Source organism: Polyodon spathula, chromosome 12 (assembly GCF_017654505.1).
Source record: "Polyodon spathula isolate WHYD16114869_AA chromosome 12, ASM1765450v1, whole genome shotgun sequence".
Classification (NCBI taxonomy): domain Eukaryota; kingdom Metazoa; phylum Chordata; class Actinopteri; order Acipenseriformes; family Polyodontidae; genus Polyodon; species Polyodon spathula.
This window is the reverse complement of record NC_054545.1, coordinates 2790972-2861102: the sequence shown is the minus strand read 5'-3', so window position 1 is coordinate 2861102 and position 70131 is coordinate 2790972. Positions and strand designations below refer to the sequence as shown.

Below are 70131 nucleotides of genomic sequence, written 5' to 3'. Positions count from 1 at the left end.
TCTCGCTCGGGTAACACTGACATACCGGTATATGATTGCGATGTGTCTTATTATTAAACCAAGGATAACACCAGGGATGGATCAAACTGCTATGCAACGGGAGTCTTTATTTCCAACCCAGAGTTTAGCTAGTTGCAATGTTGCACGTCTGGAAAGCCAGCATGAACTGCAGATTTCTGGAGTCCTGACCCCGCAAGGGTAACGAGGCGCTTTGATTAGAATCACAGTCTCCGCTCCAGACCGGCCTTGCTTTTCTTTTTTCTTCTCGAAGCTGTTTTTTACACAAACAAGCTGAGTTATGCAAGCACACCATACCCTTAGGGTTCTGTGTATATATCTATGTATGTTTGTATGCATGCATGTATGTATGTAGCATGGTTTATTTGTGTTTGGTTCAATTAGATTAGCCAATAGAGTTAAATCTGAGATTAAGTAATTACATGTATTTTTAATTGGAATAATTAGATAGCTTTACAAACAACTGGGATTTTGATGGAGTACTACATTATTAACAGTGTGTTGTACTTCAGTTGTCATTACAAACAAAAGCAAGTGTTCCCCACCCTGCGTTATTTTGAATCTCCTACCTTTCTGCCGGCAGACCTTAAATCAGTAACGGTCTCTGTGGCGCCACCCAGAGGGTAGAAAGCATTATTGCAATTTCTATGCAACCCTTTGCTTCTTATCACCGTCCCCACGGCGCACCTTTTCACAAAGCGACAGTGTTTTATACACGACTGTGTCACTGCATTCCAAAACGCAAAGATATCTTTACTGTAATACAGACAGAACAAGGCAGATTCACAAAACACTAAAGAAAAATAATCAAACACATGTTTATTGTCCGGATTTGGCAAGTTCTGCTCTAAATTAGAATTCACTTACTCTATTCTGAATAAATAAATCTCATGGAATGGAAGGGGTGGGGCTATTAAACCGTGACGCCAGCTGCTTCTTAACTAGATGCAAGGTGTAAAATACCTATTCATGAAATAAATACGAATACACTGGACTTCATGCCGGTAACAAAACGTTTGCATGTATTATTCTTTCATGAATCGTTCTTGCCAAGAGCAGGCAGTGGCTTCAGAGCCCTTCTTAAGTAATTGCAGTGTTAACTACGTTAACGCACGCACTGACGCTGCTGAATGAACGGTGTGAGGCTGCTTGCAGCGTCCTTCGTGGTCTGGGGCGTTTCTGTCCCAGTTTGGACGAGGGACTCAGGGGGGCTCTGCCCGTTCCTTCCCCGATTCCTGCGCGGAGTGCCTGCCACAAGGAACAGGCTGTTAGCGGCGCCGCTCAGTGATTGGCTGCTCTCCCGCTCCCTGTTTCCGAGGGAACGCGGATTGTTATTGGCCTGCAGGGAAGTCACAAGACTCTTGGAAAAAAAAAAAATCCAATCCGGCAGGCAGGGAAAGCTTGAGACTCCGCTTCTGGGAACATGGTGAGTGTGTGCCGGGGAAGGGGTACAGATGGCACACACACACACACACACATATATATATATATATAGAGAGAGAGAGTGTGTGTGCGCGCTGTGTTTCTGTGTATAGCACGTCAGGAATAAAGGTGCGGCGCTTATGGTTTCTGAAGTGGTTATATATTTTTTGCTGCCACATTGTCATGCTGAGTGTTGCGTGCTGCACACACACTGCTTTCTTCGGTTCCACTCAACATTGCGAGGTGTTCGTGTGAAGTTGCGCTATCTGCTGTGTTTGAGTCAGTGTAAACAGACTCGGATACGAGCTTGATCAGCCACGGTGTGTATAGGTATAACAGGCTCAGGTGTGTCTTATTAAACTCATAGTAAAACCAGGAATGGAGGAAACTGCTATGCAAAGGGAGTCTTATTGCCATCCGTTCCACTAAATAATTTTCTAATCTTTGTTTCTGTTTTCTGAAGAGTGAATCGTTGGTTGTGTGCGATGTCGACGGAGAGTTAGTGGAGAAGTTAAGGCAGTTCCGTTTTCGGAAAGAAACCAGCAATGCTGCCATTATAAGTATGTTTTTGTTTTATTTTGTGTTTTTGTTTTATTTTGTGTCGTTGTTCTCCTTCAGTAACAGCACTGTTAAAATATTGACTTGTTTAACAGCGAGGAGACCGTGTTCATAAACACCCCAAAGCATCCAGCACCGCACCGCTGCATGACTGATTCATGGGAATGTAGACAGAGCAGAAGAAACCAAAATGTATTACTACTACTAATAATAATAATAATAATAATAACAACAACAACACTGGATCTTAAGAGTCATGGAGTGCAATACCTCCCTATCTATGATTGCTGGACCAAAGCAGATGAAGAAACCAGGTTGTGCACACTTGTTGTTTTCATCCACTTGTGATGGATCTTGGTATGGCCATTCCTTAGTTCTTCAGGCTTTATTATCTGACGATCTCAAAGGGATCCGTGCTGTGTTTGGTGACAGGTCAGCAGCAGTAACCCAGGGCTCTGTCTCAGTGCTGTGCTCTGCAGTGCTGGGTGCTCTGTCTCAGTGCTGTGCTCTGCAGTGCTGGGTGCTCTGGCTCAGTGCTGTGCTCTGCAGTGCTGGGTGCTCTGGCTCAGTGCTGTGCTCTGCAGTGCTGGGTGCTCTGGCTCAGTGCTGTGCTCTGCAGTGCTGGGTGCTCTGGCTCAGTGCTGTGCTCTGCAGTGCTGGGTGCTCTGTCTCAGTGCTGTGCTCTGCAGTGCTGGGTGCTCTGTCTCAGTGCTGTGCTCTGCAGTGCTGGGTGCTCTGTGCTCAGTGCTGTGCTCTGCAGTGCTGGGTGCTCTGTCTCAGTGCTGTGCTCTGCAGTGCTGGGTGCTCTGGCTCAGTGCTGTGCTCTGCAGTGCTGGGTGCTCTGGCTCAGTGCTGTGCTCTGCAGTGCTGGGTGCTCTGGCTCAGTGCTGTGCTCTGCAGTGCTGGGTGCTCTGTCTCAGTGCTGTGCTCTGCAGTGCTGGGTGCTCTGTCTGTGCTCAGTGCTGTGCTCTGCTCAGTGCTGGGTGCTCTGCCTCTCAGTGCTGGGTGCTCTGCTCAGTGCTGGGTGCTGGGTGCTGTCTGTGCTCTGCAGTGCTGGGTGCTGTCTCAGTGCTGTGCTCTGCAGTGCTGGGTGGTGCTGTGCTCTGCAGTGCTCTGCCTCAGTGCTGTGCTCTGCAGTGCTGGGTGCTCTGCCTCAGTGCTGTGCTCTGCAGTGCTGGGTGCTCTGCAGTGCTGGGTGCTCTGTGCTCAGTGCTGTGCTCTGCAGTGCTGGGTGCTGGGTGCTCTGGCTCAGTGCTGTGCTCTGCAGTGCTGGGTGCTCTGGCTCAGTGCTGTGCTCTGCAGTGCTGGGTGCTCTGGCTCAGTGCTGTGCTCTGCAGTGCTGGGTGCTCTGGCTCAGTGCTGTGCTCTGCAGTGCTGGGTGCTCTGCTCAGTGCTGTGCTCTGCAGTGCTGGGTGCTCTGCTCAGTGCTGTGCTCTGCAGTGCTGGGTGCTCTGTCTCAGTGCTGTGCTCTGCAGTGCTGGGTGCTCTGTCTCAGTGCTGTGCTCTGCAGTGCTGGGTGCTCTGTCTCAGTGCTGTGCTCTGCAGTGCTGGGTGCTCTGGCTCAGTGCTGTGCTCTGCAGTGCTGGGTGCTCTGTCTCAGTGCTGTGCTCTGCAGTGCTGGGTGCTCTGTCTCAGTGCTGTGCTCTGCAGTGCTGGGTGCTCTGTCTCAGTGCTGTGCTCTGCAGTGCTGGGTGCTGGAGGGTAGTCTGTGTTTGAAGGGATTCCAGGGATTCCTCTCAAATCTGTGTCCTATTTATTTTTTGCTTTCTTTTCCCAGTGAAGATTGACAAAGACAAACAGCTGGTCGTCTTGGACGAAGAGTACGAGGTCAGTGGGGGTGCGGGTTGCTGGACGCTAGTGTCCGTGTAGAGGGAGTGCAGTGCAGAGGGAGTGTAGTGCAGTATTGACAGTTTAAAGGGATGAGGCTCCTCAAGCCACAAAGCTACAGCTCTTGTCTTGATTGATAGGAATGATTTTTTTCCCCAAAGTCCGTTGTTTTTAAATAAATGTAGAAAAAACTGCATTAACATCCTAGAACAGTTTCACAAATACAAAGCAGGCTTTGAAATGTGTTCATGATTTCCAGCTTTGTGAGTAGAGCAAATGAAGAGAGTGATTTCATTTTACATTTTCTTTCCTCTTACTACTAGCTCATGCAGCATCATTATTCCCACCCACCCTTTCTTGTGCTGTAGTTGTGTTTGGCTATCTTGTCGTGCACCTGTTTGCTGTGCTCGTTGGGTTCGTTACACGCACATGCACATATGTAATGTGTGCTTGCTGCTTTCGTATTTTAGGACATTTCTCCAGATGACCTAAAGGATGAGCTTCCGGAAAGACAACCCAGATATCCTTTGAATAAGAAATGCCTTTGTGCTGTGTACACAGTGTGTATAACCCAGATAGCCTGTGTGCACAGTGTGTATAACCTAGATAGCCTGTGTGCACAGTGTGTATAACCCAGATAGCCTGTGTGCACAGTGTGTATAACCCAGATAGCCTGTGTGCACAGTGTGTGTAACCCAGATAGCCTGTGTGCACAGTGTGTATAACCCAGATAGCCTGTGTGCACAGTGTGTATAACCCAGATGTCCTATGTTCTGTGTATATTCTGCACTAGCTGGTGTAACTCTATAGCGCAGTACTACCCTGTGGAATGCAATATCCAGAGGGATTCCTGCTTGGATTTAGTGGACCTGTGCCACGCTGGGATGAGCCCCAGCTGGATGTTTCACGAACGTTGTAGCGTGCAGTGTCACTTCAGGGGTAATCTCAGGATACACAGGTGCCTGGTGCAGTCCGGGCTGATTTCTGTATTTCTTTTTCCCCCCCTGTGCTATAAAATGCTCTTATCGGTCATGTGTGTGCTGGTGTTGAGTTCAAACAGGTGCGTCTCCTTAACCGCAAGCACGTTCGTTATTTACAGCTACAAATACCAGCATGACGACGGCCGTGTTTCCTACCCTCTGTGCTTCATCTTCTCCAGCCCAGTCGGTAAGTCTCTTTTGAGCTCCTCCAGTCTTTATTTGTGTTGCATGGAGCTGGAGGTTCTTGATGTCCACTCAGAGAGCACGCTGGTAAAGGTCTGCATAGCCGCTACGCGGTCTGACCCCGGTCTCGACCACGGCGAGCGTGGCTCTCCTGCATGGGCTTTAAGACTGCCAGCCTCTGCCGGCTTGTTTTAGATTCTGTGCCTGTGGGTGTGTGTGTCTTTGGTTTGCTTCTTGGTTCTTTTACAACTTTTAAGAGGAATACAAGAATGTCGTGGTCTCTCAGTCAGTGGCCCTTAGGATCCAGCGTGTTTGTGTGTGTGAATCTTGTGACCCTCGTGCTCGGTGCGTCTGTGCATTAGCAACCCTGCCCTGTGTAGATGGGTAGCCATCGTTCTGCAAGCAAAGCTGCTGTTATTGTTGAGTTATCAAGTCCCTCCAGCACTCCACTGTCTCTCTGTACTAGCAGGGATTAGCAGGCACATATAGGAACCTGGTCCAGCGCACTGCTTTTTGGTTTTTTTGCTGACCTTTTGTTACAGTATTTGTATTATCCCAGCTAGCTGAGATCCCCTCCACTCACTCTGTGATATTAATGGGTTACAAAGCTCATTACTTTACCTTTGCGGTACCCTCTGGTGTGTGTGTGTGTGTGTGTGTGTGTATTATATATACACACACACACACACTGTTTGTTTTTTGTTGCAGGGTGCAAACCAGAACAGCAGATGATGTACGCAGGGAGCAAGAACAAGCTGGTGAAGACTGTGGAGCTGACGAAGGTAAGCACTCCCGACATGGGCGCTCCCTTTGTGGGTTCGTTTCCAGTGTGGAAATCCACCAGGTTGGGGTTTACTTTCTGCATTGGTTGAGAGTAAAGGTTTTGAATGGTCCCTAAGGTAATAAGCGAGGGATGTTTAGCCCGTATTATTAAAGATTATTATTTAATTTTGGAATAGTAGAAATTGTGTATGAAAGCATAATTAATTCTGTGAGTTTTTTTTTTCTCCCCTCCACACAGTTGCTGCTAGGTCTCTCCTCAGTATTATGTATGTTGGGGAAACTTTTGAAACCCAAATTGTCAAATCTCTGAATGGCTGAACTATGCCCTGGCTTGAATTATTATTATTATTATTATTATTATTATATTATTGTTATTATTATTATGATCAGAATGTAATAGAGAAGTGTGAAAGGCATGTTTTGTTTGGGTTTGTCAGGGTTTTCAGAACACAATAAACCAGCAATGTGCAATATGCACTGTGGAACATTCAGCTCCTGCCCGGGGACTGTGTTTGGAAGCAGCTTCAGCCCTGCAGAGCTGGCAGGCAGCGGAGTCCTTGTTGCTGGTCTCTGAAACCCAGGGTTGCAAATCCTGCAGATCATGAACCAGGATCCTGTACAGTTTTGAATTGTTCTATTTTTATTTTGTTCCAGGTGTTTGAAATCCGGAACACGGAGGACCTGACCGAGGAGTGGCTGCGTGAGAAACTGGGCTTCTTCGGGTAGAGGCTCTGCCCAAGCGGGGCGGGGCAAAGTGGAAGCACATGTTGCTGCACTGCCGGCATCTTTTCAAAGTTTTTGTCTGTGCAAACTTCAGAATCCCCCCCCCACCCCCTCCCCACATCATGAGTGGGAAGAGAGAGAAGAGCTCTGGTACGGCCGGTTTCACAGCCCCTGATTCACACTACCCTTAAACTGCCTGACCTCGGGTAACGGGAACTAATTGGGGCTGTGAAACCAGCCATCAGATTTGTAGCTGTGATAATGTTTACAGTGCAAACATGTATTCTGGCATTTTATTCCATTTTGGTTTCATATTTTTTCTCTAAATATGCTTCAATATTTAAATTTAAAAAATACCTTTTTTTTTTATTATTTTTTTTTAATTTCATTAATATTTAAGTTTAATTTAATGACTGTTAAACTGGGGTCCAGACCAGCATGTTGAGAGCGTGGTGCTGTTGTGATGGTGTCCTGACATCTGCAAGCTGTGGAACCACAGGCACGGAAACACGCTAAGAACATGCTTTATACTGTCACTGTGGCAATATAATACGGGGAGAGAAATGGTGAACTACTGCAGCCCTTTACAAATATTATCATCCATTGCTGTAAGAGATTTACAATATTTCTATTGTTTTCAGAATTCTGGAAAAAAAAAAAAAAAATTATATTTGAAAAGTAGGACAGTAAGGTTTTTTTTTGGGAAGGTGTGACATTTTAGTTTGGGTTCAAGGTTTTCTAACAAATAAACTAGCGATTGGCAGTATAGACAGATTTGTGTTTGCTGACAGTCCTAAAAAACTACATTTCCCATGATCCTTTTATTTGTGGGGTGCCCGGGACAAAGCATTAAAGCAGGTCCTTAATCACAGGACTACAATCAAATCAATGGGAGGCTTTAATGGGGCAAATGGAAATAAAAATCCTAACTGCTAAGTATTTTAAACATTTAATCCAAAAATCTGTTCATGGGGTCGTGTAGATCTCTTCTGCTCTTCCAAGCTAATGATCTGTAGAGCAGGAGATCTGTTCTGGAAGAACACATTCTTTCCCTTGAATTACTTCCTCATAAAAATAGTGTCATTGTGAGGACAATGGGTTCTTATTAGTATTGTTCTTGAGGTGGGGTTTAGGTGCATGCTGTGACATTCAAATGCATGCCCCCTCCACATTCAGCACAGCACAGTCGAACCAAGCCACTCCCTGTGTTTTGAGTGCACAAGGACTTCATAGCTTAGCAGTAATGCATGTTTGAACACCTTAAGAGTATTAGTTGCAAAAATCCTCAACCCTAAGGGACTGGTTGTAAACATGATCAATAATACTTTTCATCTTCATACTTTGACCCTGTGTTTCTCCTTGTGTCCAGCACACAGAACCTTAAAAGCAAATATAAAAATACCTTTCAGACTGTTTGCAGTAAGCCAGGCTGGCAGTGTGTTCATTTTCATATCATGTTACTCTGTTCATGCTTGTATTTAACTGACTAAACAGGACCTTTAAGTGGTCCAGCTGGGTTTAGTTTGACCGAACCACTTTGGGTTTGAAATGAAGTGTTGAGTTACAGACAGGTTTACTGGTGTCTGATGATACTGTCATTAATAAACACACTTCCAGATTTCTTTCTTTACATGCCCAGACCTGTATTAAAATGTTATAATGCTGTGTTTGAGGGGATTAGAAAAAAAAAAAAGTTTTCTTTTGAGTTTTTATGTATTTCAGTTAGTGTAATGCACATGTATTGCTAATTCCAGACTTGCTTTGAGTTTTAAAAGGCTCTTTGTCCGGCTAATCTTTCTGTGCAGATGTTTGCCATCGAACTTTGGGACCTGACGATGTGAAATCTTTTGTAATTTGCAACGTACTGTACCAACAATATAATGTGACTGGATGCAAAAACGTAAAATAAATAAAATATAAATAAAAAAAAAACACAACAACATGTGAATTGCTTTCAGTTTATGTATGTATGCATGCATGCATGGAAAAAACAGAAAGGAGATATATCCGTTAAATATATATACGGTTTATAATACTGGGTGTGAGACGCTTGAATAGGATAAGCTTTGGGAACGCAGCCAGTAAGCCGCTGCTGCTTCCCCGTTATGTAAGCGCATGTGTGCAGGTCTCGCCGGGTCTCGCGTTGTTTGACGCGCTCTCCTCTCTCCGAGTCTCACAGTGAAAGATGGCGTTCACGTTTGCGGCCTTTTGTTATATGCTGGCATTGCTGCTCACAGCGGCACTCATCTTCTTCGCCATCTGGCACGTAAGTATTTAGAAGCGGCTCGTTTCGGAGGGATAACGACCGGGGCACATCTTTGCTTCGGATTTCGTTGCTTCTGCCGTTAATAAAGGCTCCACCCGGAATGAATGACACATCTGCACGGTCCCGGACACGGGTTACTTATCAGTATTGCAAATAGCTCCTTTATCTTTGAAATGGGTGTTAGCAGTCATGCACTGACCGTATTATTCTTCTTATTGTTGTTGTTGTTATGATTGTTATTGATAATGCTAGTACTAGTATTTCTTGATCGTGTTGATCGCACAATTTAATCAAAGCGTGTGTTTGTTTAACTTGCGATCTTGCAATCTAATTGACCGGTACTTGTAAAATATCCAATGCTGGCTTCACGCTCTCGGTAAGGACATGTCTACGTCTTGTCTAGCTGGACTAAGTTACTGTACTTACTATTGAAGTGAACTGTGTCTTTCACTTTGCTTGCCGGGTCATTGAGTTTCTTGACAATTTAGAAAGTGTTTTTTGAGGACATTCATTTACCTAAGATATTGTTACTCCCAGGATGCACTGAGAGATCCCATAGTCCTATGAAAAACGGCCATGCATATTTGCAACACACTGGATTTAGTAATCCACGCCCCTCCCTATACGTTGTAGCCGTGCTTGCACGTCGTTTTCTCTGGGTAATGTTAGTCTAAGAGATTTGGAAAAGCATGGGGAAATTCCCTTTACAAAATACAGCAAATGACATGTTTTGAGATGCTGAACCGGTGCGTGTTTAGGGTCCTAATTCCGAATATTGCGTTGATCATGTCTGGTGCCCTACATGGTCTGAACTCTATCACTGTTTAGTTGTGCACCAGTCTTCTCCAGACTGTTCTCATGCACTCCTAGACTCCCATTTAGGATTGCATGTGGCTGTAATCTGTTTGATTGTATGCAAATATTTACAACTTCAGGAGCTGTGTGTTTGTCCCACACTCATGAGGATCTTGTCTGACGCACTGGTTTTGTTTCTGGGGCTGCTAGTTATTCTAACATCTCCCTTACAAAACATTACTCCAGCTTCTGCTGCTTTATCCCTTTGTAAAAGCACCTGTGTTGAGTTACACAGCCGGGTGTCATTTGTGGTTAGATTTGTGGGAGGCTGTTGTTCACTGCCTGCCGATCAAATCTGTTGAGCAAAAGCCAAAACATTCGAGCGATGTCTGAAAAGCGGGAGATGCACTAGATTTAGTTTTGCACGTTGCTTGAGCTTCGTCTTCGTTTTTATCTAGAATGCATGCATGAGATTTTTAAGAATTAATTTTCATTGTTCTGTTTTCGTTTCAGATTATAGCATTTGATGAGCTAAAGACGGACTACAAGAACCCTATAGACCAATGCAACACGTTGAATCCTGTGAGTACTGACTTCCAGCACCGGGAGTGAATTCCTCATGATCTTTCTGTTCTGACAGCTTGCTGAAATCTGTCTGATGTGCTCTTTTCTTTAGTCTGTATCTTTTGCTGAAAGGCTGCCCTAGTACTTCTGTACTAGTAGACGTGACGCTGCTGCTGCTGCACTGTCGAGCTTGTTCTTCTGACTGTTTAATCTGCTAGTGATCTTGTCACCTGGCAGACGCTAACGTTCTTTCAATCTGATTTATGCATTTCTTTTGTTTTTTGGCACAAAGACAGTTGAAAAGGTCAAAAAGATTAAGAGAGTCAGACTTGCCTTGAAGGTTTGTACAGACTTTGAGTTTAAACACCCTCTCAGTGTCATTGATTTTGTTTTTATTTATTTATTTTCCCCCTCAGTCTGCCGTCTACACGTGGGAGTGTTTTGCAAATGTTTTTTCAGTTAACGATTTTCCAGATTTTTCCAGCCTTGCACCCAGCTTTTCCTGGGCATCTCAATCCTGCTTGAAAGGCAATGCCTCTTGCAGGAACAAACATATTATTAAATATTCACATAGCATCACACAACCGGTTACCAACCTTTTATACTCTAGACCTTTTAGATTGTGGTTGAATTTTCCAAACTTGTTTCTTTCCAGTAGAGATCAGAAACCTTTTTTTTTTTTTTTTTAAATAGGGATAAGGTGGGGGGGAATCTCAGTGTATTGGATTTGAATCCCCTGGCAGTCCTGCTTTTTAAAATAATGCCTTCAGCTGCAGCTTGTGCCAAAACACAACTTGTGTCCTTCACAATGAGGCCTGATAAGAGCAGGATGTTGACTGAAAAGACTTGCAAATGCTCTAAACCTGCATGATTTGATACAAATCTCCATCGTTTGCTTCCAGTCCATTGCACCAAACACGCAGAAGCAAAACTGTAGCAGCAGCATGTTGCTCTTGAGGTGTGAAGGTTAGGTGAGAGAAGGTGAATGGGCTGGACCAGGAGCAGTCCAGGATTGTCAATGCAGGAGAACTACAGTCAATATGCATTGATATTGGAGAGTTACTGTATTTCATTGCAGGTCTGGTATCACCTATAGCAAGCCTTGTGTTCACTGCACTGAGACCTGCCTTCAGTACTGTACATGCTCATTGATTTGGTTGAAGTTAAGGATGCCACGGGCTGCTACTCTGCATCCCATTAGTAAAAAATTGAATTTAGTGGGATTGACTAACCTAGGTTTAGGTATAATCTGCAATCTCCAAATCCTAATACATTTTAATCACACTTGCATTGCACCATCACAGTGTAGCCCAAGAGTTGTTCATCTAAGATTCAAGTAGTTTTAGTGATTTTTATAGCTAGCTATTCCAGTGCATTGCAGAGATGGAAGTCAAAAGTAAGTTAGTAACAGATCTCTTGAATAAGGAGTCTAGTAAACCAAGAACCTGGGACAAATGCAAGCCCCCAGACCCTATCCTCATACTTCACATAATGTACATCTGGTACAAGCCATCTGGTAGCTGTGTCTCAGTGCTAGTGCTCTTAACTGATTCCTGGCTCTGGTATGTTAGGCTTAAAGAAGGAACCACTTCAAGATAATGAAACAATTCAATAAATCTTACCTGCTTTGCACAGAAGCTCTGTCACATCAAACCAGTGCGGTACAGCTTTCCTCCAGCACTTAAAGAATAATTTTTTGATTGAAACAAAGTCAGCTTCATTTCCCTGATGACTCCTGTGCAGACCGTGCTGCCTCGTTTAGGAGGCGCACGTGGCTGTAAACGTGGAGTTTGCAGCTCAGTTTTAGTCCTGATCACCCAGGGGCTTGTTTTTAAAGGACACAGAGGGCTGCTGATCAAAGTCCTTAAAGAGACAGAACCCTGTGCAGGGCTCTCACTGGAGGGTTTCACTGATGAAAAAGTTATTGCTCGATTCCAGTCTTTTTTGAATTGCTATCTTCTTGTGATTATTAATTAAAGTTAGCAGTTTGTGAAACATTTTTAAGACAGGGTTTAGAAGTGTCCCGTGAGCCCATGCAGGGGTCAGGTTTGGGGGATTTTTCCATTTGTTGTGTGCATTTGAAACTGATGGAAATTGAGCTGAGCTGAGCTGTGTAGTCCTTGGTACTTTTTGCATAGGACATAAATGTTGTTAATCTCAATGATGGCTGCTTCTCTGAGACAAAAGGTGCAAATCCGGTGTTCTGCTGAGAATCGTTTTTACTGTGTTTACCTCGCATGCACCCACAGTGTGTTTTGCATTCAAAGATATCCCTACAGATTTTGGGAACACACATTCCCAAATCATTTTTCATTTTTTATTGCTATATTTCCTTTAGTTAACTTTTATTCTGAAACTGTAGAGGATCGCAGGTGTGCTTCTCCACCAGTGCACAGATGGTTAGGCACAGTGCTGTAGAATTCAATAGAGCCCTGATCATTCTACTGTACATGCACACACAGTCTTTGGAAACTGATCTCTTCTGTCTTTTATTCTGCAGGGTATTTTTGGAGGATAGTTAGATGCGTTTAAATAGGTCAGGAATGCTGGAAAACTAGCAAACTGCCAGTATCCTCAACTTATTTTATCTGCATTCTTTTCTGTGTATACTCTTCTGCTGGAATTTATTTATTTATTCAATCCTGGGCTGATACAGAATAGTGGAATATCAAATGCAGGCTTTCGATTTCTTAGGCAAAATTAGTGTTATTACAATTTTACAATCTCCTGCTCTTCATTGTATTTCCCTTGCCGGTGTCTTGTGTTGTATGACTGTGTTCAGCAGTGCGATGCACATCTGAAGCCCCTGTGTGTTTCCAGGGGGCTGCATGCAGGGCTGAGGGGGGCGACTCCCTGTTCAGTGCATGGCATCCTCATTCAGACTCTACACCAGCACTGATGCTGCTGCACTGCAACATTTCTGTCCTATAGGATTGACCTGGCCTGGGGGGTTCTGTGTCTGAATGCACGTTTTGCACCATGCTACCAGCGAGGTGCAGTGATTTGAGCTTTCATTGACAGCATTGTAACCTTCCTTGTGCCACCTTGTATTCCAGCGCACAGAGAACTAAATTTAAAAAAAAGGAAAAACTGCAATTGGGTTGCACAGTAATATGAAGAAAATACAACTTGTGCTATACAGTGTTAACACTGCAGACCTTTAGACAGGTCTAGGAAAGACAACAGCTCAGACTGCAGTGTGGTGCAGTACAGAGTCATTTACAGTAAAGCCTCTATTTCACTACCCTGTATATTCCCCACACACATCTCCTATATATTTTGCATTCAAAGATATCCTGACAGATGTTGCAACTTGTGTTGCCCCCCAGTGCTGAATGAGTCACAGATTCATCCCCAGGGGTCTGGATAATAATAATAATAAATGAAACCTCAGTGAAACACCTCAAACGTGGTCTTTTTTTTAACGTTGATAAGACTGATCTGCTGCCTTCCCACACACAGATAGCAAGAGGCTTCTGCAAATCTCTGGATTTGCCAGTGATTTTTGTTTGTTCAGATCTAGTAATCCCTCTCGCCTGTGTTGGCTGCTTGCTTGTATAATCCTCTCATGATTCGGCAGTGTGTTATGGGAGCAGTAGCTCCCCTCCAGTACTGGTGTAATGGTGTTCTATGTAATGATGGCAGAGTTGCTCATGTGTTCTCTGCTCATTTCAGCTGGTGCTCCCAGAGTACCTGATCCATGTGTTCTTCTGCATCATGTTCCTGTGTGCGACGGAGTGGCTATCGCTGGGACTCAACATGCCGCTGCTCGCCTACCACGTGTGGAGGTACGCCTTGTATACACCATTCGTACTTCACAGCTTCCACGCTTTCGCAGTGTGAACCCTGCTCCCATAGTCTTGAACTCTCTGCTGTGTGTTTCACATTGTATCTGGTACTAATGAAACCGGGAGTGGCTTCTTTGGGCCTTTTGGATCGGACGAGTTCCTGTTCTTTACGTGTTATTTGAGATCTGGATGTGGTTTGAATCTGGAGTGCTGTTTCTGTGTAGGTGTGTGCCGGAGTCTCACCACTGCCTGTGCTCCCTCCCCTCCCCCAGGTACATGAGCAGGCCGGTAATGAGCGGCCCTGGCCTCTACGATCCCACCACAATCATGAACGCTGACATTCTAGCATTCTGTCAAAAAGAGGGCTGGTGCAAGCTTGCTTTTTACCTGCTGTCCTTTTTCTACTATCTCTACGGGTAAGTTTGTCTTCGTTCTATTACTGTGAACATCAAGGTAGTGACAGCGAGAAACTCTCCTTGACTCCACTAGAGGGAGCATTGGTAGGTGGTGATGCCATCTAGTGAGATCTGAGGAAGCTGCACCTTTTTAGATTCTAGGTAACTTCATCCAGGCCAGGTGTGACCTAATTCAGTATGAATGTGACAATAGCATATTTGAAATTCTCTTCTACCAATGAAAAGGCATGAAGACAGGGGTGGTTTAGTTATGGATAAATTATTTAAGGGGCACACAGATCACTGTAGCAGTCTTCCTTTTAACTCCTGTAGCTCTGACCAGCTTTGAACTTCTCAATCTTCCCAACCACCAAGTTGAAGACTCGCACTTTTCTTTCAGCAGCCCCAGATATAAATAAAATAACTTACGTCCACAGTTGTCCGCAGCAGAGAATACTGTCTCGTTTTACAGTCCTGTTTCGTTAACACTTGTCGTCTCTTCTTTTAAATTGCAGAATGATCTACGTTCTGGTGAGCTCCTAAAACCAGCTTGGCTGTAGTCATGGGGGGAGGGGGGGTTGGGAAAGAGGAAATAAATAAATACAAAAACAAACAAAACTGCATCAAAACTAAATGCAAACTACACCAATCCACTGGCGATCTGCAGGGAAGAGCCACGCTTTCTATTTGTGGAAGATTTTGCCTACGCAGTCAAAACAACAGTAATAATAATGGAACCGACAACCCCAGCTGTCCCTCTTCATCACTGAGGAAATGAGTTCTCCTGCTTCTTAAAGAAATCTTGTTGCCCGAGCTTCATCCTTCCTTTTTGCAGCCCATCATGTCAGAGACTATTGAAGATGTTTGGGACTTTAGATCATTATTTAGTTATTTTGATTATTTTGATGGAAATTTAAACTCAATATTCGATATTGCCTTTATTGTTTTTCCTTTCTCGTATTTAACTTTTATCAACAATCGCTGATCCTGATTGTACTTTGATGTGACAGAAGTTTGGGGGTTTTTTTGTGCGTGTGTCTACTATTCTTCTTGATGCTTGGCATGTTAGCAGTAGATCAAGACCACAACCACATTGCTGTAATAAATTGTAAGGAGCAATCTTTTTACACAATGATTTATTTTGTGCATCTTTTGAACTCCACTCAAGTGACTATCAGTAGTGTGTGTGGCTCAGACTGTTTTATATTAAAAAAAAAAAAAAAAAGCGAGCCATGCTGCTTTTGCTTGTTTTGTTTTTTGCGTTTGACTGATGTGGCATCCATAACAGAACAGTTCAATATCCTGATCTTTTTGCTGGGCTGGTGTAAACCTCTTTCTACCTGGTTCGATGAAACGAGCATCAAGACCATTTAGTTTTGTCAAAATACACTCCAGCAGGGGGCTCCTGAGTGGCACATCCACTAAAGATGCGCCCTCCAGCCTGGACGTCACAGTTGGACTCCAGGCTATTCCTGGGAGTTCCCAAGGGGTGGCACACAATTGTCCATGCGCCGCCTGGGGGGGGAGGGGTGTGTGTTTGGGTTGGCCAGGGTGTCCTTGGCTCACCGCTCACCAGCGACCCCTGTAGTCTGGCTGGGCACCTGCGGGCTTGCCTGTAAGCTGCCTAGAGCTGCGTTGTCCTCTGACTCTTTAGCTCTGAGGTGTGTGAAAGAAGCGGTCAGCTGACGCCGCATGCTTCGGAGGACAGCGTGTGTTCATCGTCGCCGCTCCCAAGTCAGCGCAGGGGTGGTAGCGGTGAGCTGAGCCTAAAAATAATGGGGTATTCCAAATTGGGGAGAAAATAATAAAAACAATTACCAACTATTAAATTTAAATAAATACACTCCAGCTAGTCTGAAGGATGAAAAGCCCATAGACCCTGATTAGCACTAATACTGGAAAACCCAATGTTATTGCAGGTGAGTTAATCCTGAGATTAGTGCTAATCATGGTCTGTGAAACCAGTCGCAAATGTTCTTTAGAATTAAACTGGCTTTATAGATATTATTATAGTATCATGTGGTAAAGTTGTTAATCCAGCAGCTTGATAAGAAGTGGGAGTGTGCACTTTGGGATTGAAGGTAAAAATGTAAAAATATTTTACCTGCACTCAGCAATTCCTGATTTGTCACAAATAATATTTTTTTACTGATTTGTGGTGACAATCCCTTTTAAATTTGTAGTAATAATAATATTGCAAGTTTTAAGTGAACTGGACCAGTTCTCATTTCCTGGTTTAACTGACGTCGAACGAGCAACATCCTGAAACTAAACTAAGAGCAGCGTACAGATCAGACTGTTCAGGCACTGGGCTGCCACGTCCAGCTGCTGGGAGCATAGCCTGCTGTGTCACAAAACCCTTCCTGTTAGAACAGACGTGGTGTAATGTCAAAGCTGGAGACCACACGTAGCAGCAAGGTTTAAAAGAAAGTGCTTGTGTGTTTAGAGTGATATTTATACACCCCCACCCTCCCGAGTCTGTCATGCTTTTGGGTGCTATGTGGTTTGATGTACTAGAACATTTCTAGAATTGCTTCCTTGTGCTTTCTATTTGTTTATGTACTGTGCATACAGTTTGCACTCTGGTTTCCTTTGGGATCATTACCAAGCACACTGCCCTGGATAAATAAATACAATTTCCTGGTTTGTCTTTGCATTTAGTGTGTTCTCTGCATGTAAAAAAAAAACACCACCATGATTAACCTGCCCCTGTGTCTTGACTCTTCACAATTCAACCATTCTCTGTAGCTCACAAGATAGTGTGCCCCTGCTAGAGAGTGTAACCCTGACCCTGTGCATCTTGTATTAATCTATACTAGCAGCAAGATAGGGTGCCCCTGCCCCTGTGCATCTTGGACTCATCTATACTAGCAGCAAGGTGAAGTGCTGACACAGTCCAAGGCCTGTTCAGCTATTTAATGGTGCAGCATCCCATATAGTTTTCTGAAGAAATCTTTCAAGTTGTTGTATTTTAGGAATGCTGTTATCATGAGACCCATGTGGACAATATCCGCTCAGTTTGAGTTTCCAGTACGTAGTTTCAGGTACAGGTGCAGGTTTGTTATTTTAGCCCTGGGAGTGAGCAAGTGGCCAGAAGGTTTCGGTCAACGACCACCGCTTTGGGTACTAAGGGAGAATGTAGTAGACAGATAGAAACAGCAATAATCTTGTTGCAAAACAACGTGCATACACTAAAAGACTACTCTGAAAAAAACAATATTACATAAAAAATAATAATTAATACTCCAACGGCAATACATTAATAAGTTGGTCTCTTAATGTAAATTACCAGATAATATGAGGGTTGGCACAATTAATTATATATATATATATATTATAGATATATATATATATATATATATATATATATATACACACACAGCCAATAGCATTTATATTCTTCCAACAAAAACTACAGAAAAAAAAAATCTAAAAGGACTGTAATTCTATATTATAAATAGATGTGACAGACAGAGCCGCACCATTCCCTGGAAAAATAATAAAAGAGCAAAACAAAACAGGAGCTCTGAATTATTAGAAGCATTCAGCCAAGTGCACCCCATCCTGCAATCCCACCCTTACTGTCATCACGTGACAAGAACAGCATGCAACAAATCCACAAACGAAAAGATGCTATCAGTCGAGGCCAAAGACAAATGAGTTCGCCCACTCTAGGGAATCGTTTTCCCCGGACTCGCTCCCACTCACACAGAGACATCAATGTGTGTCTCAGGGTCCCACCACAGTTCTTTTCTGTTTTAAATGTTTATCTTGAAACAGATCTTGTTGTTGAATCCTCTGCTGCCTGGTGTTCTGTGAACTTCTCCCGGAACTCATGCAAGAAGTTGTATTGCTTAAAAAAAAAAAAATAGAAAAAAAGGCATTCTTTAATTTCTGTTGCAATTTCTTCACAATAAAATAGATCTAAAAATGTCTTTGTGGGCACAACACTCCAGACAAGTCACTAGACATGTTTGCAGCGTCACTCTGCAAAGTGTGCAGTGTATTGTGAAAATAAGTGAGGTGTACACACGGTATTGTAGGAGCTCAAATTAACATCGTGACTTATTTGAGACTTACTAACAGCCATTAATGCGATGCACTGTGGCTGGTACATATGGAAGGGGCCTTAATGCACAACCTTGACTTTGAGAACGCCTGCCGCACACACTAACCAACTCACATACACTCACTAACTCACATACAGAGACACACACACACACTAACCAACTCACAGAAGCACACACTAACTAACATTCATACATACACACACACTCGCACACTACCTCACACACACAGAGACTGGCTTGACTGGAGTCACTCTCACACACACACACTCCCTGTATGGAGACTCACCTTGACTGTCCGAAGGGCTCCGGGTCCCCTCTGCTCTCGGAGGAGCTCGATGGCCTTCTCTGGGCTGAGGGAGTGGGACAGGCTGAGCAGGAGACAGGCAGCAACTGAACCAAACACAAAACACTCTGCTTCAGCACCCAGCAAACACAGTCCTGGTGCTGTTTACTACAAGCAGCTCAGAGATCATCGTCGTGCCACTGACACACACACACACACGTAATGTAAAGCACTCTGACAAGATGGAGAAAGACACTATATAAACACTTGTAGAAAATAGATGAATGCATTGCCTATTATATGTGTTACTGGAAGTTCAGCATGCAAATAAAATGTGAATTTGTTTAATTCTTATTTAAGAGAATCTGTATTTTAGTGGCGTTGCAGAACCTTCAAATTTCAGACTACACCACTGGCTACAGACAGTACCCAATGAGCAAGCCACTCCCACCACCACTGCTACAGCAAGCCACTCCCACCACCACTGCTACAGCAAGCCACTCCCACCGCCACTGCTACAGCAAGCCACTCCCACCGCCACTGCTACAGCAAGCCACTCCCACCGTCACTGCTACAGCAAGCCACTCCCACCGTCACTGCTACAGCAAGCCACTCCCACCGTCACTGCTACAGCAAGCCACTCCCACCGTCACTGCTACAGCAAGCCACTCCCACCGTCACTGCTACAGCAAGCCACTCCCACCACCACCTGCTACAGCAAGCCACTCCCACCGTCACTGCTACAGCAAGCCACTCCCACCACCACTGCTACAGCAAGCCACTCCCACCACCCCTGCTACAGCAAGCCACTCCCACCGCACTGCTACAGCAAGCCACTCCCACCACCCCTGCTACAGCAAGCCACTCCCACCACCCCTGCTACAGCAAGCCACTCCCACCACCCCTGCTACAGCAAGCCACACCCACCACCCCTGCTACAGCAAGCCACTCCCACCACCACCCCTGCTACAGCAAGCCACTCCCACCACCCCTGCTACAGCAAGCCACACCCACCACCCCTGCTACAGCAAGCCACTCCCACCACCACCACTGCTACAGCAAGCCACTCCCACCACCACTGCTACAGCAAGCCACTCCCACCACCACTGCTACAGCAAGCCACTCCCACCGACACTGCTACAGCAAGCCACTCCCACCGCCACTGCTACAGCAAGCCACTCCCACCACCACTGCTACAGCAAGCCACTCCCACCACCCCTGCTACAGCAAGCCACTCCCACCACCCCTGCTACAGCAAGTCACTCCCACCGACACTGCTACAGCAAGCCACTCCCACCGCCATTGCTACAGCAAGCCACTCCCACAACCACTGCTAGTCCTGTTTTAATGTGAAATCAATATTATTTGTTGATTTGTTTTTTTCCTATAATACACACTGAAGGGTTGTATACATGCATCCTTCCCTTTGGCTCTGCTATGTACAGTCATTGTTGCATTGACACGTGTATCTCCGGCTTCAGAAATAAACACTTACTTAAGCCAGAGCGACCAAGACCTCCATAACAGCTGGAAGAAAGAGGGAAGCATTAGAAAGACGCTCAAGATGACTGAAAATGATTTTCTGCACTTACTCAACAGATTGTGAATCCTCTGTACACTATTAGCACAGGGACTCTAGACATAGCGGCAGTGAATCTACAGCTTAGGATCTGAGAAACTCACAAAGGTGAGAATGGTGAAGGCATCCACCAAACCAGGGGGCTGGGGGGTATAAATAAAATCTTGACAATATTTGAGAATCCTCAAACAGGTGTGGGTCAGGGTCAGGTTTGATTTGATGTCAGTGTTAGGGTCAGTGTTGATCCTGTGTCTGTGTTAGGGTCAGTGTTGATCCTGTATCAGTGTCGATCCTGTGTCAGTGTTAGGGTCAGTGTTGATCCTGTGTCAGTGTTGATCCTGTGTCAGTGTTGATCCTGTGTCAGTGTTAGGGTCAGTGTTGATCCTGTGTCAGTGTTAGGGTCAGTGTTGATCCTGTGTCAGTGTTAGGGTCAGTGTTGATCCTGTGTCTGTGTTAGGGTCAGTGTTGATCCTGTGTCAGTGTTGATCCTGTGTCAGTGTTAGGGTCAGTGTTGATCCTGTGTCAGTGTTAGGGTCACTGTTGATCCTGTGTCAGTGTTAGGGTCAGTGTTGATCTTGTGTCAGTGTTAGGGTCAGTGTTGATCCTGTGTCAGTGTTAGGGTCAGTGTTGATCCTGTGTCAGTGTTAGGGTCAGTGTTGATCCTGTGTCAGTGTTAGGGTCAGTGTTGATCCTGTGTCAGTGTTAGGGTCAGTGTTGATCCTGTGTCAGTCAGTACTCACTGGATGACGGTCCTGCGGTTGCTCTCCAGGCTCTCCTGCAGCTCCCCCAGGATCTGGCAGCATTGTCCTGGCTCCGGAGCGCTCCCGTCGGGGAAGGGGAGGTGGTGCACACCCAGCCCCAGCTGCCTGTAGGAGTCCAGGAGCTGCGGGACACGGTACTTACGGAGCTCCCCGCGGGTGCACAACACAAACACCTCCTACACCCCCTGAGCCTTCAGCTCTCCTGCGAATCAAACAAACCAGCACGTCAACAGGGCGCCAAGGCAGTGGCTCCCCCAGTAAAGGCATCGGGACGGGGTACGGATCAGATCTGTGGTGCGCTCTGATTGCAGGATTGCAAAACTACGGATTCTCAGTGAAAGCAAATGGCAGAGATAATCTTCCTGTCACACAATCAGAAATGATCTTACCTATATCTTTCTGTAGATTCCTTCTCACGTCCTTAAATTTACACCCTGTTAAAAAAATAAATAAATAAACAGAGACTGGGTCAGTTTGCATCCCAGCCCATGGATTTAAATGAAACTGATGGATTCACATCCACATTATTAAACTTGAACTCTGCCTGCTGCCCGCACTCTGAGCTAACACACACCTAATGCTATATCAGACAGACACTTGATCGGTTCTCTTTAGATTTCTTCCTTCTCTAAAACATCTTTAAACAAGACAGTAAGGCATGCTCCCTCATCCTACCTGGCAGGGCACATATTCCCAGGAACTGGGAGCAGCCAACTTCCAACAGGGGTAACCTGCAAAACACAAGGGAGGCGCTCATGAACACTGAAAACCAGGCAGCTGCAAGGAGAGCTGGGAGTGCTTCGAATGACAGGAAAGCAGTGTGGGAGGGAGTTGAGGGTACCCAGAATGCAGCAGGGTTAGACAGGAGTGTGACAGTGAGAGGGGTGGAGGGCGTTACCAGGAGATCTGTAGCTGACTCTGCTCCTCTTCCTCCTCGTCTGAGGAGTCGAATTCGCTCGTTCTCATCGCCATGGGCTGGGCTGGGCTGGAGAGAATGAAAATGAGGTCTAGCGCAGTTGTTTTTTGTATTGCTGCACAGAGTGCTGGGGGTTACTGGTGAGACACTTCGCCCGATCCTACCCGAGTTCCTTCGTTTTCCTCTACAAGTAGCTGAATGCACTGGTGGTGAGACAGTGTGACTGCATGACTGTCATGTGATCATGTTTTTAATTCTGGTGATCCATAAACCTTTTCGCTGCAATTTAATAAAACTACAACCCACAATAAAGCTTGGATCATAAATACAAATCAGAATAAACAATATGTAAATTATTAATAAAAAACATCGACGTGTTGCAGCGAATACTGTACTAAGAAGCCGTGTTTGAAACAAACAATTACCGGTAGCGATTTAAACCCAGTAATATAAAAAAGCATCGTATAACTGGACAACACAACCACACTGTCATTTATTTACAAACAGTTTGTGTTTCAGTAGAGAATCTTTTACATTTACTGTACTTACAAAATACACTGCTGCTGAGCTGACGCTGTCACCCAAGAGATTTCAAAAACTCACATTCGAACATCCCAGCCAATCAGCTCTGCCTACTACTCGCAGCCAGATACGCCCCCTCCTACTCGCATACAGACAAGCTCCTCCTACTCGCATACAGACAAGCTCCTCCTACTCACATACAGACAAGCTCCTCCTACTCACATACAGACAAGCTCCTCCTACTCGCATACAGACAAGCTCCTCCTACTCGCATACAGACAAGCTCCTCCTACTCACATACAGACAAGCTCCTCCTACTCGCATACAGACAAGCTCCTCCTACTCGCAGCCAGATACGCCCCCTCCTACTCGCATACAGACAAGCTCCTCCTACTCGCATACAGACAAGCTCCTCCTACTCGCATACAGACAAGCTCCTCCTACTCGCATACAGACAAGCTCCTCCTACTCAATACAGACAAGCTCCTCCTACTCACATACAGACAAGCTCCTCCTACTCGCATACAGACAAGCTCCTCCTACTCGCATACAGACAAGCTCCTCCTACTCACATACAGACAAGCTCCTCCTACTCGCATACAGACAAGCTCCTCCTACTCGCATACAGACCTCCTCCTACTCGCATACAGACAAGCTCCTCCTACTCGCAGCCAGATACGCCCCCTCCTACTCGCATACAGACAAGCTCCTCCTACTCGCATACAGACAAGCTCCTCCTACTCGCATACAGACAAGCTCCTCCTACTCGCATACAGACAAGCTCCTCCTACTCGCATACAGACAAGCTCCTCCTACTCGCATACAGACAAGCTCCTCCTACTCGCAGCCAGATACGCCCCCTCCTACTCGCATACAGACAAGCTCCTCCTACTCGCATACAGACAAGCTCCTCCTACTCGCATACAGACAAGCTCCTCCTACTCGCATAGACAAGCTCCTCCTACTCGCATACAGACAAGCTCCTCCTACTCGCAGCCAGATACGCCCCCTCCTACTCGCATACAGACAAGCTCCTCCTACTCGCATACAGACAAGCTCCTCCTACTCGCATACAGACAAGCTCCTCCTACTCGCATACAGACAAGCTCCTCCTACTCCAGACACGCTACTCGCATACAGACAAGCTCCTCCTACTGGCAGACAGACAAGCTCCTCCTACTGGCAGACAGACACGCCCCTCCCCATTGCAAGCCCTGTTTCAGTGTCTCTCCAGTTCTCTGAACAGGATTGCTTTCTATGCAGTTCAGTGCAGTGCTCCAATCATTCTTAATGCTCCACAATTGCTCCGCGGCTCCAACACAGTAATCCCGACTCCAGTTCTAGAACTGGAAGCACCGCTTTGCAGATGCAAACCCGTCTCCTTACGCTTTGAAATATGTTTGTAAACAGGAGCGCATGTCTGACTGCTATAGGGTCTATGCAAATAATGTAATTTGTTTCTCAGTTTGATTCGCTAATTGTGTCCGATTTGTAATTGATTCGCTTAAGGAGTCAGCTTGTTTTATCCTATCCGGCTATGAAGGCATGAGTAACAGTTCCACTTTCTCGCCACTGGGCGGCAGCATCTGTGGAGAACCAGGGAGGAGGGAGTGGAAGGTGTGGGCGTGGCTACCTGACAGAAGAGGAAGGAGGTAAAACCTGCTTATTGTGCGCAGCAGTAATTCCGCAGTCTTCATTATCAGACAGTAAGAATCTTTAAAAGAGACGTGCAAATAAATACAAGCAGGATCTGCCCCCCTGCTCTTCACTCACACGTGTCCTGTGTGGAGGAGAGCTACTGGAAGCGAGCTGGTGAAATCCACAGGAGAGTACCGAGTGGGTATAGTGGTGCAAACAGTATCTCAGCATAACAACCCAGAGCTTCAGGGTTCAACACTGCCGCTATATTGAACTGAGGCCGGTTTAACCCGGCTCGGAGAAATCTGATGAGAAATGTTAGTTTGAAATAAACGTTTCAGCAAATATTCCTAAGGGATTTCTGAAGCTGAGTCTCGCAACAGGTAGGTCGTATTATTATTATTATTATTATTATTATTATTATTATTAATTTCGATTTTCTACTACTTTATCTATATCTGTTATTGACATTATTACTATAAGGGAGCACTTTGAATTAGAAAGAAGGCTTCCATTTCGTGTGTGTTGTGTAGCTGCGCTCTTGGAAGAGAAGGGTTGCGTTTACCGCTGATTGTTCTCAATTCTTTATCTCTGTATGTTAATTCTAACAGCCTGGGTGGTGTTTTTGTTTTTGCGCGTTGCTAGGCAGCGTGCAACCTGATGTCCTTCCTTCATGTGCGCGTGTTTGCTGTAAGACTCACAAAATACCCCTACCCGTTCATTCCCTGTACTGTATTCAACTGAGTTAAACACACTGACGATGCAGTAAGTGCAAGAGTGCACCCCGAATCTATAGTGGCGTCCTTTGCTCATGTAATGCGAGACTCAGAACACATTGGGGCAGGGCAATCCAGCGCTGATCCAGCTGTTGTAAAGTGAACACATTGTGGATTGTAGTTACACAATGCAAAATAATCAACCGAACACGCGTGCATTCTCCACCCGGAGTAGCGGTATAGGGTTAGGGTGGTGAAACGCAATAGGGAAGATCGAATGGCTTTTTACTCAAACTGTAACAAACTCTGTAGAAAGCGGAGAAGAAAAGAAGCATTGTAGTATACCGTAAAAAAAAGAGAGAAGGACATGATAATAGAGCGGTCAATCACACTGCGATTAACTGCCTTTGTGCGCTAAACACACGGCCTTGCTAATTGTCCCGGGCACGGTGTTGTGTTTCATGCGGTGACTCAGTGAGTAATTACAGTAAGCATGGAATCCCCCTGTCTATAGCAATGCTGTCTGCTTTATATTACTAACGCATTCTTATTCACAGACTCTGTACTGGGCACATGTGGCGAGTGAATGAATATGCAGACTGGAATGCTTTTAAAAGTAGCTCAGGCTAACGGAACAGAATGCACGACAAACTGAAAACACACATTGCGATAATCCACGCGTTTAAAATGCATCGTATAGACAAGTCTGTGGTTAATGATTGTAACAGTAGTTGTTGCAATGTACTTAATGTGTAAATCTTCTGAAACATAATATTAAACGAGTTCAATGAAGAGTTGTGAATGAAGCAGCTCCAGTCCTCCTTGACTGACCTGTCAGCACAGAAGCAGCAGTGAGGGGAGCGCTCTGCCTCGTTAATGATGGTGTGAGTAACCCTGTATTCCCCATGGTAGTTTTAAACCCAGGAGCATTTTCATTGTTAAGATGATCTTCAGGTGCACAATTAACAGCAGCAGCAGCAACCTCTGATTCCTGTTTACACACAACTGGAGTGACTCACAGTGCACTGGTGTGCTTCACTGATACCGACAGGCTGAGCTTGCTTCAGGACGTGTCTCAATCCGGACACGTGATCGGGGACGCATGCCTGGGTCAAGCACCTGAAACCACAGAAAGATTGCTTACCTGTATCTGGAGACGTGATCGGGGACGCATGCCTGGGTCAAGCACCTGAAACCACAGAAAGATTGCTTACCTGTATCTGGAGACGTGATCGGGGACGCATACCTGGGTCAAGCACCTGAAACCACAGAAAGATTGCTTACCTGGATCTGGAGACGTGATCGGGGACGCATGCCTGGGTCAAGCACCTGAAACCACAGAAAGATTGCTTACCTGGATCTGGAGACGTGATCGGGGACGCATGCCTGGGTCAAGCACCTGAAACCACAGAAAGATTGCTTACCTGGAGAAGCTGAGTAAGTAGGGGCTGTTCCTTAAAGGTGCTGTCAGGGCTTTGAAACCCCGTCTCGTTCTTCAGTCCCACGATCACTGGCTCGCTGTTTGGTGAGCGTTTGTATTAAAGGAGTGGAAGTGATTGTAAATGAATGAATTCAGTTGAGTTGCATCAAGCACAGTGTCTGTGTGGATTAACAGGCTCCTCTCTCCTCAGACTCCATGAAGACTCCAGACTCAGAGCTGACCTCTCAGATCTCACAGGTACGTCACAGAGCTGCCATGCTCTCACCTTCACTCCACAGTGTGGCTCTGCTCAGTGAATCGGTGTTAAACACCGCCATCCACGGGGGGGGGGCACGTCAAGGTCTTTACACCAAAATGCAGTTTACTATACTGTGAATGGAAAACCAAACTGTGAATATTACAAACTACTTACCAGCAACTCACAAGGGTCATTTAGTCAGCAGTGTGGCTCTGGGGTTTGTGATAAATGGAAGGGGCAGGGTTGATACACTGCAGTCTAGGGCTCCGTCCAGCCGTCGGAGATGAGAGGAGGTTCAGAGCTCTAAATCCACGAATACAGACGAGCCTGGCTGTTGTGCACAGTGGTTGTCAAGACGCCTGTTTGCCCCCAGCCTCTGCCCTGTTACATAAATCAGGCTCTCCTGTAAATCGGGCTCTCCAAACCTATGTTGTTTTTGACGTCCCTTTCCTGTGTGAACCTCTTTGTTGGGCTCGTGCCTCTCCAGGTGCAGGTGATGGTATCGGAGCTGAGGGCCGGCTTTGGGAGCGCCCTGCAGGAGCTGAGCAGTATCCAGCACAAGGACGCTGTCCTCCAGCAGCATATCGACCAGACCAGGGAGGACTGCAGCCTGCAGATCCAGGAGCTCAGGAGACCGGTGTTCTCTCTCAAGGTGGGGAGGGAAGTGGGGTGGGGGAGTGACAATGACGGCTCTTTAATGGAAAAACGTATTTCAAGGCACAGTGGTGACAGTGGTGTCTCTGAGGGAATATGGAGCTGGAATCTCTGCACAGACCAGGACTCGTGCACCGTGCTGCTGAGACACACAGATACATTGGTGCTAATTTATTGATTATTAGTTAAAGGGACGGGTTCTCTGGAAAGCTGTTTTAGAAAGCCGTTTGGAGATGGCTGTCCATGCTGTGATGAGGCACACGGGTCCCCTTTTGAAGAGTAGAATAAAATAATTAGATCTAATATCAAACTAGCATTCCTCTTAGAAAATGTGCTGTTGCACATGAGTCAGCATACTGGGGTCCCATTGAGGATCAGGATTATGGATTGATGTGCACGTCCTCCCCTGTGCAGGACGATCTGCAGGTGGCGCTGTGTGAGATCAGGAGGGTCAGCGACTGGCAGCTGCGGCTCCAGCAGGACCTGGACGAGGGGCAGCTGGAGAGCACAGGGCTGTTCGATCAACACAGCCACAGGTGAACAGCACCACATCTGCACACATTCCATGAATCCAGTTATCTGTGTAAAGGACCCCAACAGTACGTGACCACACTATAACATTGCACGGGTTCGAATTGCTTTATTTCTGAATGTCTCCCTGCAGGTCTGTGACGTGTGGCAGCAGTGAGAGTGAAGAGCATGCTCCAGCACCCCCTGTCTGCAGGAACCTGCTCCTGCGCTGTTACCTGCAGGGGCTCAGGCAGTGCCAGGGACAAGGTGGGTCACAGTGCAGAGAGATGCAGAGTCGGGGTTCAGCTTGTGTACTCTGAGGTACCCTGGAGCAGTGCAGGGGGGCAGACTGCCGGACCCAGCCACACCGCGTCCGGGAGCAGCCCGGGACACACCCTGCAGTCTCCTTCGCACTACGGTGAGGACAGAAACGCACTCACCCTGTACCTGCTATTCTAACCAGGTCCTTCAAAATATCCCTTTTTTATTCTACAGACAACAATGGAGGTGTCTGTTTGTAAGGGTTCATACAGACCTGTGCCACACATGTTTAGCTATATCTTCTTTACCTTGAGAACTATGCATTTAGTTGTGATGGAGCACTGAACCTGTCTGTCTCTCTCCGTCTCTCAGGCAGGAGACAGCAGGCTGCCATGGAGCTGCTCCAGTCTGAGAGGGTCTGTGTCTCCAGCCTGTCTCAGCTCCAGCTGCACCTCGGCACAGCGCTGCCCCCCCGGGCTCACAGACAGGAGCTCAGGTGGGGGCCACACCACCTGGGGGGGACGGGGACCTTGAAGAATCAGGCCCCATGTCACCCTATAATGTGTTTTTCACATCCTTTGTGCTCGGAGGATCCTAATAGAAGGGTCCTTCGATTCGGCTCTGTGCATTGTACACGTCATTACAAAATCTCTTTCATCTGGGGGTGATGAGCTGAGACTAAGTAATTAAAGGATCTCCTAATCTGTAGTTTTCTTTCTTTGCCTTGTACCTGTTTTATGTTTAAGTGCCGTCTCATCTCACCGTATTTTCAGTCCAGTGTCCGTTTCTCTCTCTTTCTTTCTCAGCGAGGCGTTCCGTGCGTGTGTCCAGCAGCTGTCACAGCGCCACCTGCTGCTCAGGAACACCCTGGAGGAACGTGTCTTCAGCTGGAAGTGGCAGGGCATGCTGGGAGACATGTTCGCTCAGCTGACCAGCCAGGATGATGTAAGTGCGGTGGCTTTCTGTGATCCCTGATAGGTAGTCCAAGATCAGTACTAATCAGGGTCTGTGATTAATTAAAACAATTAAAAACCCTGCCCTCATTTCTTCTTTTTCTCCAGGATGACTTCTTGGACTCCTACCTGACGTACTTCAGGCTTTTCCATTCCTGCCTCTTGGTGCTTCGCCAGTCCTGGAGTGAGTGGCCCAGCACACACTTGCAGGTACACGTTTACCATGCCTCTCTATTCTTTACAGTGCTTTCCTATGCTTTACCATGTCTCTCTATTCTTTACAGTGCTTCCCTATGCTTTACCATGCCTCTCTATTCTTTACAGTGCTTCCCTATGCTTTACCATGCCTCTCTATTCTTTACAATGCTTCCCTATGCTTTACCATGCTCTTACTTTACAATGCTTCCCTATGCTTTACCATGCCTCTCTATTCCTCTTCCCTATGCTTTACCATGCCTCTCTATTCTTTACAGTGCTTCCCTATGCTTTACCATGTCTCTCTATTCTTTACAATGCTTCCCTGTGCTTTACCATGCCTCTCTATTCTTTACAATACTTCCCTATGCTCTCTCTATTCTTTCCAATGCTTTCACTGTGCTTCATTACACTTTGCTATGCTGTTACTGTGGGAGACTTTTCTAAGGGCTGGTATTTGTAAGAGTGCAGTGGTTGAATGCCCCCCCTGTCCCTCTCTGTATTGCAGGACCCCGCTCCCGGCCGGGACCAGCAGCTGCTGTCTCTCCTATCAGCTCCACTGTCCCAGATTCACAGCTACCTCTCACACATTCAGGTAGAGCTAGCCTCAGTGCTGGCCTCTCTGTTGCACATGTTACAGTCCCCAGCACAAATACATAGAACCCCTTTCCAATGGTGTGTTTGAATCCCCGGTGGAAAGACTGATAGCAGTTTGCCATTGAGGTTTACATTAGCATTACTGCATGGAAATATAGAACCCTATTGGATTTTTCTCAGCAGAAATGTGAGCCCATGAGTTTGAGAGTCAGGGTCAGGGTGAAGATCAGGGGTTTGAACCTTACTGTAAATATCTGCTATGAAGATTAAAAAGATAATCCAGAAACATTTGAAATATTAATCATATGGCAAGTTTCTTTTTTTTTTTTTTTTTTTTTTTTAAAGTTACTGTGTGAATTATGGACGTCCCCTTATAAAAATTTGCTGCAGTAAAAGCACAGCAAAGTTTAGTAAAGGACAGTAAAAGCTTGGTAAAGCATCGGCAAGCATTGTAAGAACAGTGAGGCATGGTAAAGCTTATTAATAAAAATGGCAGAGCAGGGTAAACTGTGGTAACCATGAGAAAAACTGCAGAAAACCCACGGTAAAGTTTTCTAAGGAGGCGGCAGTGTGTCTAAAGTTCTGGTTGAATCTGTGTTGTTTTGCAGGATTTGTCCAGGTGGACCAGCGGGGAGCACCCTGACTCTTACCTGCTGAAGCTCAGCGAGAGGAGACTGGGGTGCTTCCTCACGCAGCACAGGGAGTTAATGCAGGAGGCTGTGAGCCAGGCGGAGCAGTGCAGGGCAGGAGGAGGGTTAGTTCCTGATCTCTTCATCATTTATTCCCAGAGAATCCCAGCTGAGGCACAGACATAAGTTTAATGTAGTAATATTGATGGAAACAATTCATTGATAAATGTTTAGACTATAAATCACTGTACAGGTTTTGAATTTGTAGTTATTTATTTTGTGCATAAAACAGCTGCACAAGCCAATTTAGAATACACTTATTTTTTTGGCATGGAATTGGGTACCTAACCTCATTTTATATATATATATATATATATATATATATATATATATATATATATATATATATATATATGATATATATAAGCTCGTCATGAGAAAGCCACCTCAAAGCTCTTCTCCCTCTTGTTTCCTCCGTAGTGTCATGGCTCGACCCCTCAGCCCCCCCTCCCCACAGCCCAGTAACAGTAGCAGCGCCACCAGACACAGCGGGGTGCAGTCCGAGAGCACTGAGCACAGGGACCCCGCGGACAGGAGCAGAGACAGCGGGGTGCAGTCCGAGAGCACCGAGCACAGGGACCCCGCGGACAGGAGCAGAGACAGCGGGGTGCAGTCCGAGAGCACTGAGCACAGGGACCCCGCGGACAGGAGCAGAGACAGCGGGGTGCAGTCCGAGAGCACTGAGCACAGGGACCCCGCGGACAGGAGCAGAGACAGCGGGGTGCAGTCCGAGAGCACTGAGCACAGGGACCCCGCGGACAGGAGCAGAGACAGCGGGGTGCAGTCCGAGAGCACTGAGCACAGGGACCCCGCGGACAGGAGCAGAGACAGCGGGGTGCAGTCCGAGAGCACTGAGCACAGGGACCCCGCGGAGAGGAGCAGAGACAGCGGGGTGCAGTCCGAGAGCACTGAGCACAGGGACCCTTCTTATTCTTGTTTTTTTTACTTTGTATTAATCTCTAGATATGGAGACGGTTTCCTAGCGCCAAGTCCGAGAGGACAGGCTTGGCAGAATCAGCTTCATGGCAGGGATCTTCAGCCTCACACAGCTCTGGACTCTCACAGATCAGATGCTTGCATTGCTTCCAGCAGCAACAGCAGCAATCCCCCTGACCAGAAGTCCAGGGGTGGCAAAAAACTGTCCTCCCCTAAAACTGCGGTGCAAACTGGGCAGTCCCCTGCAGCCCACACACCGAATGGGAAGCAGCCGAGCCTCGAGGAGGACTGCGCTGAGGATCTGGATCTCATCGGCGCCTCTGTGTTCGATTATCACTCCACCGGCTCCTCGGACTCCAGCCCCAAAACCGCCCGAGCGAGTGCCGCGGCCAGGTTACCCAAGAACTGTGGGATACTGAGGGACCACGACCCCACTGACACAAGCAGCTTCACGAAGAACTGTGGGATACCGAGGGACCGCGACCGCACTGACACAAGCAGCTTCACTAAGAACTGTGGGATACCGAGGGACCGCGACCCCACTGACACGAGCAGCTTCACTAAGAACTGTGGGATACCGAGGGACCGCGACCCCACTGACACGAGCAGCTTCACTAAGAACTGTGGGATACCGAGGGACCGCGACCCCACTGACACGAGCAGCTTCACTAAGAACTGTGGGATACCGAGGGACCGCGACCCCACTGACACGAGCAGCTTCACTAATAACTGTGGGATACTGAGGGACCGCGACCCCACTGACACAGAGAGCAGTGCCGAGGGGTTGGAACCCCAAGTGAGCCGAACGAAGCCCCAGCTGAAGCTCACGTCTCAGGGGCCCCCAGGATGCATGCTTCCCCCTGCAGGGCCCCCAACACCCTCCCTGGCAGAGAGAGCGGAGCCCAGCCTCAGTCCCAGCATGCAGCTCACAGGGGGGTCAGAGTGGCACACAGTGTCCCTGTCCTGCCAACCTTACTGGGGCAACACAGCACAAACTGCAAAGAGCTGCCCAAGCATGTAAGCTTTGGAAATCAGGATGTACATTTTTTATTTATTTTTTATAATTAAATTTTTTACACTAGACCTAGAAAATTATCTTTGATCCCATGTGGTGGACCCTCAAACCAAGTGGGTTTTAGGCAATAATTTTATACTGTAATTCGCTTAAATATATTATTCACATTTCTCAGTTGTGGGATTTGATTGTGAACTGCTGATGCCTTTGATAATGTTTTCATGTGTTACAAGGTGGGCTTTCTTTTAGAGATTTTCTTTTGTGTTATTAGACTTCTTGTCTTTAGCACACAATCCCGACAATTATAATATATATATATATATATATATATATATATATATATATATATATATATATATATATATATATATATATTTTTTTTTTTTTTTTTTAGGAATCCCATCTTTCCCATCTTCTCTCAAGGGTCAGCTGTAAATGGGATAAGAGAATGCAGAAGTCAGAGAGCTCGAAATCATCCGATGCCGTCTATCCAGCAGCCAGAGTAAAGCTCAGGTACGAGGGCCGCACGTCACAGATTAAAATGAAGTGAAATCTGCATCTGACATATACAGTCAGGACTTGCAGTACACTGCTTGTAATTATCATACACAGGAATACTGTGAACCACATGCTAATAGCCATAGAAATTCAGTGAAGTTCCAGGTTTTGAAAAACAAGCAGAAAATGTGGGAACTGCTATTTTTAAGAGCAAATCTTTTTACCTTCTTCGTAGGTCCTTGCAAGAAGTTACATTGCTGAACTCCCAGCACTGCTCCCTGGACTACATGCTCCCGAAACACAAGCTCTACAATGCTGGGTTGGGCTCTCTGGAGGAATGTGAAGACAACACAGCCCCCTGCAGCGTGGTATGACCCTAGAAACAGTCTGCCAAGTCCGGCATGGATACTGCAGCCCAGTCTGCTCCCTGGTGGCTCAGCCGGTTCTATGGTTTTAAAAACTGATGGCAACTCTGTGTCTGAGCCATAAACCATGCGCCCAGCTTCCCTTCCAAACCTCCTGCCAGCCAGACTGAGCACCACAACGGGCTGACTGATCCCAGCAGCCTCCTGGCTTTAAACACAAATATTTACAGTTTGATATATTTTTTATATATTAAATATGATAAACTACAAATTACAGCTTTGTGCATTCACATTTTTATTTAATTGTATTGATTTGTCCCCACTGTGGAATTTGTGATGAATTCGGAGCGGGTTTATTTTGTCACGGTTCCCTGGGTGCTTCCACTGGCCCGAGCGATGCAGTGCACTGAAGTGCCAGGTTTTGTGTACCAGTGGAAGTCTGCTTTGCAATGAAGCAGCAGGTAGCAGCAGCCCTATGGTCCTCACAGTCTGCTGGAACTGCACAGAGGCTTCAGTTACTCCCTGGCTCCTGACTCCCAGGAACACTGAGGGGTTGATTTTATCAAGCTGTCCCCTGCTGGGATAAACAACAGCTGGATGAGCCACACAGCACTGTGGAACACCCCTGGACTGCATCAACCAACTGATCAGCAGTCATCTCGGGATTACCCGAAAAACATGGGATTAGTGGAATCCATGTGGATTCCTTGGTAGCCCACTGTGGGGAAAAAAATAAATAAATCTAGCTAATCAAAAACCTTGTCTTCCATCTTGAATTTCAATTAACAAGACAGGACCCCTACCAACTAAAGCATCCATCTCCAAACAACAGATTCACCTTTATTCAAATAAAACCAGTGACACATTTATAACAACAACCATAGAAACAAAACAATAAACACAATATTCCCCCCAAAAAATGTTCTGCATAACAGTCATTGCACAGGGAATTCAAGCTCTTCTACCCGAGGCAGGGAGTGCAAACATGTACACAAGTCAAAGTTAAGACCAAGGTGGTTCATTTCATTAATCTCAATGAGAACATGGTTACAAAGCACAGTTAAAAGGGCACAGACCATTAAATTAAAAATGTGATTCCACCACTGTACAAAATAAGCTGCTGCAGCACTACTGAAGACACAAGCAACCCAGACTAGCAGTGCTGCTGTCATCAGGTACAGAGAGAGGGGTACAACCAGGGAGAGGAGAGAGACAAGACTGAGGATGTGTCCTCGATTTCAAACCCTACCCATTATCATTCATTGCTTTGTATGAAGCCGGTCTCATCCCACTGCACTGGAAAATGACAGCTTAAATCTAGAAACCCAATCTTGATTGGGGCTTTCCCTTAATGAGAAATTAACACACACACAAGCAAAAGATATCTCCTAAAACCATTGATAAGTCAGATTACAATATTCAGCCAATTATGACTTAACAGCAAAATATGCTGTTTATTTATTTTTTACTGAAAACTGATGGGGGGGGGGGGTCTCAGAGTGGCTCACCTGTTAGAAGCGCAGCTGCATGGTGCACAGGGAGAGTCACACAGCGCAGGGAGAGTCACACAGCGCAGGTTCACGTCCTGGCTGTGCAAAGCCAGTCTTCACTGGGGACTCTGAAGGGCGCATTGCGCACACACACATTAATTAATATATATATATATACACACACACACACACACACACACACACAATTAATATTTTATATACACACACACACTTGTGGTTTTGTTCTAAACGTTAAGTTAGGCAGCCCATTTTCAATTCATTGTGTACACCTTGATTGAGCTATAAATAGGCACAATAAGAAGCATGTGTTGCTTCTGCTTGCAAATCAAATTCTACTCCCCCAAAAATGGCTTACGTTAGGATAACCCAGCTTCTGAACTGTAGTAATAGTGATTATTATAATAATAATAATAATAATAATAATAATAATAATAATAATAATAACAATAACCCAGACATTAGTAGTACTAGTGCATTTTTTTGGATAGTCTTCATTTCAGAATTTCAAAAGGTTAAGTCTACATTATAATTTTATCTGTTACAAAAACAAAACCCAAAACTACACAATAACAGTCTGTAGTGTTCTGTCTGCAGCAGCACACAATGGGAGGGGTTTGACATCCCGTTAAGAAGTTTCCACAACATCCACAGATCCGAGCTCCTCAGAAATCTCCCGCACTTCCCAAAGTCCGGATCTCTTCCCAGTGTCTCTCCTCCTCCTCTGATCTCATCTCTGAAGACCGAAGGCCGCTGCTGGAGTTGAATAAGAGGATTTCTAGTCCTGCAAAGACACAATCTTCCTGCAATGGCTCAGTGCAACACACTAACACAACGTTTAAAAATCCCACTTTACAAGAGTGCAATGTATACAGCATCAGAGGACCTCCCCGGGGTCGCGGCTGGTTTCTCAACCACTGACCCCATATTACTCGCTACTGCGTCACTAAGGCTTCTGCCACTCTGCAGAGGGTATAGATTGATAGATATTGGCAAGCTATCTATCCATCTATAAAAAAAGGATTTTTGTATGTAATTTTGCCATGAGAACACAAAATATTATTCAATAATTTCTTTATCATTGTTCAAAAATATATTAGAGGAGATATAAAACAATGTTGTTGTTTTTTTTTTAGGTAGTTTTGTAACGGTCGACTGTCGTGAATCTAAAGGAGGAGGATTCTTCAATCAGGTAACTCCTGATACATCACACCCTGACCAAGACGTTCTTTAAAACACGCTGTTGCAAACTAGTCCAGTAACCACATGCTTGTGACTGACTGAATGCACTGTTTGTTGTTCTGGTGAATTTCAAGGCTGGCTGTTGTGGACTGCAAGGCTCGCCCCAGCTAAGATCTCGTCCTTCAATCCTTCAGTCTAGCCTTGATTGTGGGGTTGAGCTGAGAAACATTCAGTTGCATATTACAGTCAACAGGAACACTGATAATTAACCATGTTTTTTTAAAGGTCGCTTTCCTTGCCCATGAAACACTGCAAATCCTAGTACGCTCTATAGATCCAGTCCAATGCACACTGTATAGTATTGCAGCCCCTAATGTGCTGAATGCCACAGGGAGGCATACCGTTTCAGTCTGTCTCTGAGGGCACACAAATCCATGGCAACAGCCTCTTACTCACACATTACTATTCATTGCAGAGTAATAGATGGTTTAGAGTCCTTCAGGAGCTCAGACTGGCATTGCTGTGTTGTTGGCACTGCAAGCTTGGAGTCAAGGCAAAGCTTCTGATCCCCTGAGAGGCGGTGTGCCAGGGAGGGAGAGAAGGGTTGAGAACAAGAGAGGGAGGGAGAGAAAGAGGGAGGAAAGGAGAAAGGCACAGAGGACGTGGAGCAGTCTTCCTTAAAGATAATAATAAAGAAAATAAAACACTGTCTTTTTACAATCAGTAGCATTTAAACATGTTTTTAAGCTTTTTTTTTTTTAAAAAGGAGAAGAATCTGTATCAATACAAGTCTTTTTTTGAGGAAAAAATAATTAAAACAATAATCCACAAGGCATTGTCACTTCTTTCCAGTGTGATTTCAAACTGAGCAGAAAAGAAACAACACACCACCCCAAAGTAGCCGAACAGAGTGCACCTCAATGCAGTTCACACTGCAGTGTCTTCTCCCCCCTGCAGGGGTGCTGTGTGCCTGGGGGAAGCCTCACTGGCTGGTCTCTGCGCTCTCCAACGGCAACAGTCTGTGCAGGGGTGAGGGAGCGAGCTCCCTCTTGTATGTCTTTGGCGGGAGCTTGGGGAGCTGGGGGCTGGAGTTCTGTCTGGGGGGCACTGGGGGTGCCAGAGGAGGGGGTGGCATCTGGCACAGGTTGGTCTGGCTGGCGCTGAGCGGGCAGCAGCGACGGGGGACGCGGGGGCGAGGGCGTGCCCGGGCCGGGTGCCCACAACCCCCTCGGCCCCCACGACACCGACTTGGAAGCACCTTCGCGGGGTGTCCCCTGCCGACCTCCAAGTCCCCCATCAATGACTTCTAGAGCCCGCGGGCACTCCCGTGCCCTACTCACCACAGGTCGTCCCCAGGGTCCCTGGGGGGAGGGGGAGGTGGGCTGGGCAGGGGGCCCTCGCTCGGCTCGTTGTAGACAGACACTCGGGGCTGGGTCCTGGACAGAGTAGGAGGCAGTCTGGGGGGGATGGCTGGAGGGCTGTCTGACCACCAGGGACCCATCTTGAAAAAATAAAAATACAATAGCAAAGATGAGCCGAGCCCGGTGACTAGCATGGCAAAACACATCAAGTTAAACCACACTGACTGCACAATTGAGACAGAACTTAAATTAACCTAAAAACAGTACTCTGTTGCTCGCCCCTCTATGCTATGCAATGCAGTGGGTGCAGCACTCAATAAGCCCTTGTTAATATCAATGCCCTGCTTGTACCTTGGACTCTGTGAGGGTGTCTCTTGATAAGCCCTTGTTAATATCAATGCCCTGCTTGTACCTTGGACTCGGTGAGGGTGTCTCTTGATAAGCCCTTGTTAATATCAATGCCCTGCTTGTACCTTGGACTCTGTGAGGGTATCTCTTGATAAGCCCTTGTTAATATCAATGCCCTGCTTGTACCTTGGACTCGGTGAGGGTGTCTCTCCTGCGCGGAGGGAGGGGTGGCGGTGGCCTCAGCAGCTCCTCACTGAGCTGATGCAGACTCCCACAGGAACTGGAGTGCCACTCTGAGGAAACAGACCAGACAGAGAGGGGTCAGGGGTCCACAGAACAATAAACCACTATAAAATTGTCAAACATGTATCTGATTTTATTACCAACTTGTGTGTTTTCACATATTGTTATGCTGCTGTGTGGGTTTGGGATTTGGTGTTTAACAGGACGTGTTGCCAGAAGGCCTTCAAACTACGTGTGAAGATAAAAATCACCAGCCACTTCCAAGAATGAAAGCGCGAGTCATGTTTTTTTTTATTGTGTACCTCAGAATTGTGTTCAGACTCTCCAGGTTTACAAATATGTTTTGTCACATGAAAACAAGGATTATTTATTTTGCAGTAGCAGATTATATAGAGAAATACACCTCAAAAACCAAAAGCACAGTGATGGCAACACAACATCCTCTTAGAACGAGCAACGTGTGAAAGTTACTTACAGAAATCATACGGCTTTAATTCAACAGGGGGACCCCTATCTAAAAGGATAAATGAAATGTCATTACATTAAAATAAGCACTTACTTGAATGTGGCAGGAGAACTTGAGCAAACATGCTGCTGTTACCTGAAAGAAATTAGTAAAGAAATTATATTTAAATAATCAGGTTGTGACGTGAAGTGAATTATACTTTACAGGGATTATAATATAAAGTTGTTTAATAGCAGGAAAGAGAGAGAGAGCGAGAGAGAAAGAGAACGAGCGAGAGCAATGTAAATTGATGAGAATTGTCATCAATTCTTTGGCAATACCTAAACTGGTCATGCTAATAAAGCACTTTGAATTTGAGAAAGCAAGAGTAAGATTAAGAGTAAGAGAGAAAAGGAGAGACAGAGAGGGTAGAAAAAGACAGAAAGAGAACATTGCTGCATCCACAATGCAGACCCCTCTGCTCCGTGCTCAAGATAATCCAAACTGACAGACAGACAGCGAGTCACGGGGGGGTCAGGGGGGACAGCGCGCCGGTGCGCTGCTCACCGCAGGAGCTGCTGAGGTCGAGGTCCAGGAACACGGAGCCCAGCTCGGAGGAGGAGGAGGCAGACTGCGCCCCCCACCCCCCCACAACCCCCTCCACCCGTGGGCACCGTGGCCGGTATCTCAGGCTCCGTCTCAGCGATGCTGCGGAAGGTGATTTTATGGGGGGGCTCTCTCTCCAGCGGGACAGGGTGCCCCTTCAGGGTCCCCGAGGTGGAGGTGTGGCGCACGGGCCGGATACCCGGGGACTTCAGGGAATACAGGGTCCTTCTGGGCTGGGGGCAAAAACACACACCAGGGATGGGAATAAGACCGACTGCACAGCAGTTTCATCCGTTCCAAGTTATACTACAAGCTTGATCAGCCACAGTGAATAGGTAACAAGCTCAGGTGTGTCATAGTAAAACCAGGAGTGGATCAAACTGCTATAAAAAAGGGAGTTATTTCCATCCCTGTATTACCAAGAACAGAACAGATGCACAGATAGAGCTGCACTCTGCACTACGAACGAAGCGGCTGCAATATACTGTGCAGATTTCTACACCAAATAAAACTGATTTTCAGGTTCTCTTCAAACCCTTCTTAAATCAAGGAACCTCCAAATTAAACGTCAGTTTAAGCACGATTTATGACAAAAGCAACTAGCTGTTAGTCGATAACTGTCTGCGCACATGGCTTGGAAACTCACAAATCGAGGCGGCTGCTTGCAGTTACGGGGCTCTATCTCCAGGGACTTGTTGAAGAGGTAGTCTGAAAACTCCTTCTCACTCATGGAGCCCGCGGGGTTCAGGTTCTCAAAGAACTTCTGAAAACGATAAAATAAAGGGAAATCAGGGTCTCCTGGATGCACACTTTGCTTACCTGTGGACAGGTTCTGGTATTGATGAGTCTTTGATTTCGATACAGTAGATTCTGGTATTTCGGACCCACACTGCAGGTAGTTTGTCTGGTTCTGGTATCATTGGGTCTCGGTTCTGATGCAGTTGATATTGTGTATACACCTACCCTGATATCGGACTCCACATACAAGCAGCAGGATTGGTTCTGGTGTTATCGGATCTCTTGTTTTCAGAAGTTCTGGTATTAGATCTATGGTTCTGGTATTATTGTGTTTGATACCCTGATATCAGGCTCCACATGCAGGCAGTATGGCTGGATCTGGTATTATTGGGTCACCAGTTCTCGTGCACCTACCCTGATATCGGGCTCCACACGCAGGCAGTATGGCTGGATCTGGTATTATTAGGTCTCCAGTTCTCGTGCACCTACCCTGATATCGGGCTCCACACACAGGCAGTACGGCTGGTTCTGGTATTGCTGGATCTCCCCTGTGATCTCGGCCACTTTCCGGCGCTTGCTGAAGTTGATGAGCTCCTTCCCGTGGCGCTTGAGAAAGTCGGGGTTCCCTTCTTCAGTCTTCAGGATGTTGGTGAGGTAAATCCCTGGAGAACACAGACAGGCAGGCAGAGTCAGACAGACAGGCTGCGTCAACAAGTGTACACCTCTCTCTAATCCAGCCTGGATGGTATTTATTTATAACCCAGTTTAAGAAGTCCTGAACCTTCTCACCAAAGAAAGGCACACAAGGAGGGTTGATTGACTTGAGCTTGGCCAGGTACTTCTTGAAATGGTCCTGACTGAGTTCCACCGCTTCCTCCAAGATCTTCCTTTTCCTCTCCGGCACCGCCTGTCAATCAGGAGAATTATTATAACTTTTTTATATGTAAACAGTGCTACAAAATAACCAAGACCGAAGCAAGAGCAGTAAATCCTGTCTCTGCAGTCTCCTAGATGAAAGACAGACATGCATGTGGACAAGACATCCAGAGACAGCACCTCATTAAACCAATAAATGCAGAAAAAAGGACAATAATATCAATCAATAGCCTTTATTTAACACTGTAGTGACCACATTGTCCTTGTCACTGTGGTCTAGGAAAGCTCACCGACGCTGATGCACAGCAACAGAGCAGCACATCAGAAACCCCCTCTCCAGTATCACAACCATACAACAGTTACTTTAAACTAACATCAAACAAATAATGTGGGTGTGTAATCAGGAGCATGCCTATCACTACGTGTACTCTGTGTGAGCCCCAGCCCTGCCTCACCTTGAAGGTGTGTCTGTGTTCCAGTCTGTGTTCGTCTATCCCGCTGTGATTCTGCCTGTGTGTGCTCTCTCTCTCAGACAGTGTGTCTGTGTTCCAGTGTGAGTTCGTCTATCCCGCCGTAATTCTGCCTGTGCACTCTCTCTCTCTCTCTCTCTCTCTCTCATCGTCAGTGTGTCTGTGTTCCAGTGTGTGTGTCTGTATCTCGCTGTGATTCTGCCCGTGTGTACGCTCTCTCTCTCTCACCTCGAAGGTGTGGTCCAGTCTGTACACAGGCACAGAGTTGATGGCACTGACGATCTCCAGCACGCCGTTGAAGTTGTTCAGCTCCTGGAATACCTGCAGGATCTCGATGATCCGTGTGAACACAGCTACCCTCTCATCAAAGTTCTCAGCCTCCACGGTGCACCTGAGCACAAGGAGAGAGAGCGTCACTGTACAGTGACAACAGCATTGAAGACTTTACTTTGTACTGATTGCTGCTCTCCGCAAAACGGCCAGCTTTTCCTAGGTTTTAATGAAAGCTTGATTAGACAAAAGTGTATAGGTAACAAGCTCAGGGCGTGTAATTAAACTTGTAGTAAAGCCAGGAATGAATTAAACTGCCATGCCACGGGAGTCTTATCCCCATCTCTGGCTATAGTACACCTAGACCTCCATGCAGACCTGCTCCGCCCACTGCTCACTCACTTCTCAAACCACAGGGTGAGGTTGGTGGTGTGTCGGATCATCTTGAGCAGGTTGGGAGAGTTGAGCTCTTTGTCGTCTTTGGTCCACACGCTCCCCACCAGCTCCGAGGGCTGGACGGCTCTGCAGGGACAGAGGAGTACAGCAGGTACAGATTCACAAACAAACAGGGTCAAAAGGTATAGACTGGAATAAACAAATAAAAGAGAACAGACTAAATGGCCTAATCCAGGAGTGTAATAACAGTCCTGGAGGGCCACTTCACTCCTGGTTTAACAGGTACAATTATATCATTAACTGCTTCAGGGTCTGGATGCAGGTTTAATTGGTTCAATTGAACAATTTAGAGCAGGACTTGAAGAAAGACCAGGGATGGAAGTGCCAGCTTTGGCCAGCCCTGCCCTAGTCTCCATACATGTTTGGTCACAGATATGTCAACCCCCACCCCTATTTATAATGTAGCGATTACACTGTTATTGAATTACATCTCGACAGTACTAACAGCTCTCCCAGCATCACCATCGTGACTGTGTACCGCTGGTACGAGCCCGCTCTGCACGGCACTCACCTGTACAGGTCAGACTCGAGCAGGGTGAGCTGGCGCGCGATCTCGATGGGGTGAAGGGTCATGAGGTCGAAGGTGTCGGTCTGGCCGCTGCGGCTGATGTGCCACTCCACCAGTGGGGGCGGGCTCTCGAAGGTGATGTTGTGGCTCACTCCGTTCAGCTGCGTCTGGATCTTCCTCTTGATGATTTTGTTAATGGACTCCACCCACTTCCGCATGGACTTCCCTTTAAAAACATCAGCAAGAGAACCCTGATTAAGGCTGGCGATCTTAAAATGGATCGTAACACTTCTTTGCAGATGTTGCTATACTACTTTTGCAACTAGTGGCTAGAAAAGTTGCCTTAAAGTTGCCTAGTGTTACATGGGTTTCAGAGACACGTCACACAAAAAGGTGCTCTTTAACTTCTGGCCACTAAGCTACTCACCGCGGAGTTGAATCAGGCTGGAGATGTATTTTTCCAGTCTGTAAAGCAGGTCATGGTCTCTCTCAAAGTCGTAAAAGTGATGCTCCACCCACTGCCGAAATACATTCAGAACCCTGCGAGGAAAACATCAAATAAAACAATAATAGAAGTCACACGGCACGAAATCAAACCTGGTGGCAAGAACATCTGGAAAGTTTATTTTGTATCCTAGTATGGTAACTAATATTGCACTAAATTTTTCTTTTTTTTTTCTTTAATAGCTACCCTACTGGAATCGAATCTGCTGTGTACCCTAGCTGCTCTGTCTCAATGCTGTATCTGTGTTGTGATGCTGCTGTGTCTCAATGCTGTATCTGTGTTGTGAAGCTGCAGTGAGTCTCAATGCTGTATCTGTGTTGTGATGCTGCAGTGAGTCTCAATGCTGTATCTGTGTTGTGATGCTGCAGTGAGTCTCAATGCTGTATCTGTGTTGTGAAGCTGCAGTGAGTATCAATGCTGTATCTGTGTTGTGAAGCTGCAGTGAGTCTCAATGCTGTATCTGTGTTGTGAAGCTGCAGTGAGTCTCAATGCTGTATCTGTGTTGTGAAGCTGCAGTGAGTCTCAATGCTGTATCTGTGTTGTGAAGCTGCAGTGAGTCTCAATGCTGTATCTGTGTTGTGAAGCTGCAGTGAGTCTCAATGCTGTATCTGTGTTGTGAAGCTGCAGTGAGTCTCAATGCTGTATCTGTGTTGTGAAGCTGCAGTGAGTATCAATGCTGTATCTGTGTTGTGAAGCTGCAGTGAGTCTCAATGCTGTATCTGTGTTGTGAAGCTGCAGTGAGTCTCAATGCTGTATCTGTGTTGTGAAGCTGCAGTGAGTATCAATGCTGTATCTGTGTTGTGAAGCTGCAGTGAGTCTCAATGCTGTATCTGTGTTGTGAAGCTGCAGTGAGTCTCAATGCTGTATCTGTGTTGTGAAGCTGCAGTGAGTCTCAATGCTGTATCTGTGTTGTGAAGCTGCAGTGAGTCTCAATGCTGTATCTGTGTTGTGATGCTGCAGTGAGTCTCAATGCTGTATCTGTGTTGTGAAGCTGCAGTGAGTCTCAATGCTGTATCTGTGTTGTGAAGCTGCAGTGAGTGTTGTGAAGCTCAATGCTGTATCTGTGTTGTGAAGCTGCAGTGAGTCTCAATGCTGTATCTGTGTTGTGAAGCTGCAGTGAGTATCAATGCTGTATCTGTGTTGTGAAGCTGCAGTGAGTATCAATGCTGTATCTGTGTTGTGAAGCTGCAGTGAGTCTCAATGCTGTATCTGTGTTGTGAAGCTGCAGTGAGTCTCAATGCTGTATCTGTGTTGTGAAGCTGCAGTGAGTCTCAATGCTGTATCTGTGTTGTGAAGCTGCAGTGAGTCTCAATGCTGTATCTGTGTTGTGAAGCTGCATTGTTCCTCAGTACTGTGCTGTGAAGCGGCTGCGTACCGGAGCTGCACTGGCTGGACATACTCCTTGCGGAACCTCTGAAGCTCGGCCGCCATCGGCTGCTCCCCGTTCCACAGAGCCTGCTTGTCCGCCTCGGAGGGCTCGGAATCCGGGATCTCAATCCTGACATGAGAGAGCGTTTGGTTAAAAAAATAACAAATAAAAAAATAATGAATTTATTATTTTAACAATTTTTTAAAAAGAGGTCCAGGATAGATCACAAAGACAGGGCAGCATAACATTCGGAATCATGCATTTCAGAAAATGCAAGAACTTGCAAGATACAAAACACATACATACATGTGATCCGATCCCGGAGTAGCTGCAGAGCACTCTCAAACCCAGCACCATGCTATTTCTAGCTGCTATGCACCACACTGAGATCTCTGCTGGCCTCTCTGTGCGCACGCTTGCCACTGCTTACCTGTCCATCAACAAGCTCAGCAGCTCGTGTGGTTTGCAGAACGAACGATACGTCGTCAAGAAAGTGCGCACGAAATTGGGGTCTGAAAGAGAAAGGGTCCCTCGGTTAGTGGCAAAAACACTTTACCGTCTATTTCTAAAAATAGTGGTAAAAATAAAATAAAAATCAGCATTTCACAGGGATCATGGACATGATCGTTTCTTTTATCTTGCAAGTGGCAGTTGGCACGGAAGTGAAAGTTTATGTTATTGCTGTACGTCTTATGTAAAAGTCTCACCCCCCTTGTTCATGGTTAGAAGAACAATCCCAACCTGAAATGGGCGTTTCTCGGATGTATTCCAGGTTTTAATATATGCTTGACTAGCCCCAGTGTATAGGCAACAGGATTCGATGTGTCTTATTAAACTCAGTTAAACAAGAAATGGAACAAACTGCTACGCAAAGTGAGTATTTCCATCCCTGGTGACAGATATGATGTTTCATATAATCCTGACTTCCCTGGACCTAAGCTGTGGCCCTGGCCCCTCTTACCTGCATACATGTGGAAGGTCAGCCTCTCTATCAGTTTGACCACGGTGCCCGCCTTCACGACGGGTGTGCCGGTCTTGCTCTGCACACGCTCCTCGAACACGATGTTCTCCTCAGAGTCCTGCACTGCGAAGCGGTACAGCTCCGGGGAGGGAAGGCGCAGGGGCTGGGCCTCCTCTTCGCTCAGCAGCACTGCGTCCAGCATGCGCTCCAGCGTGCCGCGGTACTGCAGAGACACCAGGGCTGCCATCCATGCCCCCTTCTCCTCTGCACCCTTGGCCCAGAACACCACGCCGCCCTCCTCCCGGCTCGTGATCTCGAAGCCGTGCCGCAGCTCGGCCGTGTCCTCGCGGTCGGAAATGCGTGCCTTGCGCAGGACGAACTTCTCCTTGAGCCGGTACTCAGCGCCGCTGCTGGAGCCGGGCAGCCGGGAGGACTGGCCATGGTTGGCCTTGCAGCTGATCATCAGCCCGTCGAACAGGAACAGGTGGCGCTCGTGCTTGGCCCCCGTGTGACACAGGGGGCCCTCCAGGATATACTCGCTGCAGCACTGCCCGATGTCCTTGCCCTCCCAGCCGTCGATGCTCTTCTGGATCTCGTTCATCCTCTTGATGGCCAGCTGCTTGCTCCGCACTTGCCGGCTGTACAGGCGGTACATGGGCTCCCTGGTTGGGAGAGGGCAAAATGCTTTAAAGGTTTTAAAAACAGGTACGTTTACTTACATTTTGTGAACACCAGCAACATTATCACGCAATGGTCCCTGTTCTCTTCTAAGAGATTTACATTCTTTGCAAGAATTTTACACTTTAATTTTGGAATATGCAGTTATTTCAAAAAACAAAGAGTGCTGACCAAAGCTTCCTAAAATGATTTGCTTACATCTTATTAGCCCTAGCAACATTATCACTGGTCCCCACTTTCTTCTAGATTCTTTGCTTTTCAGAAAATGCATTTATTCCACTATTGATGAAGTTGATGCATAAAAAAACCGAACAATTAAGATAAAGATATTCTGAACACAAGAAAAGATGTCCGCAATACTGCCAATAAAGCCAAGAGCTTCTCTGTATTTGAATGCTTCTGAACCTGCGTGCACATCAGAAATCAGATTAAAATCCCCAATCTGACTCCAGCTCAGAACTGGTTTACACGCAGAACACAAAGAGGAATTGCGAATCGATTTTATATAAAACAAGGCACATACCCCCCTGCATACTTGGAGAAAAGATCCTCGAGCAGGTTCGGAAGCATTTAAACTAGAAAGGAAGGGGGGAGAAATCAACAAAAAAACAGAAGGGAGACCGCATCAAAACAAGAACAACAACTCAGGTAAGACAACCATTAAATGTGTTTATCTAAATGCTAGAAGTATCAGAAACAAAATTCTAGAACTTGAAGCTACTGCACTAACAGGTAACTATGATGTGATAGGTGTTACAGAAACACTTGTTATCTGAGAGTGATGGGGACGAATATAATATTTGTGGGTATACACTGTATAGGAAAGACAGGCAGGACAGACGAGGAGGAGGGGTAGCGCTATACATAAGAAACAGTCTTGAAGCCCAGGTGTTAAACCTGGACAAAGAAACCTAAAAAACTGCAAATGCCGATCAATATGGGTCAGAATAACAGACAAAAATTCAAAAGGCATAATAATAGGAGCATGCTATAGACCGCCAGATTCAGACGGTGAGCAAAATAATCTGTTATACAATGAATTTAAAAATGCGTGTAGCAAAGGAGAAGCCACACTAATGGGGGATTTCAACTTCCCCCAAATAAAATGGGAAAACCCGGTGGGTAGCGCGAAGGACGAAATAGAAATGGTGGAAATGACAAATGACTGCTTCCTAACACAATTTGTCAAGGCACCCACTAGAGGGGAGGCATGCCTTGATTTCGTCTTTTCAAATAACGAAGATAGAATAAATAAAAAAGAGGTCAGAGAACCACTGGCAACAAACCACAACATGGTCTCAAACCCCCAAAAGTAATGACTAGAAGGTTACAACAATTAAATCCCTAAAGTTTACAAAACTAAATGTAAAACTAAATTGCAAAAATGGTTTAATAGATCAATTAAAAAAAATATTCAGCGAAAAAAAACAAAAAAAAAGGCACTTTACTTTTTAAAAAAACAGTACAATACCCAAGTCAAAAAGGAAGATAGAAAGGCCAAGAGAGAAATAGAAAAGAACATTGCTAAGGGAGCTAAAACCAATTAAAATGTTTTTCCAATATTACAACAGCCAGAGAACATTCAAAGAGGAGATAAATGTTTAAGAGATACAAATGGTAAAATCGTAGAGGAAGAAAAAAAAATAGCAAATATGTTAAATGATTACTTTTCACAAGTTTTTACAAAGAAAGATACTGACAACATGCCCCACATGAAATCCAGTTTTAAATAACTTTAGCATAACTGAGGCAGATGTTAAAGGGACTAGGAGCACTTAAAACAAACAAATCCCCTGGGGGATTGAGGATCATACCAGTAGTACTCAAAGAAAATGAAACAAGTAATTTACAAACCGCCAACCAAGAACATGCAGCAGTCTCTTGACAAAGGGGTGTGACCAAGACTGGAAAATTGCAAAAGTAATACCGATCCACAAAAAGGGAAACAAAAAACTGAACCAGGTAACTACAGACCAGTAAGCCTGACTTCTATTATATGCAAACTTATGGAAACTATAATAAACAGGGTACTGGGAGACAGTCAACATGGTTTTAGGAAAGGGAGATCGTGCCTAACTAACTTGCTTGATTTTTTTGAGGATGCAACATCGATAATGGATAATTGCAAAGCATATGACATGGTTTATTTAGATTTCCAGAAAGCTTTTGACAAAGTCCCGCACAAAAGATTAATTCTCAAACTGAACGCAGTTGGGATTCAAGGAAACACATGTACATGGATTAGGGAGTGGTTAACATGTAGAAAACAGAAAGTACTGATTAGAGGAAAAACCTCAGAATGGAGTGTGGTAACCAGTGGTGTACCACAGGGATCAGTATTAGGTCCTCTGCTATTCCTAATCTACATTAATGATTTAGATTCTGGTATAGTAAGCAAACTTGTTAAATTTGCAGACGACACAAAAGTAGGAGGAGTGGCAAACACTGTTGCAGCAGCAAAGGTCATTCAAAATGATCTAGACAAGATTCAGAACTGGGCAGACACATGGCAAATGACATTTAGTAGAGAAAAGTGTAAGGTACTGCACGCAGGAAATAAAAATGTACATTATAAATATCATTGGGAGATACTGAAATTGGAGAAGGAATCTATGAAAAAGACCTAGGAGTTTTCTTTGCTTTTCAGAAAATGCATTTATTCCACTATTGATGAAGTTGATGCATAAAAAAACCGAACAATTAAGATAAAGATATTCTGAACACAAGAAAAGATGTCCGCAATACTGCCAATAAAGCCAAGAGCTTCTCTGTATTTGAATGCTTCTGAACCTGCGTGCACATCAGAAATCAGATTAAAATCCCCAATCTGACTCCAGCTCAGAACTGGTTTACACGCAGAACACAAAGAGGAATTGCGAATCGATTTTATATAAAACAAGGCACATACCCCCCTGCATACTGCTTGTGCCCCTCTCACCCTGGTGTCCCCCTGCATGCTGCTTGTGTCCCTCTCACCCTGGTGTCCCCCTGCATACTGCTTGTGGCCCTCTCACCCTGGTGTCCCCCTGCATACTGCTTGTGGCCCTCTCACCCTGGTGTCCCCCTGCATACTGCTTGTGTCTCTCTCACCCTGGTGTCCCCCTGCATGCTGCTTGTGTCTCTCACCCTGGCTTGCGTCGCGGCAGGTTCTTGCTGTAGATCCTCTCCATGCTGCACTGCAGGTTGAGGAGGGCGGTGATGGCCTGTTTCAAACACTCCCGGTCTTCCTGATCCTTGCTTCGCTCTTGCAATTGCTGCAGAGACAATACAACAAGTTACAGACAGCATGAACCCAGAGACACGCACACCACTTGAGACAATCCATTCAAACGGACTAACGTGGGCCCAGGCACTTGTCTGGCAAAATTAATAAAAAATGAGATTCGTTATGCAAAAAATAAATAAATACATTTACACCTTTTTCTTTAGTAACATAAACAATTAAAATGTTACAAAATAAAAAAACAAACAAAAGCAATACAGTACGGAGTGCCTAAACTACTGCTTGAAACGAGTAGCAGCAACAGTTACACTTTAAACCAGAAAGCGTGCAAATTGCATTTTCGTTGCAAAGACCGTGACCAATCCTGCTCCATCTCTCCTGCTTGAAAGAGTCTTTCTTTTTATAACACAATATCAAATCTGTAAATGTACTTAAAGACGAAACAAAAAAACAAACATATCTTCGTTTGAATGACGTTCTAGACCCCCTCTGACCACAAGAGGGCACTTGAATGCAATATATACCAGGAAGGCAAGTGATATCCTCAGCACACAGCTGCCTCCCCAGAGTGAGACCCTTACTGGAAGCAAGGTGAGTAATTCTGCAGGTTTTCATTAAAATAAAAGCTACTGAATAACAAGGGTTTGAGCTGTCAGGGTGACTGGTGCTGCTATGCGCAGACTTGCCTGCTGAGAAACACGGCACTCCCTCACGCCTCCAGCAACGTTAGGTTATTAAAAAAAAGAAGTGCATCCGGCACACAAGTTTCTTCGCCAGCGTACTCTGAAGGAAGGCATTAGACTGAAATGGTTTGTCTACTTGACAGGTGAACGGGATAAGCCACAATGTAAACAGTGAGTGAGTATTTTACAGCACAGAGGAATCACCCTGGATTGCATCAACCACATGTGCTTTGTTAGTCTGGAATTACCTATGAAAAAAAATAGTGATTGATGCCATCAAGGTGAATTCCCCAGTGCTGTAAAATGCTCTGAAAAGGCAGCTGTGCTCCCTGTGTTACCTGTAGCAGCTCGAAGTAGTGCAAGCAGTGGTAGACTGGGACCATCATGAGCTGAGGGAGGACGTACTGGACTGCCTCCTTGAACCCCTCCGCAATCGACTGGAAGACAAGAACAGGGGTTCAGAGGCCAGAGCAGAAGCAGAAGCAGGTTAATAACATCAATAACAAGCAGCAGCACTGCACTATTTATATTACACACAAGGCCCTGCGCTAGAGAACATCAAGCTACTGAAAATGAAAAATCACAACTTTGCAACCCTTATCCCATGGGAGGAGCAGAGAAAGCCAGTCCAGGCTGTGTTAGTGTACCCGACTCAATGACACCGCAGGGAGAGTATCTCTTACAGCCCTCTCCTCCAGACAGACCGAGGCAGCTAATCAATATCATGCTGCTGTGGCTTCCAGGCAGTCTGCACAGAATGCACTCAGGACAAAGAGAAACCAGTTTACTATACTGATGGGAGAAGAGTGGGTACAGGAGAAGAACACAGAGAAACCAGTTTACTGTACTGATGGGAGATGAGTGAGTACAGGAGAAGAACACAGAGAAACCAGTTTACTGTACTGATGGGAGAGGAGTGGGAACGGGAGAACACAGAGAAACCAGTTTATTGTACTGATGGGAGATGAGTGGGTACAGGAGAAGAACACAGAGAAACCAGTTTACTGTACTGATGGGAGAGGAGTGGGAACGGGAGAACACAGAGAAACCAGTTTATTGTACTGATGGGAGATGAGTGGGTACAGGAGAAGAACACAGAGAAACCAGTTTACTGTACTGATAGGAGAGGAGTGGGAACGGGAGAACACAGAGAAACCAGTTTACTGTACTGATGGGAGAGGAGTGGGAATGTGCAAAAGGGCTAATGTACAACATGCTTATGCTGCTTCTGCATCATCGTCTTCACTATCACTATTATTATTATTATTAGCATTTACTATTGCGTGTCTTTCCTTCATTACAATCTCACTCTTTTTATGGGGTGGATGGGAGGGTTGATTTTTAGCCGAGTTCCAGTGCTGTACTTCGGCAATCCTAACCAATTCGGTGCCCCGTGATGTGGGCTACCATGTACCATGGATTATAACAGTCTCTGAACTTCAATACTTCTAGCATTAATGTCTCTGAGGCAAAAGGGTAGAAAATAAAGAAATTCAGGTCAAGCTGGGTAACGACGCAGGGTCTGCAGTGAAGCAGCTAACACGGAGCAGACGTTTCTTTATAGAGACACCCTCGATAGAGTCCAAAAGCGACGTGGTCGGTTTTAACAAACACACACGGCGCCACCTAGCTTCATCAGTCCCAGAGGCGTCATCGATCGACTCTGACCTCTAACCCTAAACCTGACCAAAACAATCTAAACAAGCCGGTCGAAGCTCTCAGGGTTCAAGGAGGAATGGGAAGGAGCCCCCAGCCCCCCAGCCTTCAGGACTGGCTCTCCAGAGAGAGGTTTCAGTACTTAGCCTCCATTCATAATTCATTGACACTGCCTTGTAAAACAGTCGTTGGTTATTCTGTAACCCGACACGTGGGCGGCTCCCTTGTTGCTCCAGTTCTTGTTAAGCCTGGTTAAAGGGGAGAGAGAACGCACAGCAGCAGGAGGTCCCTAGGCAGTTCTGCTAAAGCTGCTGAAAAGAAATGCTCCGAATTGTTTAGCCAGGGTTTCATCAGTAAGTAAACCCTTCTGGGATATGCCACGGTGTGTTTTATTAGAGCATTTTACAGGACCGGGATTGACTGCATCAAACCATTCCAGAAGAAGAATAAGGGGTTTATGTAACCTGAGCCGATTCCCCGGGTGCTGTAAAATGCTCTAAAAATCCAGCTGTGACTTATTCCAGCAGGGTAGAGGCTGATCAAATCAACCACTCTGTTTCTTTTTTAGCACTACTAAATATACTTTAAAGTTCTGAACTACTCAGTGATAGAATCACAAGATTCACTTGATACAACATACAGAGACACTCAGGGAAGCATTTGTCTAAACTGTTACCAAGTTTTACCGCAATTTAGTTCAGGTTTTGTGACATTAACAGGTGTTTCTTTTGATGCCTAATGTGATGGTTTGGGAACGGAGACACGCGTGTTTATTTCCAGGCGTTCTGCTTTTGAAAGATCCAGTTCCTCATCTCTCTCTCTCTCGTCTGACACACCAGAGGGCTTGTGTTACTGGCTGCTTCTATTTTTAAAAAGCGATGTCATTTACCCACAATGCCAGACAGCACAAAGTGCAGTGGCTGAGAGTAGGTCTCAGAGGGGACATTCATCTGTCAGAATGCAGGGGGGGGGGGGAGAGGAGGGGGGGAGAGAGAGAGAGCAAGAGAATGGGGGAGGCAGAGAAATGGAGGCAGAGGGAACAGGAAAGGGAGGCAGAGAGAGGAGAGGGTAGATAGACAAAAATGGACCAAAAAGAGGGAGAAAAAAAGGAGACCTAGAAAAAAGCAAAAGGAAGCAGAGAAAAGAGAGAAAGGCGGCAGGCAAAGAAAAAACAGAAAGAAAAAAGCAAGGTGGTCTCCAATGTAAACATCGCTCAGATGCATGCTGTACAAACTGACAGCACACTACATTGATTTGCATACATTTCGTAGGTTTGTCCAGCTAGCATTGATTTACCACTAAAGATGTTTATGCACATGTGAATAATTAATACAGAGAGACGCATATTAATAAGTAAATGGAAACAGATAGGAGATCAACACCGGGGTATAAAAATAAACGGTATCTGGATGGTGCTTCCAGGAATCTAGCAGAAACCACCACACTACTGTATTGCATTGTAGCACCTGTAAGCTTTACCGCCACTTAACATAGAGCCAGCAGCATTCCTCCCAAGGTATTTCGCTCATGAAACTCAAACAGGTTCTCATTCAAAGCAGAGACCCGAAGAGCAGTTTCGTATTTGAAAACGGGTACTGCTGCCCTCACTTAATGCAGTGATTATTAGCGATGCCAAATTCACAAAGAAGGAAGAAAGAAAGGGTTTAGTCTCCTGGAATGGACTAGGTGAAACTGCTATGAAATAGGTAGTCTGATTTCCCTCCCTTCTATACACTGAGCAAGGTCGGGTTTACCAGCCCTCTACAGCACGGTTCTAAATTCAGGGCATGTTAACCAGCCCTGTACAGCACGGCTCTAAAATCAGGGTCTGTGAACCAGCCCTGTACAGCACGGTTCTAAAATCAGGGTCTGGCACAGGAGTGCGAGAGGGAGATGCTGTTACCTGGAAGTGAAGAGCCACTGCAGGCGTGGCCATCAGGCTGCTGAAATGCTCGTGGAACTGCCGGGACAGGATGTCCTGGGACAGGGTTTCGTATGGATCGAACGCTTGCTCCTGCAGAGAAACGACACACAGCACAGATTGAGCAGACTGTCTGAAACCCTGCAACTGAGACTGCACAGGAATCACTGGACTGTTAAGAACTTTTACCAAATGACCTAGAACTCAAGGTTTGTTTGTTCACATTAACTGATGTATCAATTAAAAAGAAGAGGAGAAGAGGTTGCTTCCTGACCTCCGCCAGGTCCTCGAAGCAACTGCCGACAAGGGGGTGCGGGCTGCCCTCGGCCGTCATCTCCACCGCGTCCTCGATCAGCCCCAGCAGCTTCACCGTCAGCTCGTGGATGTCCAGGATGTTGCTGAAGATCACCTCGATATCCTGCGGAGCAAAGCAAAAAAAATAAAAAAATAAATCAATGGAAAAAGCTTATCTTCAGGGTTGTTTTTACAGGGGGTCCTGGGGGTTGTTCCACTCCAGGTTTACCAGGTATAATTATTTAATGAACTACTTCAGGGTCTGGATGGAGGTTTAATTGGTTCAATTAAATAACTCAGAACAGGGTTGGAACAAATACAGGGAGTAAAAGTGCCACCCCTGCCTTAGACATTATTTTCAATTTGAAATCTGGTTAAAACGCTCCTATTATTATTTTTTCAGTAACCGTTCCTAAAAGAGTGTCCTCGTCTCTGCAGATCAAACCCTCTTGCCAGCCTCTTGCTGGAGCCCCGTCACTGCTGAGTGCTGCTGTGTTTTTCTTCAGGTTTCCAGCCTCTTGCTGGAGCCCCGTCACTGCTGAGTGCTGCTGTGTTTTTCTTCAGGTTTCCAGCCTCTTGCTGGAGCTCTGTCACTGCTGAGTGCTGCTGTGTTTTTCTTCAGGTTTCTAGCCGCTTACTGGAGCCCTGTCACTGCTGAGTGCTGCTGTGTTTTTCTTCAGGTTTCCAGCCTCTTGCTGGAGCCCCGTCACTGCTGAGTGCTGCTGTGTTTTTCTTCCTCAGGTTTCCAGCCTCTTGCTGGAGCTCTGTCACTGCTGAGTGCTGCTGTGTTTTTCTTCAGGTTTCCAGCGGTTTTCTGCACAGCAGTGATCTGGAGCACTCACCACCCTGCCCTAATGGAGGCCGTACGTCATTACGCACAGTAACCTAATCAGGTGTGCGGGATTTTATAATGCTACTCTGAGGTATCACAGTGCATTGGCCATCTTCATTAGTGTTTCACTTCCATTTAAATACCAGAGCAGGCGGTTACACACTGGTAAGCAAGGACGGAATTACCTGCACAGCAAGGCTACAGGCTTTGCATAATCATTTGCAACTACAATCGAACAGAGACATTAACAAAACCAAAACTACACTGAGATCAGGCACATGTTCAGAGAAGGAACTAAACCAAGGCTTCAAACTGCACTGCACTTTTGAGACGATTCCGGTTTCACTACGGTCTTATTCAATCAAACCACTGCAGCAGGCAGCTTGGCCCCCGAAGAGGGCAGTGGTCCTGGGGGACTCACATGAGGTGTGAAGAGCCTGGCGTTGGAGAAGGCGTGGCGGAAGACCTTGATGATGAGGTTGAGCTCGCGCAGGTACTGCCGCTCCTCGGCGATCTCCGCGCGCACCAGGTCATCGTAGGAGAGCTCCCCCGGGCAGGAGGGCTCGTCCACGCACTGAGACACCAGCCCCATGTCCTCGTCCTGGTCAAACATGTCCATCAGCACCTGAGACAGACATTGACCACCTGTTAATTCACTGTACTAGTAGCAATACATTTTAAAGTAATCTCTTTGGTAAACTGCTTGTTAACTAGCAATCAATCACACACGTCACGCAGAAAGAATAGATCATAGTGGAGCTCCCTTCCAGATCTCCAAGGCCTTTCTGATTCCGCTCCTGGTGTTGAAGGGTGTCGGCAGCGCTGCCAGCTCATTCACTGTAAACACAAGACAAGCCCCCAGCATTGTTTAAATGAAGCAAACTGGGGGATGGTGTCTCAATGGCAGTGCAGAGCGTGGTTATGACCAGGCCTTGCTGGTGCTACGCTCTGTATAGTTCCTACTCAAAATCACTTCATATAATAGAGGGCACACAGAATTTCTTACACTGTATAGACAGATTATGAAGGAGTTCAGTGTTTTTTTGGGGGGTTTCTTTTTGGGTGCCAAAATGCCAAAATACCTTGGCATAAATACCTTGATACTTGTGGGCACTGAACTGTACTGTAAGCACCCCCCAACCCTTCTCCCCCCACCCCACCTAGTCCTCCTCCTCCTCCTCCTCCTCCTCCTCCTCACCTTGTCGGCACACATGGACACCTTGATGTCCTGCTGGCTGATCTCGTAGTGCCGGATGTTTCCCACGTAGTTCCCAGCGAGCTTCAGGATGTCGGCGGAGATGTACTCCAGCACAGCCACAATGTACAGGGACACGTGGTAGTCGATTTTATAGCCGAGGACCTCCTGGGAGAGGGGAGGGGGGAGAAGGGTTGGTGAGATTGCTATCGAGATTCCCAACCATTCAGAAAACCCAGCGTTATTGAAGGAGCCTCATATCCAATGACTGACTGCAACATGGGGGCTAGAATCTCGAAGCGCTTTACTCCAGACCAGCGTTTGCGAAGGAAACAGTAACACCCAATAAAGTCTTGCAAGCAGTCTATTAAGCTTGCTGTCACTGCTGCCCAGCTTCCCCCTTCAAGAAGGGCAGATGCAGCCCGTTACCTTCAGCAGCGGGTGCATCTTGTCTACAGGCAGCAGCAGGGGGTTCCTCCTCTTGCGCTTCTCGATGGCGGACTGCGCGTCGGCAATGGCCCACTTGTCAATGGGATGAGGGAACGTCTTCTGAACACGCTCCTGATAGGAACACACCACAAGGGTAGCGTTACAAACCAAGCCCTCATTTACTCTGTTTTCAGACATGGAGACAGATAATTTACTGCAATCGTGTGTGCGTTTGAGTGACATTCGTTATGAAATGAATACTCAGCTACACCTTCGGCTAAAGAGCAGTTGATAAAACAGTCGGCACTTTAAAATGTTTTTATATATATATGTGTGTATGTATATAAACGAAATCGGCTCGCGTCACAGTCACACGACTTGCGGTCAGCTGTCCCCTTTTTTTAATATTCGGTGATTCTCCCAGTTAAAGGTCCTGGGACTGAGAGCACAGGTGTAGCTCAGCAGCACTGGCTGGGTTCAGTGCATTCAGGGTTCTTAAAAGCGCCGCCCCGGCGTGGCCCCACGCACTGCACGGTGCTGTACCTCGACGTCCTGGACCGTGCGCGGCTGTGCTACACAGAGCATGCTCAGGAGCTGCAGAATCAGCTCCTCGATGTACTGAAGGGCGTCCTCTTTGGCTGAGAGATTGGGATGAACCTGCAGCTGGACCTGTGGAGGGGGGGACAAATACACGATCAAGTTTAAAAAATAAATAAATAAATAAAATGAGTGTCTAGTTTCATGAAACAATGTAGATCACCATGCCTGCTTATGTGTATAAATAAAAAACTGATTTTCACTCCTCAAATGCTGTCTGGTAATTCTATTGTGAGGCTGATCAGCACCATCAACACAAAACAAAGGCCAAGAAAACAAAGACGCCACCGAGCCAGACACGCCACTGCTCTGCAGTGACCCTGCTGCAGGGATTAACCCTTCCCAGGCTAGAATAGATACACTGAACCATGAGTAAATACTACACACACACACAGACTACTCTGGAGCGACCCTGCTACAGCGATGAACCCTTCCCGGGCTATCATACATACACTGAACCATGAATAAATACTGTACGTACACACCCACTGCTAGAATAAACAGCAGCATAGTATAGCAGTTGTACAGTGGGCTGTCCAAAGCTGATCCACGCCCAGACAGGCCTCACTGTTTTCAAGCACTGACATGCCCTAGCTAAGGGGAACCCCACCCCATGTCTACGCCAACCCCAATACAGAGTGGAGCAGTATAGCAATTACAACAGCAATGCATTGAACCAAGTGCCACTTGCTCTTGCCAGCTATTTACTTTTTCAATACACATGGATGTTAGGACAGTATTGTATGTCTGTAAATATCATGCTACAGTGTGTGAACTCCCTTTGTGACACTGGTTTTAGCTAGTTTCCCCATGTCCAGTTAATCACCCAACTCAAAAGGCTGCTAACTGCATGCTGTACAGTATAGTATTCAACCGCTGCTAGTCCTTTGTCGCTACTTTCTTGCAAAATCAAAAAAAAAAATAAGGAAAAAAAAAAAAGACAAAGAAAGAAACTGATTAGTGTACACAGTTTAAAGTCTTCTGGGAATTGAAGAAAAATCTGCTACTCTCCTGGAAATACAACTGAAATCCAGAGGACCTTTTTAAAGTATGAACAGCCTGCTATCTTACATGCACATGGCTGTATATTAACAGAAAATAAATCACAGCCTAGCTGCTGAAAGAGAACACTGGGAGCTTGGCAATATATTTGTCAGAAGCAGCTCCGGAATTAAAGCCGTCAAACCCAGCACGCAATTTATTATTATAGCAGGACCATACTGGAATATAGAGCAGGGTGCTTTTCATATGATCAACCCCCACAATACACTATTAATAATGTTCTATCCAGCCCCTGCTGTTAGAATAAGACGATCGGCTATCATAGTGCAGAACATTATCGGCCTCTGGAAGCTTATCAAATTAAAGCAAATCGATCTGTTCTTAATTAGCTATATTAGTTTTCATCTGGGTTGGAATGGGCTCCTATACTCCTGTCTGTCAGGCACCTGATAGCCATTAGCGAGCTGACAGGGAGAGAGTAGTGGGACCCAACGCTGCTGGACAGCTGGGGTCAATGCCGTGTTGAGGCTGCTGTCTCCACTGGGGTCCTACGGTTACTGTATGCTGAGGAACAAGACCCAAAGCGCTGGGAATTACCAGCAATTAGAGGCCGTTCTGGTAAGTAATCCCATATTGCAGCAATTCCCCACAGTGGAATGGCGTATAATGTGTGTCATTTATTTATATTCCTTCATTTTTTGGGCTTTAAAAAAAAAAAAAAAGAAAAAAAAGTGCCATGCTGAGAGCACTCATTTACCAGAGATGCGTTTCCAGCTCCCCAAACAAGCCCTGTTCTCGTTCCCTTCGAGCGCTGTGCTGCTCCCCTCCCTCTGCAGCGAGCAGGTTCATTCAGGTCTCGTTGAGTGCGTTTAGTAAAGCGTTCTCGGGGAAGGTTGAGCGAGCACACAGCACGGCTCAAACAAACAGATCGCATTACCAACCCATTACAATGCTACAATAAGGTGCTGTAATGCATTTGCTAGGGCCGACACATTTAAATCAAACTGACACCGATCCTTCAGTTTCCAATTCTCAGCTCATGTTGCTAAGTACTGTTCATTACATGCTGCCCGACACCACGTTGTATGAGAACGCATACAAGCACGGCAACGCTGGGCAGTGGGAACGCAGCCGAGTGAGTGACATTGTACTGGATGGTGGTACTGGATCTCTAATCAAGCTGAGAATGTATTTCTCACGCACTCTTTGCCGTGTCAGGGTCTGTCATACAGTAGAGTGCAAGAGAACGCTCGCTCTCAACTTGATTACAGGCAGCCACTGAAAACTTAGAAAGATTATACTGCAAGTCATTCAATCTAAAATTTAAAAAAATACAGGTGAAATGCTGATACCGAAGTACGTAATCTGTTTACACAGAACCTGGTTTAAACGTTCAGAATGCTTCATCATTGACATTCTGAGCACGAGACCTACACTCAGTGTAATTCTCAGTGCAGCTGTGTTGCTCACAGCTTCCAATGGGGACTGGCTTATAACGTACGTACTGTATGACTGTGTCAGCTTTAAATGCAAAAGGCAGTTTAATGCTCCTCTGCCCCCTAAAGAAGTACCACTTTGTCTTGAACTTTGAACCTCTTTCTTTATTGATGCAGAATCCCCAGCTCTCTGTCCTAGCTGTGCTTCTTTACTGGCACACAGTGCAGTCTGGCTTTCCTCATTTCAGAGGCTCAGCGCAGCAGAGATAGAGAGAGACAGGGCTCAGGTTTCAGGTAATTCGTTCACGTGGGAAGGGTGGGGAGGGAGGAGCCCTTTCCCCTCGCTGGGATGCATCGCTTGACATTTCACAGCAGTGCGTCATCATGCCATTAGGACTAATACGCCAGGAGGGGGGGGAATTTGGAAGATCACGCAGACATGAAATCTGCTCCCACGCTCTGAACAATAGAGAGGCTGCCGGAAGGAATCTCTGAAAACATACTCCAGAAGGGTGTTGATAGCTTGCTTACTTTTAACAAGACAACAAATCTGTACTTCGGGGGCCAGCTCTTTGTTCCTGGATTATTAAACTCAACCAATTCAACCCTGTCCAGGTTGATCAACCCGTACATCGTGTCGCAATCCAACTTGACTGCGTTAACCACTTTGCGTTAAACTTCTTTTAAAAGGGAATTCCTGGGATAACCAGGGATAGGTGGCTGACACAATCCAGGGCAAATCTCTCGGTGCTGTAAAATGCTTTAAAATAAATATATAAATAAATAAAATAAGGTTGCAGTTTATCCTGGCAGGGAATAAGTTGATCAAATCAACCCCTAAGTGCTTGAGGACCTGGACAGTTTAAGTTGAACGCCGCGTTTCCACTGCCTTTCCCCTGGTACAGCTGAGCTGAACAGTCTGGGTGAGGTGTAGCTGGAGGGGTTTTCCACTGACGCTCAGCTACACCTCAGACAGTTTAGTATCTCGTAGCCGACGGGAGCACGTCTTCGAAAGGTATGGGCTAAACAGACAGACTGAACAACGGTGGCTGTAAGTGAAGGCTGTGTTCAAAACAAACCCAGCAAAGTTGTTGCTTCACAGAGACGCAGAAGAAATGAAAGCTTCTCCAAGAGCAGCTGTCAGGCACAGTGAGCAACTCAAGTCTGACAAACCGAGGAAAATTCTGTGCCAGCTGTGGATTGATCGCACTGCTATTCAGTGTCAAGACAAAAAAAAAATAACTGAAAACCGAATACAAGAAGATTAAAGATAATAACAACGTGACATTTACAGCTGCTTAAACTTCTGTGAAAAAATGTGGCACAGCACTGCACAAGCATCAGCAGCTGCACCCAAAGACCTCTAGTGCAAACAGTGTGATACACTAACCATGCCACCTAAACACACAACATCCAGGGATCATATGAAGTGCAAATACTTAAATGTGACCTCTACAAAACATGCATGGTACATCCCCAATTAAGCACTAATTATACTTGGAATGGGCCAGACTACGAGATGCGCTATTCCTAGCTCGGAGGACAAAGGTAAAATCAAGGCTCAGTGTTTTACTCCCCGCCCATTCTTTTAAAACAATTCTGTAATCCCTACAAACCGAGTATTCACACGATTCGGAACCAAAGGCACCCGTCACGAAAGACCCCAACCCACTCACATTATTTTTCTTCACCCACAAGGAGGGCTCCCACACTGCCGAATATCTGTGAACCCACACACTAAATGAACTAACTATCGGGCTCGCACGCAAATCACACAATATGAATAAGCAATAAGCAATCATGCAATAAGAAGCACAAATCTAGCATTCAGAACATGTGTGATGCCAGCATTACTGTCAGGCGTTCAGGAAGGAAGACTGAGAGACAGACAGTACATATAGAGCAGCAGACCCCCCACAGTGCACAGGTACAGCAGCGAGCAGGTGTGTTTGTTTAACTGGCAGAGGCGTTTTGGCTGGCTGCAATGTAAAGCTCACAAACCACAACAGCTTCTCGCCGTGATTTTTGTCTTTTGTTACTTCGTCATTGTGTCACCTTGTGGGTGGACAGTAGGTGGAGAATCTTCACTGTTTGCTCAAGCACTTCTCTCTGGTAGAAGCGTGCACATTAGCCGACACGCCTCTCTGCACAGCCTCTGCTGCCAACACCGGGTGGCCTAAAAGAGTGCTACTTTAACAAAGATTTTCAAACATTTTCCCTTACTTATATACTTACTTATACCCCTGGGGACCAGGTAATGAAGCACTGTGCTCAAGATACAAAGGATAAAATATCAGCAGTGCACGAACCCAGGATTCGGAAAGAGCTCTCCACGGGGGGGGCTCCTCGTTTCAGAGCGAGCTCTCCACGGCGGGGGGGGCTCCTCGTTTCAGAGCGAGATATCCACTGGTGAGGGTCCTTGGGTATTGATCGGGCTAATGTACCATTCAAAGTCAGCTTCTTGGGGTTGTGTGGATTGCTGTTCTCCACAGCGTCTACACAAAATCAATCAATGAACACAAATCCAAGCAGCTACTTCTTCACTCGTTTCACCTGAAATGGTCATTTAGCCCGACCAATGACCCTGACCTGATCGTCAGCCCCAGATTTCTGTGGAGAGCTCAGTCTGACTAATCGCTTCGTGCAGCGCTGTTAAATATTTGACCAATAAAAGTTATCCCCCGCACTACACGTTACAGTGCACTATCAATTTGGCTGGGATCTACACCGCCTACTTCAACACTTAGTCAACTCAGGTGCAATAGCACACTGTTAGAATCTAGTTATTAACAGCAGTACATCAAAGTGACTCTGTGTTGCTATGGCACAGAATTCGTCATGTGCCACAGAACTGAAAATAGAAGGCAGTCCAATATATTTAATAAAACGCATTCCAGGGGACAAACCAAGAAAAGGTAACTCTAAACATCACCTTATTACGGTTTGGCTTCCAATTATAAATTCATGAGGAAAAAAATTTAATAATTGCTGCCAACAGATCAGAACTGACAAGACTACACATCCCTGCCACTCATTTCAAAAACCGTTTTAAAATGTATTTACTGATTGATTCAGGCACTCACTACCACACCGTAAAGCTGGATGCTGCTGCCAAACATATAAACCCTTTTGTTGTTCATACATGAACATGAATAATAAATGAAAGTGATATACAGTAGCATCTCTGAATCTGATCATGTTTAAATGCAAGGTCCACTTGATGCATTGCTCTGTAGTCAGCAAGTAAAGAGACTCTGCTTGTGACGAGACACCCTACCACCTAAAACCGTCCCACGACCTGCCAGGGGGTCCCGACCCCTAGTTTGAGAAACACTCAATGCGGTTGACCCTTGTTCTTGTGCTTCAAGAAGTACCTGTTCATACTGCTGTTTGTGAAGCTCTGACACCGGTCGTTACATTGGCGAAGTGCAAAACAAATGACGTAAGATCAGCGAGAATACAACTTTCAATTTTTTTACATTTTTTTAAAAAAAAATTTAGGCGATGATGAGTGCTGTAGATCAAAGGCAGTCCGAGACAAACAGGATGGTTCACCCCCACTAGACGCGTGTGTAACTATATACCTGTCAGTATAATGATCCTCACAAGCACCCAGTAACCCTTAGGGAGGCAAGAACACAAGTTTATAACTACGGGGGTTAATTTACAAAGGCAAGCTTTTTTAAATTTTGTGCACTGAACATATCGTAACATCCTTTTTTAATAGCTAAAGGATCATGAATCATTTCTATAATGCTTAATTTGGAGCAGGAGGAGCAGCCTTATTACTACCATGTTATAACAGTTTGGGGATTTGAGCCCGCTGGTCGTTCCAGCTCCTGGAAGAGAGCAGTTTTTTGGTGTGGAGTACCTCCCTCTACTGTGTCATGCTCTGGAGAAGTGATCTAGAGCAAGGACGTCCAATCACAGTCCTGTCTGAGGCTCAAGTGAGAGCCTTTTAAACCTTGCAATAACACGACGTAGTAAAGAATGCTCCCTCACATTAGATCTAGATGCAAAAGGCACCTGGTGCCTTTGGAAGAACATGGTTTTGAAAAGGCTGAGAACTTCAGGATTATGCATCAAAATGCTCAATAAATGAACGCAGCATAAATGTTGGATACAGGTAATATAATAATTTATTAATGTGGGCAGTGTTTTTTTCTATTTCATTTCAGAAATTGTATTTTATTTTTTTAAAGGCAAAAAAAAAAAAAAACCTTCATGCGCTCACGATCATAAAAACATTGAGACGAAAGCTGAATCGCCTTCATTAACGGCAACCAGAATTTGAGCTGCGGTCTGTACACCTGGGCTGCCACGTGCTAAAGAAGCATCCTGGGAATCAACGTGCCCAAAGAACTGCTGCCGATTCTGCCCGGCCTGGCTTACATTACAGCTGTGAATCACATCCTGTTTGTATCCCTGCCGGTGCGTGCTGTAAAAGAGCTTCTGTAGAGTCCCGAACGCATTCCACACACGGACAGACAGAGACAGACCGACCTGGCTTCTATCAGACCTTGTGCAGATTATACTGGGAGCTCTGCAGGACTTGCTCTTTCAATTGTGTACTGTAACAACTGACGACCATCATCAAACAGGATTACATTGTACTGGGTTTTATTTTTGTAAACCACTACCCAAAAAGTTACCAAGCATCTTTACATGCTATGTATATATATTGTAAGGTAGCAGGGAGCGGGTTAAAATCCTTCCCTGCTAAAACTTGTGAGAATGCACATTTGGGTCTAATTGTTTAATTGCTTAATTGTTTAGTGATCCCCTGCACCTGGTGGTAGTTATAAATTAGAGCCAGGTGCAGGGTATTTAAGAGAGACAGGCAGTTTGTTTGGGGCTGCTGCATGTAGGGAGGCAGAAGGTGTGGTCTGCTTCCAAGCAGTCAAGGTACAGTGCTGTGTTAAACCTTGCGAGTTGTGTTTGGGTTACAGGTAAACAGCTTAGCTGTCCTGGTTCAGTTAGGTTCCAGACGGTATAGTTAGTGCTCCAGAGAAGGAGCTAGGTGTTTGTTTGTTTTGTTTAATTTATTTGATTGGTGTTTATTAAAAGTGCGTGTCAGAGCTTAAATCAATTCCATTTCTGTGTCCTGGGTCTACTTTGAAAGGGGCAACGAACGTGAAAAGTGAGTGGATCATTTACAATATATATTTATAAACTGAAGAAAGGGACTTTACAGGCATGTTAAACTGAAGGTTTGCTCCAAGTTGCTCAAAGCACTTTTTAGAGTTGGTTGCCAAGATTAAAATCGTTACTGCAAAATATCTGGCCACAGAACAGGGTTTGTTGTAAAATACTGTATGAACCCACCTAGCAAAGGCAAGGTCTATTCCTCAGCAATCAGACTTGCATAAAAAACATAACCAAGAGCATGTTTTCTTATAGAGTGGGAAACAATGTAGCAGAGGGCTAACTACAGAAAGGCTTTGAATGCAGATAAGCGACCTCAGCCTTATACAGCGTGATTCATTAAACTGGATTTCCCCCAGTGCAAAAAAAAAAAGTCACATTTTATAAATACTAGGGCATATTTCCAAAGCATTGCCTCCATTCTTTAAATAACTAACTTTTTTTTTTTTTTTGAAGAGAAAGAAAAAATGCCAGCGATAAGTGACAAGAAACAAACTGTTTGGTGCTAGTTTTGCAAACATATAATAGAACAAAAAAAAACCGAAATAGGAGTTCATTAAAGACTGGAGTAAATGCTTTAGAAAACGTGGCCCATTGTCCTGAACTGCATTAAGATTGGTACCCTGGCTTTGCAAGAGTGTGAACAACTAATGTCACCATTTATCTAACTGTGGCAATGCTTATTCAGCTAAACAATACTGATGCAGTTTAACAGCGAGATAACAGAGCGATTGACATGCTGAACTCTCCATTATGGTTTTTTTCAGTGCTTCCTGGTTGCAGACAGTGCGTTCTGTCAACTGTAGCCTTTCCTGGAGTATACTATTCAGAGAAGCATGAAAACTTCCTGTTTCTGCAACTTCCAGGAGCTACAGTAGCGAGGGAAAACCTGGCTCAATATTCTCAGGGGGGAAAAAGTCAAAGGACATCGAGGACTTTTACCTGTAAAAGCCTGCATTGCAATAAGATACGTTTCCATCTAAGGAGTCATGGTAACTTGCATCACAACCTCAAAACATCTCTCCAGGAGGAACACAGAAAGAACAAGCGATCACGATCCAACCCCACGCTCTCACAAGAGGCTGCGGGTCGTGATGAATAAGCTGGATGTGAATAAAGGAAAAAGAGTCTTCTTGTTTTGATCACTTGCGGCACTGCACTCATTCTTCACTGCTGTTCCTCTTATGTAGGCTTGGAACAGAGTCAGCGAAACTGAAATCAAGCCTTTTTTTTTTTTTTTTTTTTTTTTTAAGGAAACCTAGATACAAATCCGGTGCTGTAATTAAACCCGCTGTTGCATCCTGTTTAATTAGGACAGGGCTGGAACAAAAAAGAAAACAGGATTGCTAAAGAATCTCCCAGACCAAAGCAGGTGTGCCTGGCAGTGAATGAATTAGTCATCAGTCACAAACTGACGGGTCGCAGCAGTTTAATGTTCTAGGCAGCGTTTTTTAACTCAAAGTTAACCCAGATAACGTTTGCCCTGCCCCCTTAGGGTAATTTAAAGCTGCCCTCATTAAACTGCAGTACATCACAAATGCAGTGGGGAGATGGCAGTGATAAAGCTGACTACTTACATCTTATTTCTATCCCTGTATAAAACTTCTGCCCTGGTCTGGGGAAGACAAGCTAACAATCCCAGGTAAACAGACCAATTCTTTTGTATTTTTTATTTATTTATTAAGATCCCATTTTTAGCTCACAGCAATCAGAAAGGCTCAATAATAACAACGTACATTTTAGAAATACTTCGTAGAGACTCTGGTAGAAGTCAGAACCAAGCAGAGGTCGTCAGAACTTCAAGGTCATGGTTTCATTTTAGTAGCCTTGGTTAACAAAATAAACTCCTGGGTTTAAAAGGCTAAAGAAGCTGGACCCTGTGGAGTTCGGTTCTGTTTATGCATGGGGCAGGACAGGACCAGTCAAGCAGCCACTGAACTAATTGCAGACCTGACCTCGTTTCCAGCTGATCGGAGTAACAGACTGCCCTTGTTGCCCGATGAATACAAATCAACAGCGTTTTTATTGCAAAGCCGCAATCAAGTTTCTAAAAAAAGAAAAACAAAAACACACACAATAAGAAGAGCAGTGCTGCTCTCCTGCACTTACTAGAAACAGTCTTTAAAGAAGAATGCCTACAACCTCCTTGGGCTCAGGGCCCAAAAAGAAAGAGGTTTGGCAGCAAAACAATAACGTCTGAAATCAAGGAGAGTGGAACCAAAGGCAAGAGAGAAAAAGCACGCCCACAGACTGGGACCTCTCATCCACGTGCACGATTAACAGATAATAACGCAGCACCACTACAGTGTGGGGTTTCTCAAGAAGACAGGAAAATAATCTTGAGAGGCACATCTCTCCCACCCTGCCCCTCCAACACACACTTAGTGTCTTGCTGTTAAAACATACAGCTCTGGGCACAAGTCGTTCCAGCTGTGGTAAACAAGAAGGGGTTTGTTTTCAAAGCAAAACAGAGTTGGTTTTACAGGATCAATGCAAGACACTTTAATCTGTATTCAAATTACTCGCTTGCTCTATCTCTTTCAGCAGTGGAAGGTTATGACGTGATTAATGAAGCCATTGCTCAGGATTACACACTAACACAGTGGTCACTTATGCTCACTGAATGTGTTTTTGTTTTTTTGTTTTTTTATTTCCGTTTAAACCTTCAGACCTGCACCCTGGGTTCCAGAACTGCCCTTGCTTTCCAGTATACTAAAGTGACCTGTTTCAGTAAGTGCTAGGAAATCAGAGCACCCTGCCCGCCTGGCTAAATCTGCCTCAAGACAAAATAAAGCAGACAGACTTTTGCTTTCTTTTCAGTGGGGAAACCATTAGAACTGCCCCAATAAACCTTCCTGCCGGCTTTCCAGTGATCCCGAAGCTTTCAGACCTGTACACAGCAGGCAGATCCAGAACAGTGCGGTTAGTTAGTGTAAAGTACAGCCCTTCTTTCTTTCTTCACTGTGCTCCCAATCTCTGACTTTACATTCATCTGCTTTATTTCTACCACATGAAAAAAGAATCGGCACATCTGTTCTATACCACATCAAAAAAGCGAAGACGACAGTTCAGCGTATAGTATATAACACACAAGCGTTGTGAAGTGATTCATGAAATGCTGCAGGCTGCATCAGGTTATGTTACTATAATGAACTGTAGCTCCTGCAATGACTTTTATGTGACTTATTTATTTCTTTAGGTCTGTAAACATAGGAAATCAAGCCCCACTGAATATTTACAATGCATTGATCAAAAGGACCATTTATTTATTTATTATTTAAAAATGTACTTTGGACGGAACTGAAGCAGCAATTCACACTTACATACCAGCTGGCTTTTTTTTGTTTGTTTGTTTTAACTTGGCTTTTTTTTGGTTGTTATTCTGATGAATCCTACCACTTGTAACTATTTAGACTGTGAAATATCAGACAACTGCTGAAGCACCAAACTGTTTGCTTTTTGTAGTTGCTGCGTACAGGGTTCACCAATGGAAATAAGAGTCCCATTGCACACCTGCTTCTGCTAGGAGCTTGATCAGCCGCAGTGTGCAGGTAACAAGCTCAGGGGTGTCTTACTAAACTCATAGCAAAACCAGGAATGGATCACACTGCTATGTAATGGGAGTCATACAGCCCGCTGGATTTCACAGCATCAGAGAATCTCCCTGGAATGCATCAGCAGCTTATTTTCCAGGGTGATGAAATCCAGGGGAGTCCTCAGATCCTCGAATACACTGAAATGAACAGGTAGTTGATCCCCAGATCTCCTCACATCATGCATACGTCCCGCCCAACCTGCAGTGTTATTATTAGGGCTTTTTTGCTGCTGCTATAGGGAAGGGTTTGGTATAAATTTACCAGTGTTTGATCGCTCAAAATCCTGGACAGAATCTATTGCAAAGCTGATCTGTTGCAGCTTTGTAGATAAGGCCCCACTGCTACACACCTCCGAAGGTGGGTGGCTTCTCCCTCTGTACAGTTCAGGACAGGCCTCTGACATCACAGGCACACAAACCCAGCTCTGGTCTACCTGCTATTGCAGTCACAGCAACAGTTGGCTGCCTTTGAAACGGTTTGAAGGAATGTTCAGCTTTGCAAGTCAAGCTGCCCTCCTCAGGGCTAGGAATGGTACAGTTCAGTAATGGCATTATTTGAATAGAAGTGTACAAGTTGCTAATGCACTATACCTGTTTTTGTATTATTACAATAGCTATTAAGTGAACTTGCATGGTCATTGCATGGTGAATTATATCGTATATATATAATATATATCTTCTATTTATATATATATATATATATATATATATATATATATATATATATTATATATATATATATATATATATATATACACACACATATATTTTGTTGTCAACAGAAGAATTATTGCACTGAATGTACCCAGTCAAATGGGTGATGTTGACATATATTACTGTATATACAATTGTTCACATTTTGTGGTGGTAAAAATATCACATATCATACATACACATTTCACACACATTATCATTAATAATATAATATATATATATATAGTTATATATATATAAATATATATATATATATATATAGCTCAAAGAGCCAGCTGCCCAACATTTCGATATGTTGTACATATCTTTCTCAAGGGAGCCTGTGTTTGAATCAAAACATTGGAGGTATTTATAGGTGTTTGACGACATGACAACTACTTGTTATTACACACACACACACACATATACATATATATATATATATATATATATATATATATATTTATCTATATATTGCACACACGAAAATCAAGATCCACAGTAATAGATTACAAGTGTATATTTTATTTACGTCGAGAGCAGTAAGAACACGGTGTACTTGTTGATCTCGACATGAATAAATAATGTTTAAATAAAATGTAATACTGCTGTGGACACTTTGGAATGGGAGTCGCAGTCCCGTTTTCTCCAGTTTTTCTACGGGAGGATTTCAGTAGAGTGTATATTTTAAGCCGGTATAACCGATCCTCGCTCTCACTGTGAAACATTTTAAAGTCTTCTCTACCTTAATAAATTCCTGGTAAACTACAACTTTCTTCAAAGCAGCTGGGAGCTGAACGGACTGCGTTGAGACAGTAGATCGTGACATAGCTGTGCGACCTACACCAAATAGCGCGGCGTCCGTGGAACAGTATATACATCATCACGACCTATATCAGTCGCGACAGTGTCTACATAGCAAGCACTCACACATAATGTATAACCAATGCAACCCCAACCACGAATAACACTGATGCATATACATTCACCCAAAGCAGCAACACTAGTTTCACACAGAAAATACAAATTGATTTTACTTTTTCGTATACTGTTGCAACGTAGCCTTTATTATTATTTATTATTATTATTATTATTAATAATATTTACAGAAATAATTGAAGAATGACACTTAACTAACAAGTGAGTCGGCATTACCGCTGCGTTGTGGTTTTTATAGTATTCTTACCTTTCGGAGGGCTGGCACGAAAAGGCCTCTCCATTTGTGCCTGTTTTCTTCGCTGGAGAAGTCGTAGATTTGCTGCGGCTGCATGGCTGCTGGTCTAGCGGCTCGTCGCGTTCCCCTGGCCGGACTGTCCGCATCGGCCCCTGCGCTGGTCTCCTCCGCGGCTGGGTCAATCGGTCAGTCCCGACATTTAAGAAAAAAAAAAAAAAAAAAGCGTACAACCAAACGAAGCCAGCAAAAAAAAATTAAAACACAAGCAGCATCACAATATGACCGAACAAAATAATGTTTTTTTTTTTTTTTTTTTTTTTTAATAATTTATAAATAAAACACAAATAAAAAAACAGTTACTTTGTAATAAATGTATACCCCTCAGGGCTCAATAACAACAAAATACAAATCCGTACAGAGAAAAATAATAAAGGCGGCACGCAACGACTCCCCTCTTTAACATAACACCAAAAGCAAGAATCACGAAGTTCCTGGGTTGTTGTTGTGTTGTGGTTTAATTTGTTGCGATATCCGCACTTCTTGTTAATGTAGCAGCGACCGCTTGGTTTCCTTCTCCCCCACAAGCAGCGCTG

General features: G+C 45.3%; 5 protein-coding genes and 1 long non-coding RNA gene across 7 annotated transcripts; 4 read left to right on the top strand and 2 right to left on the bottom strand.

Moving 5' to 3' along the window:
• The first annotated feature begins 1344 nt into the window (after positions 1-1344).
• Positions 1345-8431, top strand: LOC121324794 (glia maturation factor beta). Of its 2 annotated transcripts, none has more exons than XM_041266974.1 (7): positions 1345-1444; positions 1904-2000; positions 3776-3825; positions 4296-4345; positions 4910-4992; positions 5697-5770; positions 6426-8431. In XM_041266974.1, exons 1-7 carry the CDS (start codon positions 1442-1444, stop codon positions 6495-6497), a joined length of 429 nt encoding a protein of 142 aa, XP_041122908.1. In that variant the 5' UTR covers positions 1345-1441; the 3' UTR covers positions 6498-8431. The 2 variants fall into 2 exon arrangements, with proteins under 2 accessions (XP_041122908.1, XP_041122909.1); XM_041266975.1 differs by lacking the exon at positions 1345-1444 and adding an exon at positions 1552-1569.
• A 207-nt stretch (positions 8432-8638) lies between these two features.
• On the top strand, positions 8639-15849 carry cnih1 (cornichon family AMPA receptor auxiliary protein 1). The gene is made up of 5 exons (XM_041266915.1): positions 8639-8760; positions 10069-10137; positions 13795-13907; positions 14180-14323; positions 14818-15849. The coding sequence occupies exons 1-5, from the start codon at positions 8680-8682 to the stop codon at positions 14843-14845; spliced, it is 435 nt and encodes a 144-aa protein (XP_041122849.1). The 5' UTR covers positions 8639-8679; the 3' UTR covers positions 14846-15849.
• Positions 15850-17687: 1838 nt separating this feature from the next.
• cdkn3 (cyclin-dependent kinase inhibitor 3) lies at positions 17688-22895 on the bottom strand. The gene is given in 7 exon segments (XM_041265530.1): positions 17688-18155; positions 18659-18762; positions 20151-20182; positions 20975-21197; positions 21385-21429; positions 21671-21726; positions 21894-22895. Coding segments are annotated over 7 exon segments (621 nt in total). The 5' UTR covers positions 21968-22895; the 3' UTR covers positions 17688-18068.
• Positions 22896-24411: 1516 nt separating this feature from the next.
• Positions 24412-32592, top strand: LOC121324637. The gene is made up of 11 exons (XM_041266733.1): positions 24412-24454; positions 26419-26465; positions 26954-27118; positions 27535-27656; positions 27785-27897; positions 28264-28387; positions 28698-28836; positions 28953-29054; positions 29548-29634; positions 30245-30390; positions 30746-32592. Exons 2-11 carry the CDS (start codon positions 26424-26426, stop codon positions 32280-32282), a joined length of 2577 nt encoding a protein of 858 aa, XP_041122667.1. The 5' UTR covers positions 24412-24454; positions 26419-26423; the 3' UTR covers positions 32283-32592.
• Positions 32593-32688: 96 nt separating this feature from the next.
• On the top strand, positions 32689-33413 carry LOC121323794. Its single transcript, XR_005951184.1, has 2 exons — positions 32689-32789; positions 33010-33413. It is a non-coding gene; the product is annotated as an uncharacterized LOC121323794 (long non-coding RNA).
• Positions 33414-34786: 1373 nt separating this feature from the next.
• sos2 (son of sevenless homolog 2 (Drosophila)) lies at positions 34787-69809 on the bottom strand. The gene is made up of 25 exons (XM_041265008.1): positions 69551-69809; positions 56440-56565; positions 55897-56028; positions 55471-55635; positions 54694-54897; positions 53421-53564; positions 53129-53239; positions 49908-50006; positions 48790-48917; positions 44986-45647; positions 44455-44536; positions 44031-44153; positions 42578-42690; positions 42154-42376; positions 41589-41708; positions 41145-41307; positions 40360-40477; positions 40060-40232; positions 39479-39595; positions 38901-39065; positions 38794-38857; positions 38341-38382; positions 37725-37831; positions 37173-37330; positions 34787-37103 (listed from the first exon to the last, which is right to left on the bottom strand). Exons 1-25 carry the CDS (start codon positions 69632-69634, stop codon positions 36812-36814), a joined length of 3915 nt encoding a protein of 1304 aa, XP_041120942.1. The 5' UTR covers positions 69635-69809; the 3' UTR covers positions 34787-36811.
• Between the last annotated feature and the right edge of the window lie 322 nt (positions 69810-70131).

Coding starts and splice junctions, on each gene's coding strand:
- sos2 (XM_041265008.1), bottom strand. CDS start 69,634: ATGCAGCCGCAGCAAATCTACGACTTCTCCAGCGAAGAAAACAGGCAC. Junction 55,636..55,896: donor AGATGCACCCGCTGCTGAAG/GTAACGGGCTGC, acceptor CCCCTCTCCCAG/GAGGTCCTCGGCTATAAAAT. Junction 37,832..38,340: donor AGTTCTCCTGCCACATTCAA/GTAAGTGCTTAT, acceptor CTGTTTCCTCAG/AGTGGCACTCCAGTTCCTGT.
- cnih1 (XM_041266915.1), top strand. CDS start 8,680: ATGGCGTTCACGTTTGCGGCCTTTTGTTATATGCTGGCATTGCTGCTC. Junction 8,761..10,068: donor TCTTCTTCGCCATCTGGCAC/GTAAGTATTTAG, acceptor TTTTCGTTTCAG/ATTATAGCATTTGATGAGCT. Junction 14,324..14,817: donor TTTTTCTACTATCTCTACGG/GTAAGTTTGTCT, acceptor TTTAAATTGCAG/AATGATCTACGTTCTGGTGA.
- LOC121324637 (XM_041266733.1), top strand. CDS start 26,424: ATGAAGACTCCAGACTCAGAGCTGACCTCTCAGATCTCACAG. Junction 27,898..28,263: donor CAGGCAGTGCCAGGGACAAG/GTGGGTCACAGT, acceptor TCCGTCTCTCAG/GCAGGAGACAGCAGGCTGCC. Junction 30,391..30,745: donor CAGTGCAGGGCAGGAGGAGG/GTTAGTTCCTGA, acceptor TTTCCTCCGTAG/TGTCATGGCTCGACCCCTCA.
- LOC121324794 (XM_041266974.1), top strand. Junction 4,346..4,909: donor CTTCCGGAAAGACAACCCAG/ATATCCTTTGAA, acceptor AACCGCAAGCAC/GTTCGTTATTTACAGCTACA. Junction 4,993..5,696: donor CATCTTCTCCAGCCCAGTCG/GTAAGTCTCTTT, acceptor TTTTTGTTGCAG/GGTGCAAACCAGAACAGCAG.